Source organism: Neolamprologus multifasciatus, chromosome 14 (genome assembly GCF_963576455.1).
Source record: "Neolamprologus multifasciatus chromosome 14, fNeoMul1.2, whole genome shotgun sequence".
Lineage (NCBI taxonomy): Eukaryota > Metazoa > Chordata > Actinopteri > Cichliformes > Cichlidae > Neolamprologus > Neolamprologus multifasciatus.
The window spans coordinates 676,171-747,366 of NC_140452.1; the positions used below are offsets into that span (position 1 = coordinate 676,171).

The 71,196-nt window shown below is 42.8% G+C and overlaps 3 protein-coding genes, 2 non-coding genes and 7 pseudogenes across 6 annotated transcripts in view; 2 read left to right on the forward strand and 10 right to left on the reverse strand.

Moving 5' to 3' along the window:
- The first annotated feature begins 17,367 nt into the window (after nucleotides 1–17,367).
- Nucleotides 17,368–17,485, forward strand: LOC146502819 (5S ribosomal RNA; annotated as a pseudogene).
- A 390-nt stretch (nucleotides 17,486–17,875) lies between these two features.
- Nucleotides 17,876–17,994, forward strand: LOC146502820 (5S ribosomal RNA; annotated as a pseudogene).
- Nucleotides 17,995–18,032: 38 nt separating this feature from the next.
- LOC146502821 (U2 spliceosomal RNA) lies at nucleotides 18,033–18,197 on the reverse strand (annotated as a pseudogene).
- Nucleotides 18,198–18,391: 194 nt separating this feature from the next.
- LOC146502822 (U5 spliceosomal RNA) lies at nucleotides 18,392–18,499 on the reverse strand (annotated as a pseudogene).
- Nucleotides 18,500–18,753: 254 nt separating this feature from the next.
- LOC146502823 (U2 spliceosomal RNA) lies at nucleotides 18,754–18,946 on the reverse strand. The gene has a single exon (XR_014869116.1). It is a non-coding gene; the product is annotated as a U2 spliceosomal RNA (small nuclear RNA).
- A 4,809-nt stretch (nucleotides 18,947–23,755) lies between these two features.
- Nucleotides 23,756–23,897, reverse strand: LOC146502824 (U2 spliceosomal RNA; annotated as a pseudogene).
- A 194-nt stretch (nucleotides 23,898–24,091) lies between these two features.
- LOC146502825 (U5 spliceosomal RNA) lies at nucleotides 24,092–24,204 on the reverse strand. Its single transcript, XR_014868989.1, has one exon. It is a non-coding gene; the product is annotated as a U5 spliceosomal RNA (small nuclear RNA).
- Nucleotides 24,205–24,936: 732 nt separating this feature from the next.
- LOC146502826 (5S ribosomal RNA) lies at nucleotides 24,937–25,056 on the reverse strand (annotated as a pseudogene).
- Nucleotides 25,057–25,529: 473 nt separating this feature from the next.
- LOC146502827 (5S ribosomal RNA) lies at nucleotides 25,530–25,649 on the reverse strand (annotated as a pseudogene).
- Nucleotides 25,650–48,353: 22,704 nt separating this feature from the next.
- LOC146502828 (uncharacterized) lies at nucleotides 48,354–49,892 on the reverse strand. Its single transcript, XM_085184011.1, has 2 exons — nucleotides 49,691–49,892; nucleotides 48,354–49,390 (listed from the first exon to the last, which is right to left on the reverse strand). Exons 1-2 carry the CDS (start codon nucleotides 49,844–49,846, stop codon nucleotides 48,869–48,871), a joined length of 678 nt encoding a protein of 225 aa, XP_085040137.1. The 5' UTR covers nucleotides 49,847–49,892; the 3' UTR covers nucleotides 48,354–48,868.
- A 4,368-nt stretch (nucleotides 49,893–54,260) lies between these two features.
- Nucleotides 54,261–60,126, reverse strand: LOC146502829 (coagulation factor X). Its single transcript, XM_085131601.1, has 10 exons — nucleotides 59,756–60,126; nucleotides 59,521–59,687; nucleotides 59,153–59,177; nucleotides 58,956–59,069; nucleotides 58,737–58,871; nucleotides 57,762–58,024; nucleotides 57,570–57,684; nucleotides 57,157–57,353; nucleotides 56,954–57,079; nucleotides 54,261–54,741 (listed from the first exon to the last, which is right to left on the reverse strand). Exons 1-10 carry the CDS (start codon nucleotides 59,826–59,828, stop codon nucleotides 54,496–54,498), a joined length of 1,461 nt encoding a protein of 486 aa, XP_084987727.1. The 5' UTR covers nucleotides 59,829–60,126; the 3' UTR covers nucleotides 54,261–54,495.
- A 3,730-nt stretch (nucleotides 60,127–63,856) lies between these two features.
- abcf3 (ATP-binding cassette, sub-family F (GCN20), member 3) overlaps nucleotides 63,857–71,196 on the reverse strand; it is a 21,338-nt gene continuing 13,998 nt past the window's right edge. For both annotated transcript variants that reach the window (XM_085131594.1, XM_085131595.1), the window contains 8 exons: nucleotides 67,094–67,170; nucleotides 66,969–67,013; nucleotides 66,756–66,888; nucleotides 66,205–66,293; nucleotides 65,769–65,860; nucleotides 65,554–65,686; nucleotides 64,849–64,936; nucleotides 63,857–64,349 (listed from right to left, as the gene is read on the reverse strand). In XM_085131594.1, the coding sequence (XP_084987720.1) occupies nucleotides 64,191–64,349; nucleotides 64,849–64,936; nucleotides 65,554–65,686; nucleotides 65,769–65,860; nucleotides 66,205–66,293; nucleotides 66,756–66,888; nucleotides 66,969–67,013; nucleotides 67,094–67,170 (816 nt within the window). In that variant the 3' untranslated portion in view covers nucleotides 63,857–64,190. The remainder of the gene's footprint in view (nucleotides 64,350–64,848; nucleotides 64,937–65,553; nucleotides 65,687–65,768; nucleotides 65,861–66,204; nucleotides 66,294–66,755; nucleotides 66,889–66,968; nucleotides 67,014–67,093; nucleotides 67,171–71,196) is intronic.

Sequence of the window (71,196 nt, forward strand, 5' to 3'; positions counted from 1 at the left end):
ACGCAGCGGTGCACGAGCCACTGCAGTGGAGCTCACGTACAGCTTTGTGCTTCAGACTGTTATCACACACAAACAATCAATGCAGGAGAAATAGCGCGTGCACGTGGTAGATGCCGTCATTTACACAGTGCTTCATGCAGGTGTGATAACGAGACTGTTTGACTGCTGCAGGAGAAGATTGTTGATTTATGTATCTGTGCATTTTCAGATTTTTGTGTTCCAGCTGTTGTATGTTTGTTTTTTCTTACAGGTGCAGCAGTTGGTGATTGTGCATTTCTATTTGGACTCTATTCTTTTATTACATCTTGCACTACGACCCCCATGCACCAATGCCGTGCACCGGGTGTGGTAGGCCTTTGTGTTGCTCAGTGAACGGAGTTGATTCAGCACAGTCCTCCAAGCTATGTGCAGTAAACGTACTATCGTCAAGTACTGATTATTATCCACTTTTTATACGTTTTCTATTTTTTTGCCTTTTTGTGTCATTTCAGATATTGTGTCAGTCACTGTTCCCTCTGAGCACGTGAGCAATCGTGCACTGCTAACACAGTCTCCACTGAAAATCAGCAAAATAAAATAAATACATGTATTTACTTTTATTACAATTCAGGCTTGATTTTTTTTGTGCGCAGTGCAGATTTTCTGTGTGGGGAGATCGTGTCAGCAGTGCGCGACTGTTCACGCGCACAGCTTTATTACTTCCAGGCTGGATTACTGCAATTCATATTATCAGGATGTCCTAAAAACTCGGGTTCATTATGAGATCTATAAAGAGAAACTTCACAATTATAATTTACAACTGAGGAGTGCAAGAAGGTCCTACTTCTCTGACATCATCACCAAAAACAGCCATAATGCTCGGGTCTTATTTTCTACAGTTGACAGGCTAACAAACCCTCCTGTGTCAGTGGCAGCTGAACTTCGACCATGGCCTGCAATGACTTCGCCAAATTCTTCACAGACAAAATCCAAAAGATCAGACAAGCAATCGGTACATCAACAGCAGATTCAGGACATGTACTGTGTCCACCAAAAAACTGTTTAAACACCATCAAACAGTTTCACCCTATTAACAGCAACGACCTGGAGGAAATCTTAGATCAACTGAACTCCTCCTCTTGCTGTTTAGATGTCCTGTTTTTCAAAAAGGTCTCAAAGACTTTGGAGTCAGACCTGTTACAGATCGTCAGCTTTTCTTTAATGTCAGGTGTGTTTCCAGAACCACTAAAAACTGCTGTAATTAAGCCTATACTGAAAAAGGACAATCTTGACAAGATACAAATGAAGAACTACAGGCCGATCTCAAATCTCCCATTTTTAAGTAAGATCATTGAAAAAGCAGTTTCTCAACAGCTCAATTACTTCTTAACACAGAATAACTGCTATGATGCCTTCCAGTCAGGTTTTAGACAGAACCACAGCACTGAAACCGCTCTGACCAAAGTGTTTAATGACATATGTCTGAATACAGACAGTGGAAAAATGTCAGTCTTAGTTTTACTGGATGTCAGTGCAGCATTTGATACAGTTGACCGCAACATATTATTCAAACGGAGAACTGGGCAGGTCTTTCAGGAACTGTACTAAACTGGTTCAAAACATACTTAGAAAACAGGAAATACTTTGTATCAACAGGTAACTTCACATCTGAGCAGACAAGTATCACATGTGGAGTTCCCCAAGGCTCCATCTTGGGACCCCTTCTGTTTAACATTTACATGCTCCCACTGGCACAGATTATAAAGAACAACAAAATAAACTATCACAGCTGTGCAGATGACACACAAGCAGTGTTGGGAAGGTTACTTTTAAAATGTATTCCATTACAGATTACAGATTACATGCCCCAAAATGTATTCTATAACGTATTCCGTTACGTTACTCAATGAGAGTAACGTATTCTGAATACTTTGGATTACTTAATATATTATCATGCTGTTTACAACTACATGAATGTACTATTGCTGTGATTTATTACTGTTACTGAAGGTCCGCGGCTCCGAACCGTAGTAAAGGGACCTCTGGCTAATACGGTGGGTTCTGTGTCGGCTCGTAGCCAAAAACTAGCTTTACTTTGTTGTCTGGGTCAACTTTGCTAGCAGAGACAGAGAGAGGCGTTGAAAGGCTGCTCCAACGGAACTTATTGTTTCAGAGGAAAACACGAACACGGTGTACAGTCGAGTCTTAATAGCTTACTTACAGCTGGGCTCGTCAGGTTCTCTTCTTGGCTGCAGTGGTTATTATTATATTTACATGCTTCCAGCTCCCGTTTCTGCTCGATGACAGCTCGTACTTTTCCTTTTTCTCCCTCCCTCGCTCACAGACACATAACGGGTATGGCAGTCCATTCTCCCTGCAGCACAGACTACACTGCCCATGATGCTACATTCTTTAGAGCTATACCTGTAGCATTCTGCCTGTTAGCTTAGCACAACAACAACAAAAAGGCCTCTCTCACCCAGGAAACACGCAGAGAGAGAGCGTCACCCTGTAACCATGGCAACCGTAACGCTGCCTGGAACAACAGAACGTAGCTGTCAAACAAAACCCAAACAGTCCTGACCCGCCACAATATGAAACAGGGAAGTACCGCCGTGTAATCCATTTATTTCAACAAAGTAACTGTATTCTAAATACCACCTTTTTAAACGGTAACTGTAACGGAATACAGTTACTCATATTTTGTATTTTAAATACGTAACGGCGGTACATGTATTCTGTTACTCCCCAACACTGCACACAAGTATATATCACAATGTCACCAGGAGACCGAGGCCTTGTACAGGCTCTTGGTAAATGCATTGTGGAAATTAATGACTGGTTGTGCCACAATTTTCTCCAGCTAAACAAAAACAAAACGGAGGTAATAGTCTTTGCAGCCAAAGAAAAACGATCACAGGTCGCCACAGAACTTCAATCTATACACCTAAAAACCACAAACCAGGTGAGAAATTTGGGTGTAGTGATGGACATAGACCTAAATTTGTAAAAACACATTAAGGCAATAACAAAGTCAGCTTACTATCACCTCAAGAATATTTCAAGGATAAAAGATCTGCTGTCTCAACAGGACCTGGAAAAACTAGTCCATGCATTCATCTTTAGTAGGCTTGATTACTGTAACAGCATCTTTACAGGTCTACCTAAAAATCAGTCAGACAACTACAGCTCATTCAGAGCTCTGCTGCTCGAGTCCTCACTAAGACCAAACAAGTGGACCACATCAGTCCAGCTCTGAGGTCTTTACACTGGCTGCCTGTCCGTCAGAGGATCGACTTTAAAGTTCTGATGCTGGTCTATGAAGCTCTGAATGGTTTAGGACCAAAATACATCAGTGACCTCCTGACCCAGTATGAACCTTCCAGATCCCTCAGGTCATCTGGATCCGGTCTTTTATCAGTTCCCAGAGTCAGAACCAGACACGGAGAAGCTGCATTCAGCTTTTATGCTCCTTATATCTGGAACAAACTCCCAGAAAGCCTCAGATCGGCTGAAACACTCAGTTTATTTAAATCCAGGTTGAAGACTCACATGTTCTCAGCTGCATTTGAATAAAGCACCAAATCCACACTGTTTTACTTTTAAGCTTAAATTCTAAAACTTACGTTTTATCTACTGTTCCTTTCTTTTCTTTTTTTAATGCTTTTTATTTGTTTTTATTTTTTAATGTCTCTGTAAAGCACTTTGAATCACCATGTTGTTGAATTGTGCTATATAAATAAACTTGCCTTGTCTTACACTATTAGTACATCTCAAAGATACTTTCTTTCTCAGGAAGTCACATGAAGAGTAATAGATTACATCTCTCACAGTATCAGACCAACCAGCTGCTGTGGAAAGTCTTTTTTTAGACACAGAGATAAAAATGTTTGACTGAAAGCTGATAAGTGAAAACTGAGAATTTAGAAGGAAATATTTTCATCTGAGGATCTGATTAAACTGTCACACTAATGTTTATATTTTTTAAACAAACTTATTGATGAAGACACTCTGGTCCTGTGGAACATTTCTCACTTTGGGAAGAGAGTCCCCAAAATACATGAAGATGTGACGGGACGAGTCGTATATTCAGTAATTCATTATTCTCCTTCATTTACTCTCCATGAGCTGACCCACTCAGACTCTGGACTGTACCAAGATGTGTGCTGGACTGAGGGCAACGTGACATATGAGAGAAACATCAGCCTGACTGTGTGAAGGACAGTAAGTAAGGAAACAAGAGAATCTGACGGTCCAGTGGATCAAATATGAACTGACGCTTGATGAAGATTTCAGGACTGAAGGTTCTGGGTATCTTTTGATGAATGACAGTAGAAGGGCACATTTCCTGAAGGAGACAAACATGTCAACACTTCATGTATCGAACATAAAAATGAACACAGTATACATTTGCCTGGTGATGAACCAACAGCAATGTGTGAGCAGTCATTCTGTACATTTGACCAAACAAACAAACGTCATCTATCACTCAGTGGGAGAGACAGCTGTGCTTCAGTGTCCCATCAGTCATGACCAGCCCCCAGTTTGGAAGAAGCGGGACAAACTTTTCCAAGAAGGCAGTCCAAACTACTCGCTGGTGCTCCCATCATTGATGTTAAATGATTCAGGTTTGTACAGCTGTGAAGGTCAAACCATAAAACAATGGTACAAACTTTTTGTGTGCCCCAAATTTGGTCCACCTGCAGTAGAGGTCTTCTCAGAGGGAGATGAAGTCACTGTCAGATGCTCTGATAAGAGAGAAACAACTATGTTGTCCATTTGGTTCATGAAGTCGATCCAAACAGAAGGCAAAATTGTGAACTCTTTTATGTTTCACGATCCACATAGAATCACCGCTGAAGACAGACTGATATTCTCTAATGTCTCACTGAAACATGCAGGAGAGTACTGGTGTACAAAGATGAAATCAGGTGATGAGTGTGTGTCAGCAGAAAAAACAGTTCTGATCTACAGAGAGCCCTTTGGGGTTTACTCGACCTTCTACAGAGTCAGGTGGATACTGCTCAGCAGTCTGCAGGTGATGCTTTGTGTTGTTGTGGTCTGTGTGACACAGAAAACCAGGAGAGGAGAGCAGCTTTCAGCTCAGACACACACTTAATATGCTCATAATAACAATAATAATTATAATTATAATTATAATTATAATTATAATTGTCTTCCATATTTCCAAACATATCCATAATCACATACTGTGTATGCTACCATTGTATATAGTGTATTATCTTACTTTTTTTCATTGATTGTACTTATTGTATTTTTGTATTTCCTTCTGATATCTGTACCTGAGCTGAGGTGACGCAAAAATTTCCCCGTTGAGGGATCAATAAAGTCTTATCTTATCTTATCTATTAATAATATCATCATCATCATAATTATACATAAATGTAACAAGATGAAAATAAACAAAAACAAAAAGTTTATGGATTATGTCTGGGTGGTAGTGGAGCTAGTGGACAGCTGGCAAAGGTGCAGGAGCTCAGCGGCTGTATAGCGGAGCAGACCAGCCATAGGATGGTAGACGAGCGTCAGGAGAATCCATAATAGTGCCGACCAGCTCAGGAACATCTTGGGCCACATCTTCGATTATGTGGAGGAAAAGGAGCCGAGCCAGCCGGAGCGACGAACAGGTAGGCTAAAATAGCTCAAACAGTTAAGCTAGTGCAGCTCACTGAGAAGACGACGTCAGAGCACATTCAGCTGAAATAGCAGATGTTGAGGACAAGCGTTGCAAATCAATCCCTGGCAGAGATCGATCTGGTCCTGAGTGTGAATGTCCCTGTTCATTCAAATCTGAATCCAAATAATCTAAATAATCGAAAATGTACCGGTGAGTAGCGGTAGCCAGGCGAGCGTTCACTCAAGCCGGAACCCGATTGATATTGATATGATAGTGGTTAAAAGATATAGTAAGGCTATTATAAAACCGTTTACGTACATCTGTAATTTATCATTTCAAACTAGTCGATTTCCAGACAGAATGAAAATAGCAAAAGTTATACCTCTATACAAATCTGGCAACAAACACCATTTCATAAACTACAGGCCGGTCTCTTTACTACCTCAATTCTCAGAAATTCTTGAAAAACTGTTTAACAACCAACTGGAAAAATTTATAGATAAACATAAACTACTCACTGAGAGTACGGATCAAGCAGAATTCAATAGAATTCATCACAAATTCCATAGACAAAAAGCAATATGTGGCTGGGTTATTCAAAGACTTGACAAAGGCATTTGACACTATAGATCACAATATATTAATAAGAAAACTGGAACGTTATGCTGTCAAAGGGGTAGTTTTAAATTGGGTCCTGAATTATTTAAGTAAGCAGTTTGTGAAATTAAATGGTGGTTGCTCCTTATGTATGGACATTGCTTGGCTCAGTTCTGGGCCCAAAATTCTTCAACTTAAACATTAACGACATCTGTAAAGTGTCCAAAGTATTAAAAATGGTTTTCTTTGCTGACGATACAAACATCTTCTGCTCTGGTGATGATCTGCAGAATTTATTGGAGGATATGACTAATGAAATAAGTAAAGTGAAGTTCTGGCTTGATAAAAACAAATTATCATTAAATTTGAATCAAACTAAAATTATGTTATTTGGAAATAGTACTTTAAATACAATGCTAAGATTAAACTAAATGGTGTTGATATTGAAAGAGTCAGGGAAAATAAATTTCTGGGGGTAATAATAGATGAAAAACTGGAGTGCTCACGTAAGATATATTCATTCCAAAGTATCACGAAGCATTGCAATACTAAACAAGGCAAAGCAGTTATCACACGGGACATCACTTCATATTCTCTACTGTTCACTGGTTTCACCATACTTAAGCTTTTGTGCAGAGGTCTGGGGCAACAACTATTAAACCACATTACTTTCACTTTTTACTCTTCAACAAAAAAAGCAGTTCGAATCATCCACAATGCAGGTTACAGGGAACATACAAACTCACTATATTTGCAGTCTGAAATATTGAAATTTGCTGATCTAGTGAAATTCCAAACAGCACAAATTATATTCAAAGCAAAAAATAAGGAACTGCCAGATTATATTCAGAGTAAGTTATAATTTAAGAGGTTTTGTAACTCAAAACAGGGAAGGTACGTACAACAGGAAAAAGCTTTTGTGTTTCTGTGCATGGAGTGAAGCTGTGGAACAGTTTGAATATGAAATTGAAGCAATATCCAAACATAAAACAGTTCAAAAAGAGTTATAAAGATATGATCTTCTTGAGCTATAAAGAAAAGGGAAAATGTTGAAATTAAGTGAATGTCGCTATTTAGAAAACTTCATGATGTGATATTATAGTATATATTATATCAGAAATCTGTTCACTATTTTTATTACAGATTATATCAGTAAGTGACTAATTATTGACTGATAACTTATGGCCAAGGGGTGGGATTAAATAAGTGTGTACTTCTTCCCTCTCCCTTTCAACATGTAACTGAATCAGAACAGAAGCAATATTGAAATGTATTAACTTTATTTTGTATAGTATCTTTTTCTCAGATTTTCTTTGCTAAATGTACGTGTATATTGTTTACATGATTGAAATAAATTAACAAACAGGCCCAAATACAGGAGAAGGACAGCTGAGAGTGGAAAAAAAATCACAAAAATAAATACTGCCAGATTTTCAACTTCGGTCTACAAGAAAATAAGAAGATCATGGGATTAGCCTCGATTGCACTTTGGACCTATTGACGGGATGCGCTCCGTCCCTTGATGCATGTACACTTTCAATTTCTGGTTGGGCTGCTTGGGTACAAAGTAAGTTTCATCATCAGATGATGAGCTTCATGTAAACATCTGCATGGAAACTGGATGCCTGGACTTCTCTGCTTACTTAGACCAAACCAAACCCTGAATTATGTTGGAGAATATGTGATGTTTTATGAAGGATCACATAAGAAACAACATTTTTTAGTTGTTTTTGAAACTAAAAAACTATTCAAAAAGTTTTAAATAGTTTAGAAAGGACTTTTACATTTTCATAATATTCATGGCTGTGTGGTAAAGCTGACATTATCTCACTTGTAATGGTTCAGATTGGACACTGTGACTGGCCGGTTCTGTGCTCCAGGCCACATGTTTGATACCCCTGGACCCATGCAACGAAGTATAAAAAACCGTGTCCACACTTTGGCCTGTGAAGAGTGAAAGCAGATATACGGCGTGATATCGAGCCAAATGCTTCAAAGTGTTCCTTGATGATGTGATAAAGAAGTGGCGTTCCTCCTCCTCCAACCACAAACAGGAAGCTCATGAAGCGAGCAGTGTCAGTGCTTGTACGACACTCACCACGAGACCTCTGAGCAGGATGGCTGCAGTCGCACAGCTCTGCTTCTCCCTGCTGTTCACTCTCATCAGCAACATTCATGCAGAAGAATTTATCGCCATAAAAGAAGAAGGAGGCTCTTTACAGTTCAAGCTCCCAGATCAAAACAGCTCCTGCATCACCTCCAGACGTGTTGGTGAAGATACTCTGGTCCTGTGGAACATCTCTGACCCCTGGAACAGAAACTTCACAGTACATGAAGACCTGACAGGACGACTCTCATTTCCTGAGACATTTCATGGTTCTCCTTCATTTACTCTCAACAACCTGACCCACTCAGACTCTGGACTGTACCAAGAAGTGTGCTGGACTCAGGGCAGCGTGACATATGAGAGAAACATCAGCCTGACTGTGTGTAAGACAGTAAGGGGGGAAGAATCTATCAGAAGTCCTGATGCCACTGTAGACGTACAATGTAAAGGAGCAGGTGAGAATCTGACGGTGCGTTGGATCAGACATGACAGAAAGTGGCGACAAGACATGCGGAGTAGTTTTGAAGACGGAACAATTTTGAAGGTGAATAAAGTCCAAGAAAGTTTCCTGGAGGTGACAAACACATCACTTCTTCATGTCTTCGATCAACAACAAACTGTTTACATCTGCCTGGTGATGAACCAACAGCAGTGTGTGAGCACTTACTCTGTACGTTTGACCAAAGAAACACAGCGACGTTATGCTTCAGAGGGAGACACAGCTGTGCTGGAGTGTCCCTTCATGGACCCCATTCATGACCAGCCCCCAGTTTGGATAAGGAATGCAATTTCCTACAATACTGGTCAAGAAATTGGTCGAAACTTCTCGCTGGTACTTCCATCACTAATGTTAAAAGATTCAGGTACCTACGGCTGTGCAGGTGAAAAAGTAAGTCATGTGTACGGGCTTTTCGTGTGCCCTAAATTTGGTCCACCTGCAGTAAAGGTTTTCTCAGAGGGAGATGAAGTCACTATGAGATGCTCTGATGATGTGAAAACTAGTACTTTGGGCTTTTTGTTCATGAAGTCGATTCAAACAGAAGTTAACATTTTGTACGATTTTGAGTTCTGCTGGGACAATAGAATCACTTGTTCCCATGACAGCCTGATAATCTCTAATGTCTCACTGGAAGATGCAGGAGAGTATGTGTGTGCAGGTTTAAAGTCAGATGAGTGTGTGTCAGCAGTAAAAACAGTTCTGATCTACAGAGAGCCCTTTGGGGTTTACTCGACCTTCTACAGAGTCAGGTGGATACTGCTCAGCAGTCTGCAGGTGATGCTTTGTGTTGTTGTGGTCTGTGTGAGACAGAAAACCAGGAGAGGAGAGCAGCTTTCAGCTCAGACACACACTTAATATGCTTATAATAATAATAATAATAATAATAATAATAATAATAATAATAATAATAATAATAATAATAATAATAAATAGAAGTGAAGAAATCAAAACAAAAACAAACAAAAATATTATTGTAGATATGAATCTGTGACCTGACTGGACGGTTCAGTCTCTTATATGATTATATATTTTAAACATTTTGCCTTTTTCTATCTTTCGACTTAATTCTTGTTTATTTCTGCTCATATTTTATTTCAGTTATAATGATTATGTGCTTTTTTGTTTTATGTGATTTGATGTTTATCCATATCTCATTCATGTATCTCTCAGAGTATCATTTTGAATATTCTTCTGTTTCTATCAGTGATCAGTTCGATCTATAATAAATGTTAGAAACCAGTTGTAAATGTATTCGTTCTTCACTCTGATGTGAATCATTATCATCTCTCTTGGAAAATGTATTTTGTTATTGTGTTTAAGAGCAGATTCATTACAGCACCATGTTCATCTGCACTATATTGTTTTCATTGTTGTGAATAAACATGATTGTCTGATACAGCAAACACTTCATAATATGGACGTTACTGCTTTGATTGTGTTTTTATATTCTCCATTTTTGTTAGGAATCATTTCTGAAATAAAAATATCTAAATCTAATTTAACAGGCTGAACGTTGATGCTCTTCTGTCAATGACTCCATGATGATTTTAAATTTTAATAAACACACAATCCTCATATTTCAGTGCAGGATGTAGAGCAGAGTATATCAGTCAACTGGATCAGAGCTCATCAGCATTTTGAACTTAATATGCAGCCAACACACTTTAACACGTGTCTGATGTAGAGTGAAACATATCATGGAAAAATGGAAGACGAGAGAAGCTGCACATGGTTATCATCATTTATTTATTCATTTATTTTTTTGCCTGTCCCATTTGGATCTTTAGCCATCAGAATTGTTGTTTGAAGGCCAAGAAAGATGCCATGTTGGTCCATTTGATTGACCTTTATTATAATTGTGTATTTATTTTATTATCGGTTGTTACAGACGGGACAGACATGACTGGGGGATAGGACAGGGAGAAGGAAAGAAGGAAAGAAAGAGAGGGAGAGAAAGAAAAACAGAGGGCAGAAGAGATGATGAGAAAGGGGGGAAGGAACAAAAAGAAAAACAAACACCTGGATCACCTGTATGGAGAAAAAAAACAGAAGAGAAATCAAACAAACAAAGAGCAACATAATAAATACATGTTATCATCATTTATTATTATTTTTATTTTTAGATTTTTGGTGGTGGTAAAGTTTAAATTTTTAAAAATATTTTATTTTAATTAATTAAAATGTTTTAATTAAAAACTATGAATTTTTTAGCGTTATTTTTTTAAATCTTTTTATCGTTAAATCTGTTTCCCTGGGTCTTTTCCCATGTGTTTTGAATAACTCTTCTTTTTTTGGCAGCGGTACTGGTTTTATTTTGTTGTATTTATCCGCGACACCTTAAAGGCCGGTCCTTGAGAATATTGTCGGTCATAAACCGGTCCGTGGCACAAAAAAGGTTGGGGACGCTGGTTTACAGGACTGACGGGACTCCAGGAAACACAAACAAAGTCAGTGTTTAAGTGGAGACTCATCAACAGACCCGGGCTATCTTTCCATCATCTGGATTCACTTACCCTAACGTTTGTAATCAGGATAAACTGTCACACAGAGTTTGTTATCAGCTCTCTAACCCAGGGTCTTCCCTGCACGCTTACATGAAAGGGGCGGAGTTTGGCAGGATTGAGAAAAAGATGCCTGCCAGCAGATTCGGATGCAACACAACCCACAATGCACTGTTTGCACAAATTTGAGACTACAGCAGCGATAATGTGCAGAGTCTGCAGTGGCGGTACGCTGGACCTGACTTCCCTAAAGGGACCCCACATGACTCCACTCACTCACCTCTGGCAAGCAGAGTGTGTGATTCAGTTGAAACAGCCCTCATGTCAGCTCTGCTGGGCACACTGGGCTGTCAGGTGTCCCTGTCCCTTTTTGCCTGGGCTCCAACAGACTTGAGAATCACCCCTGCAGGTTACATAGGAAATATATAAAACCTTTTCTGCTTCAGCAGAGGATCTTTGTCTCACTGTTTATCACTACTACTGTAACTCGTGTTTTCTGAGAGGTTGCCATCAGTCTGTGAGCTGCACATCTGGACTGCACAGCAGTGGAAAGATCTCGTCCACTGTCACTGAAGTAGTTCTGTGTTATCTTAACTGAAATACCTCTTCTGTTTCAAAATACATTTCTAACAAAATCATTTTTAACTCCATGAATGCAGATTATGACTGTAAAAGGAGAAACAACATTAGTGTTCCCATGTTCTTGTTATGGTGCGACTGGATGGCCTTTGAACCCTGGGGCATATACTACGAAGTGATTTCAGCATGCCCAGGTTTTCTTTCCATCATCTGGATTCACTTACACTAACAATCGTGATCAGGATAACCGCTGGTTAGCAAAGTTAATCCAGGGTTTCTCATGCACCTTCACAAGGAAAGGGAGGTGTTGGCAGCATCTGACCAATCACAAAAAGGGAAATTCACAGATAATATGACTTGTCTTGATGCCTAAAATGTTTTTATGCTTGATTCAATTTAGCTGTTAAGTGTCTTTTACTCTGCTGGTGCCGGTTAGGTTCCAGATTAGAGATCAGCAGGTATGAAATCACGACGTACTGACCAATCACTTCTCCAGAAAATAATGTCACTATTCCTGGAAGATCCCTTTGACTTCTGTTGGGGGGGAAGAGAGGGTCTAAAGTTTCATTTTTGTCTAATGTCTTTGTGTTTCAATAATGAGCATCAGTAAGAACAAAAACGTGTTCTTAGATGCAACTTTTTTCTGTTGTCAGCAAACAACCACACGATCTGCGTTAATTCACTAACGGAGATTTGCCGCGTGGCGTTAACGTCATTTTAACAAGATTAACGCTGATAGCACTAGTTTTAATATTTAATATATTTAAGGATTTAATTTTGAAATCTTTTTTTCATTTATGTATTTATTTTATTGTTATTTCACTTTCTTTGTCTGTTTATGTTGTTTTTTTACGTTTATCTCAGTTTTTGTGATGGAAAGCACTTTGTTCAACCATGTTGGTTTTAATAGTAATATTAGAGGAAGTAATATTATAGAGTAATAACCCGCACTTTAAAAAAGCTCCCCTCCGACAGCCAAACCCATCTGTTCTCTGATTGGATTGTTACATTTGTGATTGACATGACATTGACCAATCAGATGAAAGGAAGAAAAATAGGGTCAAAATTCGTACTTGTAACTTGCAGAGAGTCACACGTTTTTTTTTTGGCTAAGTCCACATACAACTCTTTTTTACACACACACACAAATTCTTTTTACACATACAAAAGTACAAGTACAAAATATTTATAACCACATTTTGAGCCCACAAAGCTGTACGTGAGCTCCACTGCAGTGGCTCGTGCACCGCTGCGTTCACGGCGTTTGCTGTAAATTATACAGCAGTGACATATGTATGTAAAATGTTTACTGAAGTTAGTGAAACAGTGTTTGTAAGGACTATAAGGTCCATAATTACTGAGGCAGTTAGGCTGTTTCGCAATCTTGGCTCGGTACACACACACACACACACACGCACACACACACACACTCCATTTTTATCTGTATCTAGCATTTCCGAGCAGCATGTCTTCATTATCTGTGTGTCTGCAAACACTCTGGTTTCTGTGGTTTCAGATCCATTTCTCTCTCAAGGGAAATAAAGGGATTACACGGCCGTCTTTTCCTGTTTCATATGTCAGGCTATGGCTGTATCCCAATTCAGGGTCTGCAGCCTTAAAGGCCGCATTTTAAGGCCGATTACGTCACAGCGACGCGACGAAGGCTGTCCCACTTCGAAGGCTGCTCGAAATCCGGCCCTCAAATGCGTCCTTCATTTCCCTGAATTTTAAGGATGTGGCGGTGTAGACTTCGTGGCCCAACATATCCCAGAATGCATAGCACGGCGGTGGGTGTGGATAATTTTGGCGGAAAAAAACGGCGGATGAGGAGCGCCCGAAGAGCAAACTTTAAGTAAATACTGAATATCATGTCACTTATTTATGTGCAAATGTTTAATCACGAAGAATATTAAAACATTCATGGTTGCTAGGCAACCTGGGCAGTGCAACGGAGGCTAGACCTTCCCATTTCAGAAGCCTCGCACTTCTGGCCTTAGTGGTCTTTGAGTACGCAGCCCTTGTGGACCGTTAAGGCTGCGTACTTTAAGGCTGCAGACGATCTGAATTGGGATACAGCCTATGTATGGGGCGCCGTTTGTAAACTGAAACATGCTGAAATTAACGGCAACATTTTTTCCCATTTAGCTCTAAATCTTACAAAAACATGTTTTTTCGAGTCATTTTTTACAACATTTAGTAAAATATTTACAACTTTTTATATTTAAATCTAAATGTTAAATGTAAATATTATATTTAAATCTAAATGTTAAATGTAAATATTATATTTAAATGTTAAATGTAAATATTATATTTAAATGTTAAATGTTAAATGTAAATATTATATATAAATCTAAATGTTAAATGTAAATATTATATATAAATCTAAATGTTAAATGTTAAATCTTAATGTTACGGGAAACTAAATATTTAGCTAATATGCAAATTTCTTGTACGGGTCAGAGGGAAATACCAAAATAAAAGCTTCAAGAAAAACTCCCGCGCTAAAGTGTGCCGGTTGAGGTCAGGTTGTGTGTGTGCGCTCCTCTCACGGTCACTTTTGACTGCCATGAGCTGCTTCACCTATTCCCTACCAGCATGTCCAGCTGAAAACATTGGAAGAGCCGTTTTGTCGGCCATCCAATGATTCAGCGGTAGTGCACCCTCAACCTCACAAACGCCGCAGCACTTGGTAAGTTTATTATATAGCATTTTGGACGGGTTGATAGCAGTGTTAGCAAAACTAGCAAAGCTAAATTACTTAGCCAGTCCTCAATTATTTCATTTGGTAGGCAGCAGACAGAGATCGAACATCATACAACTGTATTTATTTATTTGGTAGGTAACAGTCGTTCTTGATGTAAATGTTTCCTTAGGAATCCAGCAATGCACCTGGACCAAGTAGACCTGCCGTCTCCACTGGGATACCATACCGCTCGGTAGGCCTTCTTACACATATCATTTAGCTGACAGGTTTTGATATACAGTCAGGTTCATAAATATTTGGATACAGACACATTGTCTAATGTTGCTTCTGTACATTACCAGAATGAATTAAAAGTGAAACGACTCCAATGCAGTTGAAGTGCAGACTTTAAGTTTTAATTCAATGGGTTGGACGAAATGATTGCATAAAAATGTGAGGGGAAAAAAAGTAATTTGTAAACACAATCCTATCATTTCAGCGGCTCTAAAGTAATTAGACAAATTAAATAACTGAAAATAAAACGATCATTTCTATTTCTATTATTCAAAACCCTTTGTTGGCAATGACAGCCTGAAGTCTTGAAGTCATGGACACCACCAGATGCTGGCATTCCTCCTTACTAAGGCTCTGCCAGGCCTTTACTGCATTGGCTTTCAGTTGCTGTTTGTTTGTGGGCCTTTTTTTCCTAAATTTAGTCTTCAACAAGTGAAATGTATGCTCTATTGTGTTAAAATCCAGTGACTGACTTGGCCATTCAAGAATATTCTATTTCTTTACTTTAATAAAGTCATGGGGTGCTTGGACTGTATGTTTTGGGTCATCGTCCATCTTTATTCTTAAATGCATCTTAAATGCTGCCCAATCAATGTGACTACTTTTAGCTGGACTTAAGCAGACAGACAAGTATGTCTCTGAACGCATTCGGCTGCTTCAGTCCTGTGTCACATATTCAGTAAACACTACCAGTGCCACTGGCAGCCATGCATGCCCAAACCATCACACTGCCTCTGCCATGTTTTACAGATGATGTGGTATGCTTGGGATCATGAGTCGTTCCATACCTTCTCTATACTTTTTTTCTTGCCATCATTCTGGTAGTGGTCGATCTTGGTTTTATCTGTCCAAAGAATGTTTTTCCAAAATTTTGCTGGCTTTTACTAGATGTTTTTTTTGTTTTGTTTTTTTGTTAAGTCCATTCCAGCCTTTCTATTCTTGAGGCTTATGAGTGGCTTGCACCTTGCAGTGAACCCTCTGTATTAGGGCTGTTCGATATGACGATATGAAAACATCTATCATTTCATATTATACGCTATCATTTGTTCTGTGGTGTTGCAAAATAAATTTTATGTCAATATTTTTCATTGTTTTGATGGTAAGTAGTGGCTATATGAATTTCTTAATTTTCTTTCTGTTATGTTCTCTTTGACCGCATGTTGTGTGTTCGCAGTAAAATTTTCAAAATGCAAACACTACGTCTCAAATCAATTCCAGGCCTTTTATCTGCTTAATTGGTAATGACATCATCATTTCAATATGGATACCCTAAATTAAAGCTGAGTCTGCACATCATGTTCATGATATAATTATGATTGGAAAATGTTTCAGTAAACGGGCAACAAAATAAAACATGTTATGGTCCAAATACACACTGACCTAACTGCAGGCCTTTTCTACTCTAATTGAGTGCTCAAAGCACTTTATACAACAGATTTCATTTACCAATTCACAGGCACAGATTAATACAAGCACTTTTTCTGTCCAACATTCACACACAGTCATACTCAGATAAACCCATTGGGAGCTGTAGATTAGAGCACCTGGGGACTGAATCACCAATTTGACCAATAATCACCGAATGCTAATCTACACGATACAAAAGGTTCAGTTTTCTGTGTAATGGGTAGACAATAGAAAGATGGTCTGAGTCTACAGTTTGTTTGTTTTTTGTTGTTGTTTTTGTTTTTTAATGAACAGATAACAGAAACACTACGGATGTATTGTAATGCATAGGTGTCTATCTGTATCTGTGTTTGAATTCATTTCAGGTTCCTCTCCCATCAGTTCCTCAAGCTCATACTATGCGCTCACATTTTGTGAGAAAAAACAAGACCTGCAAACACTATACAAAAGATGTTGTGTGCTTGCCCTTGTCTTCAGCATCAACGTTTCTCATACCGAGAGGAGATTCAAGAGCAAAACTAGCACAAGATGGCCTTATTGGGAAGATCTCCTTTACATCTGACTGGTCTGAAGCACAACTTAGAGAAGAAATAGCAGCAATCTTCAGAAGAACATTTGCACTGTCAACTGGCCAGACATTCCCTTCTGAGTATTTGAGTACAATTAGAGGATGTAAACGACTAATGAAACCAAATGTTTCTAGCAGTTTTCTTTGGGATGGCCAAGAAGTTGGCTCAATTTGTTCCACCACCTGCCTCTATATAATGAAGAAGGGGTGTATTAAAAGACCCAAAGCAGCTGCCCATTAATGAGGGCACATTAACGACATTGCTTTTGGCTGTTTTCACCAATGTCTTGTTCTGCTGGCTGAGGCCACCTACAACACACCAGGGCCAGTGCTGGTTCCTGAGGCCATCTTCAAAAATCCAGGGCCTGTGCTGCTGGATAAATGCTAAACTGAGTCTTTGAGTTAGGGTATTAGGCAAGCATGCAGGTAGGGTTATAGGATTGTGTTCGTGACTTCAGGTACTGGCCACCTCATCACTTGATTCCATAAAGTGACACATTGTGCTGTGGCCAGCAGTTTGCGGCCATACCACCCTGAGCACGCCTGACCTCGTCTGATCTCGGAAGCTAACAGGGCTGCGCTTGGTTAGTACTTGGATGGGAGACTGCCTGGGAATACCTGGTGCTGTAAGCCTTTCATTTTCATGTCATTGAACTGCTTTTGATACAGAGAAGGGGTGTATTAAAAGACCCAAAGCAGCTGCCCATTAATGAGGGCACATTAACGACAATGCTTTTGGCTGTTTTCACCAATGTCTTGTTCTGCTGGCTGAGGCCACCTACAACACACCAGGGCAAGTGCTGCTGGCCGAGGCAAACTACACCACACCAGGCCCTGTGCTGGTTCCTGAGGCCATCTTCAGATATCCAGGGCCTGTGCTGCTGGATAAATGCTAAACTGAGTCTTTGGGTTAGGGTATTAGGCAAGCATGCAGGTAGGATTATAGGACTATGTTCGTGACTTCAGGTACTGGCCACCTCATCACTTGATTCCATAAATTGACACATTGTTCTGTGGGCAGCAGGTTACGGCCATACCACCCTGAGCACGCCTGACGTCGTCTGCTCTCGGAAGCTAAGCAGAGCTTGGCTTGGTTAGTACTTGGATGGGAGACTGCCTGGGAATACCTGGTGTTGTAAGCCTTTCATTTTCATGTCATTGAACTGCTTTAGATCGAGAGAAGGAGTCTATTAAACGACCCAAAGCAGCTGCCCAATAATGAGAGCACATTAACGACATTGCTTTTGGCTGTTTTCACCAATGTCTTGTTCTGCTGGCTGAGGCCCCCTTAAACTGATAGGAACATATACTACACTTGATCTTAGCCAAAAGGCCAAGAAGCGATGGCCTCCTGCAGGTTCCTGGCTGAGCCGCCTTCTCGGGACACTTCTCGCTTGTGACGGTGCGCTCTTTCACTTGGCTCACAGGGAGGGCTCCGCTTCAAATCTCCGCCCACCCACAGTAGCTCAGAGGCCTGCGGAGCTCCCTGGAACTGCGCGCTTTCTTCTGTTTCTTCTTTTGAACAACGAGGAGAGGGCCCAGCCAGACGGCAGACCCTGCCAAAAATAGGTGCAACTCCTTAGCCTCACTCTTCACGGAAGTCTTTAAGGCAAAAGACTTGTACGTTTTGAAAAGAAGCCAGAGTGTGTGTTTCTTTGGCCTCGCAGGAAGCCGCAGTGACTCCCCGTCCCGGCTTCCGGCGTCGCGGTAGGCCCTGTTTGCTTGGCTGAAGGGGCAGATCTCAGGCCCCGCCTGCTCTGCTCCAGAGTTCGACTTTGACAGGAGAGGGGTGACTGGAGAGGAGCACGTTCGCGGCTTCAGGCTGCTTTCTGGCTGCTTTCTGGCTCTTGGCTTGGCAAACCTTACTTTGTTTGGCTTTTTTGCTTTTGCACAAAGTCAGCAAAGGGGGCACCGTTCCCGGAGGCGCTGCAATACCGGGTCGATGCGTGGAGCGAATGGAGCGAGCCCCTTATTCGGCTCTCTGTTCTAAAAATGCGTTTAATACGTTGCCCCCGAATCGGGGGGGGTATCAGATATTAAACTGATAAGAACAGATTTTTTTTTTTCTTTTTTTATTTACTTTCCACAACATTTCCATCCTTTACATTTACATTTCACATTTCTCATACATCTTAACATATTACTTTCCAAATCAATATCATACCTTCATTTCTTTACACCTAAATAAACATCCTACAGAAAGAGAAGAGAAGTTGATCAACAAGAAAATCCCACCAAATGAAAGACCACATACCGAAGAAACAATCGCTTTTCTATTATCTCGCTCCTTATCACTTACCACCTTTTTTTTGGTGGTTTTAAAAAGATGTTTTTCCACCTATCTTTAATTTTATCACTTCCCCACTTTTCTAATTCATGCCAGTATATACTTTCAAATTCTTTCTCTATTGCCTTAACTGTTCCTATCTCTCTCCATTTATACACTCCAGTTATATGTCCCTGCCATGCTTTCCATAATTTAAGTTTTACAATTGATATCAGCTTACAAATTATTTTGTTTTGTTCTTTTCCCACTCCTTTAACCCCAAACGAAGTGATTTCATCATATGTCACATTCTCCACGCACTTATAACTCTCTTTCACCCCATCCCACACCTTTTTTGCATATTCACATCCCCATAATACATGTTCAATTGTTTCATCTTCCATACAGTTTTTCCTTGGACAGACTTTTTTTTTCCCCAAATTGTGGGCATACATTGTGACCCTGACTGGTAGCCTTCTATGCAAGTGCAACCAATTAAAATCATTAAGCCCGTGAGTGAATTGAGTTTCTGTACCAGTTTCCTATATAGTAACTTATGATTTATCACTGTATCCTCATCTTTACATTCCGTATATCTCCTCCCCCACTTTACCATTCGCTGGAAGTACTCCGGCCTAGTCTCAGCTTTAGGGCCTTTATTATCCCACCCTATTAGAAACCGGTATGGTATAGACAGCCAAAACCATATCAGGATTTGGCATTTGTGTATATATGTCTTTTTCAGGAGTATACATACATTGCTATAGAATATTGCATCCAGCTTTAGAGGAACGTTTGGCACATCCCTCCCACCATCTGCTATTTCCTGATGCATTAGCGCCCTTTTCACATATTCATAGCCCCCCCCATATGAAATTAAATATTCCCCTCATTAGTTGAGCTCTATACTTCTGCGGCATCGGAAAGACGTAGGCCAAATGTAGCAGCTTTGGCAATACATCGGCCTTTACAACCAACACTTTCCCTGAAACGGAAAGTTTTCTTGTCTTCCATAATCCCAGGTTTTTTTCGACTGCAGTCATCTTCTTTTTCCAATTACACAATGCATCCCCCTCCCCATTCCCAAAAGAAATTCCTAATACGTCCATAGGGCCTTCGCACAACATATAATCACAGATCTTGTCCTTCCTCCCCTCCCACTTCCCAAGGTATTTGTACCTAGTCTTCTCCTTGTTTATTCTCGATCCAGTTGCTTTTTCATAATCATATAGAATGTCTATCACTCCCCTTAAGCTTTCATCGTCTGCCAAGTATAATATTGTGTCATCCGCGTATTGTGATATTTTTAAGCTCTCGCCCCGGGGCAACGTTATCCCTTTAACAATGTGGCTCACCCTTATTGCACAAGCAAGAGGTTCTGCGTATAAAACAAACAGCACCACAGAGAGCGGGCACCCTTGCCGCAATCCTCTTGTTTGTTGCACTTTATCCGTTAAATGCCCATTAATTTTGATTTTTGAATTTATGCCCTTATATAAAACCTTTACCCATTTTGTAATGACTCCTCCTAGACCCAGCCCCTCCATAACCTTCCACAAAAAGCGTGGTCTACTCTATCGAAAGCTTTCTGCTGATCCAGGCTAACACATATTGCAGCAATGTTTCTCTCCTTTACATATGTGAGTACATCCCTGTGTAGATGTAAGTTCCATGTGATTTGCCTCCCCTGTACCCCACAAGTTTGGTCCATTTCCACTATGTGTGACATGACTCCTGCTAGCCTATTCGCCAGAACCTTACTCAGTATTTTATAGTCCACGCACAGCATAGTTAGTGGCCTGTAATTGTCTAGTTGGTTCGGGTTTCCTTTCTTAAACAGAATAGTCACCACTCCCGTTTTCATGCTTTCCGGCATCTCTCCTCCCTTCATGATTTCCTTAAAAACCTCCAAAAGGTGGATCCCCACCATATCCCAAAACGCCACGTAAAATTCTTTTGTTAGGCCATCTATGCCGGGCACCTTATTGGCCTTCATTGCCGTTACCACATTATACACCTCCCCTACTGTCAATTCCCCCCCCAGCTTTCCATTTTCTTCTTCGGGTAGCCTTCTCCTTAGCGATCTTATAAAAACCTCCCCCTTCCCCTCATCCAAGCTCTCCTTTGTAAACAATTTTCCATAATATTCTTCCGCCGTTCTTAACAAATCATCTTTCCCCCTTATCACCTTTCCATCCCTCTCCAGTTCCGTTATAACCCCCCTCTTATCCCTAGTCTTCATTTGCTAAAAAGTATGAGGAGCACTTCTCGTTCTCCTCATACTCTTCCTGTTTTAATTTATATATTACGGCCCTCGCTTTCCTCTCAAGTAATTCCTCCTGTCTCATTTTTAAATTTTCCAAGTACCCTTCCTTTTTAATTCCCCTTCCCGTATTTTCATAATATAGATTTTTTCTATTTCTTTTTGTATTGTGTCGAACTCTTTCTTTTGGACTTTTGACCTCTCTGTACAATATTTGATTGTAAACTTTTTGATTTTTTTTCTTTATGTCCTCCCACCAAACCACGTTGTTACTGTATAAGCTTTTCATCTCGGCCCATATCGGGAAGATTTCATGAAGCCTTCCCTATAGGCTTTCTCTGCGAGGGACGTCATTGTTAAACTTCCATACCCTTTTCCAAAGTCTGGCCCTACTATCTCGAGCTCCACATCAACTGCTTGATGGTCTGTGAAGAGGGCCGGTATGTTTTTTCCCTCTATTATTTTGCACTTTTTTTTCTACCTAAATGTAATCTAACCTACTCTTCACCCCCCTTGTGTTCTTCCAAGTATACCCCACTTGCTTTCCCAGTAACTTCCCCATTACGTCAATTAATCCATATTTCTTAATGAAGGTCCTAAAGGGGAGGGAAAACTTTTCCCTTTCCAAAGAGCAATTAAAATCCCCTCCCACAATAATATCTTTCCTAGTCAAAAACAAGTATTCATTTTTTGGAAAAGGTCCTTACGTAGCCCGTGCTCCACCTGTGCATATACATTTATTATCCGACATTGAGTCCCATTTTTATCAATATCCACCACCATTACCCTTCCTTGTATTACAGTAAAGCTCTCAATTATCCGAATATCCTTATTCCCACATAACACCCCAACTCCAGTCCCATGTACCCCCCCCCCCCCCCCAATGCTCCAAGTAGCTCCCCCTCCCCTCCATTCCTCAGTAAACAAAGCAACATCCCTCTCATCTCTCAGATGAGCTTCCTGAACCAAACAAACATCGAAATTGTAGCTCAATAAAAATTCATAAACAATTTTTCTCTTACGGGCACTTTTTAGCCCCCTAACATTCCAGGTAATTATCCGTAGTTTTCCCATACCATAAACAAAAAGCAAGTGGAGCACTAAGGGCAAAAAATATAATAATAATACTAAAGAGAAAGAAAAAAAAAACAATGAGTCTCTTGGTATATTTTACCTGCTCTCTTGGATTCTCTAACTATCCATATTGACATGTAACAAAAGGTCTTTTATGAAAGAGTCCTCTGACTTTTCTTCACTCTCGTCTTCCTCTTCCATATCTCCATCGCTTGTCACATCACTTAGGGGGGTATATATGCACTTAGTCTGTGTTCCCCTCAACACATACCCCTCCACATTTCCACCCTCCTCCAAAACCTCCTCCCTAATATCTTGATCTCTTAGCTTACCATCTTCAGAAAAGGCGGCTGGACTCACCTTTCTCCTCCTTTTAGCGGACTTTCTCCGTGGTTTTCCAACCACTTCCCAACCTTTTTAGGGTTCCTCCCCCTGCTGTACTTTCTCACCATCTTGCTCAAGACTTCTCTCTCCCTTCTCCTCACGTCGCTCCGTCCCCTCCTCCACACCTTCCACCTTGTCCTCGTTAGCCTGATTTCCAGCAGCTGGTATCGGCTCCTGGGGCCTTGCTCCTACACCAGAGTCTATTTCCTCTTCGCTACGTTCTTCCCCAATAAGTCCAGTCTTTACCACGGCTGAATAAGGCCGTGGCTTAGTACAATCTCTCGCCATGTGCGCTTCCGAGTCACATAAGTGACATCTTCTGGGCTCCTTGCAGTTCCTCGTAATATGTCCAAGCTCGCCGCAACTCCTACACCTCACCTGGTCGCATTGTTCCGCATTATGTCCAACACTCCCGCATTTCCTGCATGCTTGGGGCTGCCCTGCGTAAACAAGGAAGCCTCTGTCCGCTCCAATAGAAAAGACTGCAGGTAGGTGGCAATATCCATCTTCACTGTTCATATCCGCCCTCAATTTGATGCGAAATTGTCTCTTTCCGATCCATATGCCCAGACCGTCCTTTATCTTTCGTACTCCTGGGAGAACAGTAACGTATCTCCCTAGAAAGTACCTGATAGTCTCTTCCGTGACCCATGGGTTATACATATGTATCGTTAAAATTCTGTAATCATTGCGATACAAAGGGGTCACCATATATCTCCGCAGTTCTTTATCTTCTTCCACAATGCTCTTCCTTCTCACTTCTTCCGCGTATTCTCCTGTAGAGAAAGTCACATCATAGAGCTTACTTGCGGTGCTCTGTTGTAGGCAGAATATTTCCTCCGGCTGTATCTTCAAGGCTTCGAAGAGGATTCTCCGTTCAAAAGTTATTCTGTCATGAATTTGTGTGTCTTTCTCCATGAGTTCAAATCTCAGCGTATTTCTTCTTCCAAAAGTCTGGGAAAAACTGGCCGACGACGTCGCCATCTTTGTTTGCTTCCCACCTCCTCTGATAAGAACAGATACTACACTTGATCTTAGCCAAAAGACCGAGAAGCGATGGCTTCCTGCAGGTTCCTGGCTGAGCCGCCTTCTCGGGACACTTCTCGCTTGTGACGGTGCGCTCTTTCACTTGGCTCACAGGGAGAGCTCCGCTTCAAATCTCCACCCACCCACAGTAGCTCAGTGACATGCGGAGCTCCCTGGAACTGCCCGCTTTCTTCTATTTCTTCTTTTGAACAACGAGGAGAGGGCCCAGCCAGACAGCAGACCCTGCCAAAAATAGGTACAACTCCTTAGCCTCACTCTCCACGGAAATCTTTAGTAAAAGACGAAAGACTTCTATGTTTTGAAGAGAAGCCAGAGTGTGTGTTTCTTTGGCCTCGCAGGAAGCCGCAGTGACTCCTCGTCCCGGCTTCCGGTGTCACGGTAGGCCCTGTTTGCTTGGCTGAAGGGGCAGATCTCAGGCCCCGCCTGCTCTGCTCCAGAGTTCGACTTTGACAGGAGAGGGGTGACTGGAGAGGAGAACGTTCGCGGCTTCAGGCTGCTTTCTGGCTCTTGGCTTGGCAGACCTTACTTTGTTTGGCTTTCTTGCTTTTGCGCAAAGTCAGCAAAGGGGGCACTGTTCTCGGAGGCGCTGCAATACCGGGTCGATGCGTGGAGAGAATAGAGCAAACCCCCAAATTGGCGCTATCAGATATTTCAAATCTCTAAAAAATTGACAAATCTCTGTCAATTAATGGAATCAAGTGATGAGGTGGCCAGTACCTGAAGTTACGAATACAATCCTATGACACTACCTGCATGCTTTCCTAATACCCTAACCCAAAGACTCAGTTTAGCATTTATCCAGCAGCACAGGCCCTAGATATCTGAAGATGGCCTCAGGAACCAGCACAGGGCCTGGTGTGGTGTAGTTTGCCTCGGCCAGCAGCACTGGCCCTGGTGTGTTGTAGGTGGCCTCAGCCAGCAGAACAAGACATTGGAGAAAACAGCCAAAAGCATTGTCGTTAATGTGCCCTCATGAATGGGCAGCTGCTTTGGGTCTTTTAATACACCCCTTGTCTGTATCAAAAGCAGTTCAATGACATGAACATGAAAGGCTTACAGCACCAGGTATTCCCAGGCAGTCTCCCATCCAAGTACTAACCAAGCGCAGCCCTGCTTTGCTTCCAGAGATCAGACGAGGTCAGGCGTGCTCAGGGTGGTATGGCCGTAAGCTGCTGCCGTAAGCTGCTGCCCACAGCACAATGTGTCAATTTATGGAATCAAGTGATGAGGTGGCCAGTACCTGAAGTAACGAACACAATACTACAAGGCTACCTGCATGCTTGCCTAATACCCTAACCCAAAGACTCAGTTTAGCATTTATCCAGCAGCACATGCCCTGGATTTTTGAAGATGGCCTCAGGAACCAGCACAGGCCCTGGTGTGTTGTAGGTGGCCTCAGCCAGCAGCACAGGGCCTGCTTTGGTGAAGATGGCCTCAGCCAGAGCCACAGGCCCTGGTGTGGTGTAGGTGGCCCCAGCCGGCAACTCAGACCCTGGTGTGGTGTAGATTGCCTAAGCCAGCAGAACAAGACATTGGTAAAAAGCCGAAAGCAATGTTGTTAATGTGCCCTCATTAATGGGCAGCTGCTTTGGGTCTTTTAATACACCCCTTGTCTCGATCAAAAGCAGTTCAATGACATGAAAGGCTTACAGCACCAGGTATTCCCAGGCAGTCTCCCATCCAAGTACTAACCAAGCCCAGCCCTGCTTAGCTTCCAGAGATCAGACGAGGTCAGGCGTGCTCAGGGTGGTATGGCCGCAAACTGCTGCCCACAACACAATGTGTCAATTTATGGAATCAAGTGATGAGGTGGCCAGTACCCGAAGTCACGAACACAATCCTATAACCCTACCTGCATGCTTGCCTAATACCCTAACCCAAAGACTCAGTTTAGCATTTATCCAGCAGCACATGCCCTGGATTTTTGAAGATGGCCTCAGGAACCAGCACAGGGCCTGGTGTGGTGTAGTTAGCCTCGGCCAGCAGCACTGGCCCTGGTGTGTTGTAGGTGGCCTCAGCCAGCAGAACAAGACATTGGTGAAAACAGCCAAAAGCAATGTCGTTAATGTGGTCTCATTAATGGGCAGCTGCTTTGGGTCTTTTAATACACCCCTTCTTCATTATATAGAGGCAGGTGGTGGAACAAATCGAGCCAACTTCTTGGCCATCCCAAAGAAAACTGCTAGAAACATTTGGTTTCATTAGTCGTTTACATCCTCTAATTGTACTCAAATACTCAGAAGGGAATGTCTGGCCAGTTGACAGTGCAAATGTTCTTCTGAAGATTGCTGCTATTTCTTCTCTAAGTTGTGCTTCAGGCCAGTCAGATGTAAAGGAGATCTTCCCAATAAGGCCATCTTGTGCTAGTTTTGCTCTTGAATCTCCTCTCGGTATGAGAAACGTTGATGCTGAAGACAAGGGCAAGCACACAACATCTTTTGTATAGTGTTTGCAGGTCTTGTTTTTTCTCACAAAATGTGAGCGCATAGTATGAGCTTGAGGAACTGATGGTAGAGGAACCTGAAATGAATTCAAACACAGATACAGATAGACACCTATGCATTACAATACATCCGTAGTGTTTCTGTTATCTGTTCATTAAAAAACAAAAACAACAACAAAAAACAAACAAACTGTAGACTCAGACCATCTTACTATTGTCTACCCATTACACAGAAAACTGAACCTTTTGTATCTTGTAGATTAGCATTCGGTGATTATTGGTCAAATGGGTGATTCAGTCCCCAGGTGCTCTAATCTACAGCTCCCAATGGGTTTATCTGAGTATGACTGTGTGTGAATGTTGGACAGAAAAAGTGCTTGTATTAATCTGTGCCTGTGAATTGGTAAATGAAATCTGTTGTATAAAGTGCTTTGAGCACTCAATTAGAGTAGAAAAGGCCTGGAGTTAGGTCAGTGTGTATTTGGACCATAACATGTTTTATTTTGTTGCCCGTTTACTGAAACATTTTTCAATCATAATTATATCATGAACATGATGTGCAGACTCAGCTTTAATTTAGGGTATCCATATTGAAATGATGATGTCATTACCAATTAAGCAGATAAAAGGCCTGGAATTGATTTGAGACGTAGTGTTTGCATTTTGAAAATTTTACTGTGAACAGACAACATGCGGTCAAAGAGAACATAACAGAAAGAAAATTAAGAAATTCATATAGCCACTACTTACCATCAAAACAATGAAAAATATTGACATAAAATTTATTTTGCAACACCACAGAACAAATGATAGCGTATAATATGAAATGATAGATGTTTTCATATTGTCATATCGAACAGCCCTGATACAGAGGGTTCACTGCAAGGTGCAAGCCACTCATAAGCCTCAAGAATAGAAAGGCTGGAATGGACTTAACAAAAAAACAAAACAAAAAAAACATCTAGTAAAAGCCAGCAAAATTTTGGAAAAACATTCTTTGGACAGATAAAACCAAGATCGACCACTACCAGAATGATGGCAAGAAAAAAAGTATAGAGAAGGTATGGAACGACTCATGATCCCAAGCATACCACATCATCTGTAAAACATGACAGAGGCAGTGTGATGGTTTGGGCATGCATGGCTGCCAGTGGCACTGGTAGTGTTTACTGAACATGTGACACAGGACTGAAGCAGCCGAATGCGTTCAGAGACATACTTGTCTGTCTGCTTAAGTCCAGCTAAAAGTAGTCACATTGATTGGGCAGCATTTAATAATAAAGATGGACGATGACCCAAAACATACAGTCCAAGCACCCCATGACTTTATTAAAGTAAAGAAATAGAATACTCTTGAATGGCCAAGTCAGTCACTGGATTTTAACACAATAGAGCATACATTTCACTTGTTGAAGACTAAATTTAGGAAAGAAAGACCCACAAACAAACAGCAACTGAAAGCCAATGCAGTAAAGGCCTGGCAGAGCCTTAGTAAGGAGGAATGCCAGCATCTGGTGGTGTCCATGACTTCAAGACTTCAGGCTGTCATTGCCAACAAAGGGTTTTGAATAATAGAAATAGAAATGATCGTTTTATTTTCAGTTATTTAATTTGTCTAATTACTTTAGAGCCGCTGAAATGACATTTTTTTCACATTTTTATGCAATCATTTCGTCCAACCCATTGAATTAAAACTTAAAGTCTGCACTTCAACTGCATTGGAGTCGTTTCACTTTTAATTCATTCTGGTAATGTACAGAAGCAACATTAGACAATGTGTCTGTATCCAAATATTTATGAACCTGACTGTATATCAAAACCAGTCAGCTAAATGATATGTGTAAGAAGGCCTACCGAGCGGTATGGTATCCCAGTGGAGATGGCAGGTCTACTTGGTCCAGGTGCATTGCTGGATTCCTAAGGAAACATTTACATCAAGAACGACTGTTACCTACCAAATAAATAAATACAATTGTATGATGTTCGATCTCTGTCTGCTGCCTACCAAATGAAATAATTGAGGATTGGCTAAGTAATTTAGCTTTGCTAGTTTTGCTAACACTGCTATCAACCCGTCCAAAATGCTATATAATAAACTTACCAAGTGCTGCGGCGTTTGTGAGGTTGAGGGTGCACTACCGCTGAATCATTGGATGGCCGACAAAACGGCTCTTCCAATGTTTTCAGCTGGACATGCTGGTAGGGAATAGGTGAAGCAGCTCATGGCAGTCAAAAGTGACGGTGAGAGGAGCGCACACACACAACCTGACCTCAACCGGCACACTTTAGCGCGGGAGGTTTTCTTGAAGCTTTTATTTTGGTATTTCCCTCTGACCCGTACAAGAAATTTGCATATTAGCTAAATATTTAGTTTCCCGTAACATTTAGATTTAACATTTAACATTTAGATTTATATATAATATTTACATTTAACATTTAACATTAAATATAATATTTACATTTAACATTTAGATTTAAATATAATATTTACATTTAACATTTAAATATAATATTTACATTTAACATTTAGATTTAAATATAATATTTACATTTAACATTTAAATATAATATTTACATTTAACATTTAGATTTAAATATAATATTTACATTTAACATTTAACATTTAAATATAATATTTACATTTAACATTTAACATTTAAATATAATATTTACATTTAACATTTAAATATAATATTTACATTTAACATTTAAATATAATATTTACATTTAACATTTAGATTTAAATATAATATTTACATTTAACATTTAGATTTAAATATAATATTTACATTTAACATTTAACATTTAAATATAATTTTTTTTTTTTTTTTTTTTTTTTTTTTTTTTTTTTTGCCTGTCCCGTTTGGCTCTTTTGCCATCAGAATTATTGTCTAAAGGCGAAGAAAGATGCCCAACGGATTTTCTTTACCAAATTGACCATCCCAGCTTTGCCGTAATGGTCCATTTGATTCACCTTTATTCTTTATTTTTATTTTCACTTGCTGAATACGGGACAGACTTGACTGGGGAAAGAAAAGGGAGAAAGAAAGAGGGAAAGAAAAACAGTTGAGAAGAGGGACGGGGGAGAAGGGCAAAAAACAAAAAGCAGAATAAGCAAAAAAAAAAAAATACATGTATCGATCACCTGGATCACCTGTTGAGAAAGAAAAAAGAAAACAAGCAGAAGAAAACGAGAGTAATACAATAAACAACATCACAATGATATATGGGAATATGACAGTAAATACTAAATATTAAACATTATTGTGCAGCACGTAAGATCGACAGCACAGTGTGCATTGAGGTAGGAGCCAAAAAGGGTGTAGTTTGTGTGTGTGATCACCCGTGTGTACACCTGTGAGCATGGACGCGCTTGTTTTCTTAAAAGGTTCCCTCATGTAATGATCTGCTAGAGGGTGTGGGGGGCCACTGCCCCGTCCTCCAGGGCATGAAGCAGGTATGGAGGAGATCAAAACTCCAGACATCCAGAGGCCCCCAGAACACAAGAGACCAAGGAAAACCAACAGAGGGGCAGCCGTGCCACTGTCCCAGAAAGAGCTGAGGAGAGTCCCAGATGAGGGGTCACCCAGCAGCCACGGAGCAGAAGCCAGGGGGGGTTGCAGCGACGTGCCCGTGAGCTCCGCCGGCAGCCAGCTGTGCCTGAGTGACCGAGCCCCAGGCCGAGAGGCCGGGGGCACCCCACCTCCGAAGTGGCCCAAGCGAGCCCCAGGCTCCAGGCCCCGATAAGCAGCCGCCAATGAGTGAGCCGGTGTGTACCCGGACGCCCACCCCCGGACACAAAGAACCACCAACGCACCGATGTCTGAGGGAGTCCGCCCCTGGCAGGGGAGGTGGTGGGGGGAGATAGGCCTCCAAACCTTGGAGGGCCTGAGCTGTCCTCAGAGAGGTGGCGTCTGATACCCAACCTGACATATGGACACAGACATACAGGCACACACAGATACAAACATCCATTCCCACCCTCATGCTCTCATATGCACTTACTCCACACTTAACCAACGTGGAGAGAGACATAAAGAGACGCTGTACACACAATCACACTCCCCAAGCGTACTCTACAAACCGGGTCTAGGTACCCTTGCCCCTGGAGGGGGGAACTGCACCCAGACCCAGGTTGTGTTACCCTTTTTCCCTGCGGTGGGGAGAAGCAGACTGCCCCGACTCCGCAGCAGCAGGGAGGCCCCACATTCCGGACCCCAGTCGGACGGCCAACTCCTCCTCCTAGCCCCCCTGCTCCAGCAGACCGCAGAGAACGAGGGCGAGAGAAGACTCCTAACCTCCCTCCACCCGCTCATTGTAGTGTTGATGTATGTGTGTTCTAAGGTGCATTTAAAACCCAGGAGGGCATGGAGCTACCTGCCAGAGAGCAGCAGGTAAGCGCATAGTCCCTCCTGCTAGCCCTCAATGTCTACGTGTATTTAAAATTGAGAGGTGGGCAACGACGCCAGGGGTGAGGTGTACACCCTGATGGTAATTGAGATTCCGTGTAGCGTGCCCACCCCCAAGATCCTATATGTATGTGTAATGAGAGTGTGAGTAATGTGAATGTCTAAGTTGCGGGATAAAATTGAGGCAGAGGCAGCCAGAAGGGGACAGAGGGGGGGGTTACCTCCTCTGCACCCTGGTGACACACCCCTACTCCAAGGCCCTGCATGTGTGGGTGGTTGTGGTGGAGCGGGAAGAGGGAGGCAGCTGGAGATGGGGAGGGAAGGAAGGGAGGGGCAAGTGACCCCTCCCTGGGGCCAGCTCCCCCGCTGACCCCAGTAGGCACCCCCATACTCCGCGACCCGCCAGGGAAGGGGGGCCCAGGCCCATCCGAACCGGGGCCCAGTGCAGCGGCGCCGCCCGGCCCCACAGAGCCCGGGGCAGTCCACCCAACCCCACCACAGAGAAAACTGCACCCACCCCATCATCCACTCATCTTCCAGACTACATAAGACAATAGACGCCCAGGCTGAGATCTTCCTCCACCTCTCCTGTATCTCCCCCTCTTGCAGAGAGAGTTCCTGAGAGAGGAAAGCTCCTGCAAGATGTGACAACCCCCCCCCCCCCCCACCAGTTGAAGAGCCCCCCAGGTGGCTCGGCGCACCGGCGGTACCCCGCGCCAGTGGTGGGCCCCCATATACCCACCGGCCCACAACCCCGGCAACACACCAACCAGGACCCAGGCCCCCGAGGCCCGGCCAGGGCCCCAGGCCAGAGCCGGAGCGCCCCCAGAACCTCACGCCCGTCCCGGACCCACCCAGGGGCAGCCAGGCTACCAGGTCAGTAACCCCCGTCCGTCAGCACAGACCCTCCCCTAGCCCCGCTGCACGTAGCCACGAGGAAACCGTCACCTAAGAGCCAACAGAGCCCCTAATTGGCCATGACCGCTACCCCGGGTTGAGCCCCCCAAGGAAGATGCTCCCGGGGAACCCCCCGACGCCCTAAGCCTGACCCTACCCCCACACCAATCACAACAGTGAAGGCGAGACCAAAATATGACCCCCCACCCCCACTAGATGATGGAGCTGATCAGAGGAGCCCAGAGCGATTGATCTGATGTGGTGGCAGAGGCTGTATCAAGACTAATGTAATCTAATAGATAATTTCTATATTGGTTAGAATTAAGATTGTTTTTATTTTTCCAGTTCATGAGGACTGTTTTCTTGGCTATGCATAGGGCAGTGAAAACCATATGGGCTATATTCTTTTCTGAAGTGACATTATCTGAGCTGCCCAACAAACACACTAAGGGGGAAGTTGGAATGTTACATTTCAGACACTTTGATAAGTCTTCACATATCTCGCGCCAAAACTTCTGAACTGGTGGACAGAACCAAAGAGCATGGATATAATTGTCCGGTGAATTGGTTTAGCAGTGTGAGCAGTTGTTGGTAGATGCAAAGCCCATCTTGAACATCCGATGACCTGTATAGTGCACTCTATGTAGTATTTTGTATTGAATTAATTGAAGACTGGGATTTTTGATTAGATGAAAGGTTTTTAAGCAAATCTGAGACCAGAAGTTTTGGTCTAAGTTAACTGATAAATCTGCTTCCCATTTTGCAATAGGAAGTGATATTGATTCATCTATTTTAGAAAGCATTCTGTATATTTTGGATAGTAATTTGGGGGTTTTAAGAGTAAAAAATTGAACCACACTTGGTGGTGTTTGTAGTTCAACTTGACCCGGTTTAAATTTCTTTTTTATTATGGATTTAATTTGTTGATATTCTAAAAATCTTTTCTTGTTGATCCCATATTGTGTAACTAGTCTGTCAAATGAAATAAATTCTGTTCCTTCTAGTATATGTTCTACATATTTGATTCCTTTACCATTCCAATCTGAAAAGTTTATCATATTATTGTTTTGTAATATGTCAGGGTTGTTCCAGATAGGTGTACGTTTGCATGGGATTAATGAAGACTCTGTCAACTTCAGAAACTCCCACCATGCTGTCAGAGAAGAGCTGATGTTGATGCTTTTGAAGCATTCATGTCGTTGGATGTTTGAGCTGATAAATGGTAGATCTGAAATCTCTAGATTATTGCAAAGTGCTTGTTCTACATCTAGCCAAGGTTCATCTAAAAGGGTATGTTTTAGCCATCCTGAGATAAACTGAAGCCTGTTGGCTAAGAAGTAGTGCTGAAAGTTAGGTAGTTCTAATCCTCCTTTATCCTTGGTCTTTTGTAGTGTTTTTAAGCTTATACGTGGGGGCTTATTTTTCCAAAGGAATTTGGACATATATGAATCTAGAGATCTGAACCAATCTTGCGGCGGTTTAGTTGGGATCATTGAGAATAAATAATTTATTTTTGGTAATACCATCATTTTTATAGCAGCAACCCTTCCCATGAGTGATATGGGTAGACATTTCCATCTAGCCAGATCACCTTCTACTTTCTTTAAAAGTGGGGTATGGTTTAATTTAGTTAGATCTGCAAGCTTGGGAGAAAAATTAATACCTAAATATTTTATATTTCCCGATTGCAGTGGAGTAGAAGAGGAATTATGGAAGCAGCAATTAATAGGAAGGACTGTAGATTTTGACCAGTTAATTGAGTAATCTGATATTCTTGCAAAAGAGTTTATCAATTCAATCACCCCAGAGATATTGGTTTGTGAATTTTGGAGAAAGAGTAACACATCATCAGCATAAAGGCTGATTTTATGTTCCACGTTCTTGCATTTTATGCCCTTAATTGCTGAATTCAGTCTAATTGCTGCTGCTAGTGGTTCGATAAAAATTGCAAACAGTGAAGGGGAGAGTGGGCATCCCTGCCTGGTGCCCCTCAGGAGACATAAGCTGGAGGATGTCTGGTCATTTGTTCTGACACAAGCTGTTGGGGAATTATATAATATTTTTAACCAGTTGATGAAAGAAGATCCAAAACCAAATTTGTGTAAAGTTGCAAATAGAAATTTCCAGTTAACTCTGTCAAACGCTTTTTCTGCATCTAAGGAAAATATTGTAGTTTCAAGGTTTTTACTGTATGAGTAGTCTATCAAATTAAGTAATCTACGTGTATTTGTTGATGAGTGCCTACCTTTTATGAAACCAGTTTGGTCAGGATGAATTAAGAGGGGGGTTATTTTCTCTAGTCTCTTCGAGAGAGCTTTGCAGATTATTTTGAGGTCTACATTAATAAGGGATATTGGACGATAGCTTGAGGGATATACAGGGTCTCTATGACATCTCTAATCTGGAACCTAACCGGCACCAGCAGAGTGATTGGCTACCTCCCTGGACTTTTTAAGGGGGGAGGTAACAATGTTTAAAACAACAATAACAATAATAATATTTATATTTATAACAAGGTGCAATAATGATTAATGTGCAATAATAACAGTGTGCAATACAAATACACTTATTCTTCTTTTTTTATTACTAAGTTATTATACTGTGTTGTGTTGTTTGTGTTGCGTTGTGATGTGTCATATCGTGTCGTGTTGTGTTATATGTAGTGCCGACGTAGGACAGTTTTCCAATTTCATTGTACTATTGTACTATGTATGACTGTGCAATGACAATAAAGAGTTATCTCTATCTCTTTCCTTGTGAAGGTGCATGAGAAACCCTGGATTAACTTTGCTAACCAGCGGTTATCCTGATCACGATTGTTAGTGTAAGTGAATCCAGATGATGGAAAGAAAACCTGGGCATGCTGAAATCACTTTGTAGTATATGCCCCAGGGTTCAAAGGCCATCCAGTCGCACCATAACAAGAACATGGGAACACTAATGTTGTTTCTCCTTTTACAGTCATAATCTGCATTCATGGATGTTAAAAATGATTTTATTAGAAATGTATTTTGAAACAGAAGAGGTATTTCAGTTAAGATAACACAGAACTACTTCAGTGACAGTGGACGAGATCTTTCCACTGCTGTGCAGTCCAGATGTACAGCTCACAGACTGATGGCAACCTCTCAGAAAACACGAGTTACAGTAGTAGTGATAAACAGTGAGACAAAGATCCTCTGCTGAAGCAGAAAAGGTTTTATATATTTCCTATGTAACCTGCAGGGGTGATTCTCAAGTCTGTTGGAGCCCAGGCAAAAAGGGACAGGGACACCTGACAGCCCAGTGTGCCCAGCAGAGCTGACATGAGGGCTGTTTCAACTGAATCACACACTCTGCTTGCCAGAGGTGAGTGAGTGGAGTCATGTGGGGTCCCTTTAGGGAAGTCAGGTCCAGCGTACCGCCACTGCAGACTCTGCACATTATCGCTGCTGTAGTCTCAAATTTGTGCAAACAGTGCATTGTGGGTTGTGTTGCATCCGAATCTGCTGGCAGGCATCTTTTTCTCAATCCTGCCAAACTCCGCCCCTTTCATGTAAGCGTGCAGGGAAGACCCTGGGTTAGAGAACTGATAACAAACTCTGTGTGACAGTTTATCCTGATAACAAACGTTAGGGTAAGTGAATCCAGATGATGGAAAGATAGCCCGGGTCTGTTGATGAGTCTCCACTTAAACACTGACTTTGTGTTTCCTGGAGTCCCGTCAGTCCTGTAAACCAGCGTCCCCAACCTTTTTTGTGCCACGGACCGGTTTATGACCGACAATATTCTCAAGGACCGGCCTTTAAGGTGTCGAGGATAAATACAACAAAATAAAACCAGTACCGCTGCCAAAAAAAGAAGAGTTATTCAAAACACATGGGAAAAGACCCAGGGAAACAGAGTTAACGATAAAAAGATTTTAAAAAATAACGCTAAAAAAATTCATAGTTTTTCATTAAAACATTTTAATTAATTAAAATAAAATATTAAAAACAAAAAAAAAATTAAACTCTACCACCACCAAAAATAGAAAAATAAAAATAATAATAAATGATGATAACATGTATTTATTATGTTGCTCTTTGTTTGATTTCTCTTCTGTTTTTTTCTCCATACAGGTGATCCAGGTGTTTGTTTTTCTTTTTGTTCCTTCCCCCCTTTCTCATCATCTCTTCTGCCCTCTGTTTTTCTTTCTCTCCCTCTCTTTCTTTCCTTCTTTCCTTCTCCCTGTCCTATCCCCCAGTCATGTCTGTCCCGTCTGTAACAACCGATAATAAAATAAAATAAATACACAATTATAATAAAGGTCAATCAAATGGACCAACATGGCATCTTTCTTGGCCTTCAAACAACAATTCTGATGGCTAAAGATCCAAATGGGACAGGCAAAAAAATAAATGAATAAATAAATGATGATAACCATGTGCAGCTTCTCTCGTCTTCCATTTTTCCATGATATGTTTCACTCTACATCAGACACGTGTTAAAGTGTGTTGGCTGCATATTAAGTTCAAAATGCTGATGAGCTCTGATCCAGTTGACTGATATACTCTGCTCTACATCCTGCACTGAAATATGAGGATTGTGTGTTTATTAAAATTTAAAATCATCATGGAGTCATTGACAGAAGAGCATCAACGTTCAGCCTGTTAAATTAGATTTAGATATTTTTATTTCAGAAATGATTCCTAACAAAAATGGAGAATATAAAAACACAATCAAAGCAGTAACGTCCATATTATGAAGTGTTTGCTGTATCAGACAATCATGTTTATTCACAACAATGAAAACAATATAGTGCAGATGAACATGGTGCTGTAATGAATCTGCTCTTAAACACAATAACAAAATACATTTTCCAAGAGAGATGATAATGATTCACATCAGAGTGAAGAACGAATACATTTACAACTGGTTTCTAACATTTATTATAGATCGAACTGATCACTGATAGAAACAGAAGAATATTCAAAATGATACTCTGAGAGATACATGAATGAGATATGGATAAACATCAAATCACATAAAACAAAAAAGCACATAATCATTATATAAGTGAAAAGATAAAATCATAATCACATAAGAGACCGAGGCGTCTAATCAGGTACATATTCATATCTACAATAATATTTTTGTTTTTATTTATTTTCATCTTGTTACGTTTATGTATAATAATGATGATGATGATATTATTATTAGATAAGATAAGATAAGATAAGACTTTATTGATCCCTCAACGGGGAAATCTTTGGTACAGGTACAGATATCAGAAGGAAATACAAAAATACAATAAGTACAATCAATGAGAAAAAGTAAGATAATACACTATATACAATGGTAGCATACACAGTATGTGATTATGGATATGGTTGGAAATATGGAAGACAATTATTATTATTATTATTATTATTATTATTATTATTATTATTATTATTATTATTATTATTATTATTATTATTATTATAAGCATATTAAGTGTGTGTCTGAGCTGAAAGCTGCTCTCCTCTCCTGGTTTTCTGTGTCACACAGACCACAACAACACAAAGCATCACCTGCAGACCGCTGAGCAGTATCCACCTGACTCTGTAGAAGGTCGAGTAAACCCCAAAGGGCTCTCTGTAGATCAGAACAAATTTTTCTGCTGACACACACCCTAACTTTAAATTATAACCTGCACACACATACTCTCCTGCATCTTCCAGTGAGACATTAGAGATTATCAGGCTGCCATCGGAACAAGTGATTCTATTGTCACTGCATAACTTATTATTGTACACAATTTTGTCTTCTGTTTGAATCAACTTAATGAACATAAAGCCCAAAGTAATAGTTTTCCAATCATCAGAGCATCTCATAGTGACTTCATCTCCCTCTGAGAAAACCTTTACTGCAGGTGGACCAAGTTTAGGGCACACCAAAAGCCAGTACAAATCTTTTACTGTTTCACCTACACAGCTGTAGAAACCTGAATCATTTAACATTAGTGATGGAAGTACCAGCGAGAAGTTTCGACCAATTTCTTGAGCAGTATTGTAGGAAATACCTGCATTCTTCTTCCAAACTGGGGGCTGGTCATGAATGGGGTCCATGAAGGGACACTCCAGCACAGCTGTGTCTCCCTCTGAAGCATAACGTCGCTTTATTTGTTTGGTCAAACGTACAGAGTAAGTGCTCACACACTGCTGTTGGTTCATCACCAGGCAGATGTAAACAGTTTGTCGTTGATTGAAGACATGAAGAAGTGATGTGTTTGTCACCTCCAGGAAACTTTCTTGGACTTTATTCACCTTCAAAATTCTGTCTTTGAAAATACTCCACATGTCTTGTTTCCACTTCCTGTCATGTCTGATCCAACGCACCGTCAGATTCTCACCTGCTCCTTTACATTGTACGTCTACAGTGTCTTCAAGACTTGTGATATCTTCTTCCCACCAATATTCTTCCCCCCTTACTGTCTTGCACACAGTCAGGCTGATGTTTCTCTCATATGTCACGCTGCCCTGAGTCCAGCACACTTCTTGGTACAGTCCAGAGTCTGAGTGGGTCAGGTTGTTGAGAGTAAATGAAGGAGAACCATGAAATGTCTCAGGAAATGAGAGTCGTCCTGTCAGGTCTTCATGTACTGTGAAGTTTCTGTTCCAGGGGTCAGAGATGTTCCACAGGACCAGAGTATCTTCACCAACACGTCTGGAGGTGATGCAGGAGCTGTTTTGATCTGGGAGCTTGAACTGTAAAGAGTCTCCTTCTTTTCTTATGGCGATAAATTCTTCTGCATGAATGTTGCTGATGAGAGTGAACAGCAGGGAGAAGCAGAGCTGTGCGACTGCAGCCATCCTGCTCAGAGGTCTCGTGGTGAGTGTCGTACAAGCACTGACACTGCTCGCTTCATGAGCTTCCTGTTTGTGGTTGGAGGAGGAACGCCACTTCTTTATCACATCATCAAGGAACACTTTGAAGCATTTGGCTCGATATCACGCCGTATATCTGCTTTCACTCTTCACAGGCCAAAGTGTGGACACGTTTTTTTATACTTCGTTGCATGGGTCCAGGGGTATCAAACATGTGGCCTGGAGCACAGAACCGGCCAGTCACAGTGTCCAATCTGAACCATTACAAGTGAGATAATGTCAGCTTTACCACACAGCCATGAATATTATGAAAATGTAAAAGTCCTTTCTAAACTATTAATAGTTTTTTTCACAAAAAAGACAGAAAGATGGCGGGGCGCTAGGTCGCAGCAGCCACACCGTGTCCTGTCTTGTCTACAATATCCCGACCATAACTTGAACCTGGTATTTAATACCTACTGCACAATCCACTTCGTATTGTCTCTGTCCTGTCTTCGTGTACAGTAGTCCCTCGCTATAATGCGGTTTACCTTTCGCTGATTCTTTTGTGTGCAATTTTGCATGTTTTTTCTTTTGGGGGGGGGGGGGTGTTAACAACGCATTGTGTTCTGTATCCTGATTGGCTGTAGACCATTGTCAAATCAATCTGGTGCCGTGTCTCCTGTACAGTACAAAATGTGTTCAGCTTGTCAATTTTCCATAAATCTTTGATCACTAGCAGTGTGACTCTGAAGTGCTGTACAGTATGTTTGTAAGTCTTCTCCCCAACAAACACAAAAATATCGACGAAACGTTTTGCACCGTCAAAAGGCAGCGGCGGGTGTTTTTGGTTTCATTCTATAATACTGGACTCATTTTTCTATGGAGGACCGCGAGAGCCACGCGCATCGAAATAAAGAATTCTGTGCTTAAATAATGAATTGTAGAATAAATTCTGCATTTGTAAATTTATTTTTGAATTCCAGTTTAATAAACTCATTTCAAAATCCATTTCCCTTTCCTGTTCGCTCTGGGATTAGCTGCTGGATTAGCTCTTCGATTAACAACTTCCTCGCGGCTATTCAAATTAGCCACACTGTGGGATGTAAGGAGCTCTCTGATTGGTTGGACAGACACAGGCTTTCTGCCTGGATATTTCTAGCTCGTAGCTTCGCCCTGCTAAGAAGCGTGTGTGCTTGTACAAAGGCCGTTCAGCCTCGGGATTTACACTCGGCTCGACACGGATATGTGAAGAATGAAGGGACCCTGCAGCGAAACGGAGAGCCCAACCTCTGACTGAGTGCCTGTTTTCACAGTCTGACCACCTGTGAAGGTAACGTGCTAACATGGCTAACGCTAGCATCACCGCACATAGCCCCATTATTTCAAGGTCATCTTAGTTTATGAAGGTTTTACGTCGCAGCTGTACGAGCTAGCTACGTGTTTTGTAAGCTGCTGTGCTCTTCACAAATAAAGCTGGAAGCAGCTCAGACTAGTAGAACCAGCACTGAGGCCTGTTACATTTATACAGTGTTAGAGCAACGGCTGCAGCCTACAGCCTTTAAACTAGCGATTAAAATGCTGACAGTAAACTCGTCAGTCCAGATGTTACCACATTACTTTGTGATACTTAGAGTTAAAACAACTGAGACAGGCTGATTAAAATAACAGCTGTCAGTTCTCTCATTCCTTATATCAAGACTGGAGATCACACTACTGATTTCAGTTCATTTAATATGTGAGTGCACAGATTCATTCTCAGCTGGACATAAATGATGATCAAAGGCTGTATATATGACGAATTCATCAAATCCCAGCCTGTAACACAGTGCGCTGAATCTTAGCTTTGAATGTCCAGTATATTCTAATCAGTGCAATTTAAGCATTCACTGAACCTAAAGTATCTATGTCATAGGTGGATTCACAGGTGGTAAGTTTAACACAGAAGGGAAACCCTTCTGACGGGAAGAGCAGTGGAGCAGCCAAGGGAAGTAGTAAATATAAACACAAGTTGCTAAAACTATAATTTATTTTTAAAGAAAGAGCTAAAATACTCTGGCCAGGCAGGAACATGAAGTTAAAAACATTAAAAGTAATTAAAACTATACAGCCAAAATGCAATGGCCTCAGCCATGAAGGTCAAGTCCCATAAAAGTCCAAACGGTGCAGAAACCAACAGGATCGTCGCCGCCCTGTCTGCCTCTTCATTCTGGTGCCAACTAAGAAAGGAGAGAGAGCCAGCGGCAGTCACCATTCTTAGATTCCACTGGAATGTGTGTGTGTGTGTGTGTGTGTATATATATATATACACACTCACACACACACGAATGAATCATTTAGCTTCAGCAGCATTTCTATCCATCTTATGAATTCCAGTCTAATGTCAATTCACTGTTTGAGTTTGGTCTTAAACTCCAGAGAATACCACCTGGTTCAACAATCTTTTTATCTTATTATTTGCTAAACGGTTTTCTTCTGAGAGATGCTCCTGAGGCTGAAATTGAGCCCAGAGAAACAACAACAAAGTTTGTCTGTGAAGGTTCTCAGTCATCCAGGTCATCATAGTCAAAGGAGCTTGCAAAGAAAAGCGTCTGGACTTCTTTAAGTTGCTTGAAGACGTTTCACCTTCATCCGAGAAGCTTCTTCAGTTCTAAGGTCAAATGGTGGAGAGTCCCAGATTTAAACCTAGTGGGAGTTTCCCCCCACAGAGGGACAAAAGGACCCCCTGATGATCCTCTAACCTGAGCCAAGGTGTGAAACTGGGTGTGGGTCCCAATCAGCCAGGGTTTCGGGTGATCTCGTTGTGAAACCTGGCCCCACCTTATCATGTGATTTCCTGAGGTCAGATGGCCCAGGATGTGAGTGGGCGTTAAGGCGTCTGGGGAGGGAACTCAAAACTGGATTATAGATGGCAGACAGTTGGTGTCGTAAACCACCGCCTCTGTTCAAAGATGGTCGCTCACAGTGGACATAGATGCTTCTTTCACTCCTCTTTCAAACCATCTGTCCTCCAAAATGTGAACATTGGCATCCTCAAAAGAGTGACCTTTGACCTTAAGATGCAGATGGACAGCTGAGTCTTGTCCTGTGGAGGTGGCTCTTCTATGTTGTGCCATGTGCTTGTGAAGTGGCTGTTTGGTCATTGGAGAGACCAAACAGCCACTTCACAAGCACATATATATAAGATATATATATATATATATATATATATATATATGTATGTATGTATGTATAACTGTTTAACTTTCACTGAACCAGAAAATTATGACTCTAGAGATAAAATCTCTTTTGCAAGAGTCTTGACCTCAGCATGCTGCTTACATGCTTTTTACCCTTTCAGGAAAAAGGCTAAAATGTTCAAATGTTTTTTAGTATGTGTAGGAATTTATACCAAATCTACACAAAATTAAGGTCATTTGTTGCAGAGAAACGATTGATGGACAGATGTGGAGGATATGTGGGAGGAAACGGGCATCAAACCACTGAAGTAAACATGTTTTCAGAGATAATAAAGAACTGCGTGTGGGAAAGTGTACAAAACACGCAACAAAACACGCAACATGTGTGTGAGAGAGAGAGTATCAGATTATAAAGTCAAAGAAAAACAACTTTAACATGAAAACAGATTGCGGAGCATCCACACTTCTCAAATCAGTAGTAAATGGCCTGTATTTGTGTAGAGCTTTACACATTCAGTCATCCACCCATTCACACACTGGTGATGGCTGCTGGACACTGGTGTTGGACACCAGTCCAGTTGGCAGTAATAAGGATTATTTTCTGTAAAAGAATATCGACATGTGAATTAGATTAGTTTGATGCTGCCAACACTTTCATGTAACTGCGCTGCTGGTTTAACTCAACTAACGGAAAGATATCCTGGATATGCTGACTTTGCTCCATGGTGTACAGGACTCTGAGACAGCAGCTGGACTGCCTGTTTAGCCTCATGATTAATGTCCACAATGAAAATATTAGTCGAACATCGTGAAGTCTGTATAGGTTTAACAGTGTCGAACAAGCCTGGTACAGTTAAACCTGAGAGTTACTATATGGCGGGAACACCAATATTATCTCTTTTAATGAAGTTTACACGTGTATACACAGGTCACACTGATTATTGAACAGAAAACACAAAGATCAGGTGTTAATCTGATTTATTTAATCTCTCTCCTCCTTTTTAATATTAGCTATAATTCAGAAATGGCGACTGAAACGAGTAGATATAATGAATGAAGCCGGTGTACCGTCAGCTGGGGTTATGACAGTTGTGTACCGGCTCTATCACACGCTTTGCTGTGAAACAGACATCCAGGAAATCCACAAAATCAGCACTTCTGCAAAGAGGCTCTATCTTTAAAAAACGCTACATCCTCGGCTAAAAAAATATTAAAAGTGTATTTGGTGACACACAAACAGAGTACTTCAAAGCACAGTTCAGTTATTTTCTACATGTTCATAGTTGTTGTTGTTGAGAAACGCCCACTGAAGGAATGGCCACCAGCCCAAAGCAATGGTTTTGACTCAAACAGCGTTAACCCCGCCCCCTGAGTTTGATGGGTGATGCTGACAGATAAAAATAAATGAAGAACACAGCTACAGGGTCAGGAGTGGCAAAATGAATTAAATAAATACATCATCAAATAATTAATTAAGTGTTTCAATATAAATAAATAATTTATTAAGTGTTTTAAATGACATGAATGGGCATTTAATTAATTACTGCCACATTTAATTCATTATTAATGTGTATGAATTAATTAATTTTGTCACTCCTGACCCTCCATACTCTTGATCCCTTCATCAGCACTTTGGGGGCATTTAGCCCTAAGAACTAATACTTAGTAAAGCAAAATACACCAAACTTATAATTTAGTAAAGGGGAGGAGCTACGGAGAATGAGCCTTATCAGTGTGGAGTCCATGCAGCTCTGGCTGGGAAACCCCACACATGCGACATGTACTATCGGTGTCCCACTGATGCCCCACTACAACAGTGACATGTGGAACCTTAGTATTACAAAAATTCCATCTAAATAATAAAAAAATTATTTTTTATTATTAAAGAAAGTTCACTATGACTCACTCAGTACATTATAGCTCAGCTACATAAGGAGCTTGGAAAGAAAAACATCTGGCATCAGGACATCCAGACGCTTTTCTTCTCCATAAAGGTGTATTAAAAAAAGAACAGCAAATTATAATATTACAGCGGATGTGTGACCTTAAAGGTTACTGGCTGAAAAAAGGTCACTGATCAAACTGATTCTTGCTCGCTGAGTGCAAAAAACATTTTAATCAGATTCTCTGCAGGAAAATTTGAAAACATTTCCTCCTAAATTCTCAGTATTCACTTATCAGCATTCAGTCAAACGTTCATTTACGGGTGTAGTTAAAAAACTGCTAATAACTGACTTTCCACAGCAGTTGTTTGGTCGGACACAGTAAGAGATGTAATCTGTTACTCTTCATGTGACTTCTTGAGAAAGAAGGTGTCTCTGAGATGTACTAATAGTGTAATACACTCCAGTTTTTCATCTATTATTACCCCCAGAAATTTATTTTCACTGACTCTTTCAATATCAACACCATTTAGTTTAATCTTAGCATTGTATTTAAAGTACTATTTCCAAATAACATCATTTTAGTTTTATTCAAATTTAATGATAATTTGTTTTTATCAAGCCAGAACTTCACTTTACTTATTTCATTAGTCATATCCTCCAATAAATTCTGCAGATCATCACCAGAGCAGAAGATGTTTGTATCGTCAGCAAAGAGAACCATTTTTAATACTTTGGACACTTTACAGATGTTGTTAATGTTTAAGTTGAAGAATTTTGGGCCCAAAACTGAGCCTTGGGGTACACCACAAGCAATGTCCATACATAAGGAGCAACCACCATTTAATTTCACAAGTAGTCATGATTTTGCAAATATTCCACCTTGTAGTGCAGTTTGCACAAATTGTTTTAAAAATGCACTCAGCCTACAAACATTACTGATGAGTCAAGATCTGCACAAACTGACAGAAACACTAAAGCAGCTACACATTTTATTCTTATTGTCATGTATGTCCTATTTATCAGGTGACAGAAGAACCAACACAAAGCTCAGAGAGTAATGGTGATACAAGATCACAGGTGAAATTGGATGATGACTTGGTGGTTCATGTAGGCAAGTATATTTCTCCCTTTTGTTAATCTTTTTTTTTGTCTTTTGTCTGCAAGTAGGGTGACATGGGCCGCGAGATTGAGACACCGCCATTAGAGCCTCTTAATGCGTGTTTTTTTGGGGGTTTCTGTCGGCATGGAATTACCAAAAACAGAGAGGGCATAGCCGAACATATGAAACAGGAAAAGACGGCCGTGTAATCCCTTTATTTCAAAAAAGTAACTGTATTCTGAATACCACCATTTTAAATGGTAACTGTAACGGAATACAGTTACTCATATTTTCTATTTTAATACGTAACTTCGGTACATGTATTCTGTTACTCCCCAACACTGAAAATAAATAAAAGAACATTGAAGTTCTTGAGATGTTCAGTGCAATAACACACAAGCTAATCCAAAAGTTAACAGCTCACATCATGACTTATGACCTCAAAGTCTGCCTGGATCTAAATGAGGGAACCATGCGGACCTCATCAGTACAGGGCCTGCTGCAGCACACAAACTAATTTATATATATATACACACACACATATATATAGATATAAAAATATAAATTTGTTTTATTTTTATTTATATTTTTAATTACCTCTTCATCTGCTTTCAGCTGCACAAACTCAAGTCTCACATATCAGTGACAAACCACAGTTGTGCTGTTGGAGCATCCACAGCCTCTGTGTGAGTGCACTGCAACATCATGACATGAAGAACACTGGACACTTGAACCCGCTTTCAGTCTAACTTTAACTTTTTATCGCCAATAGACAAGTTGGCAAAATGTAACACTCAGAACATGGAGTCAACAAATAATACTAAAATGTTTAATTATTACTACATTACCTTTGACTAAAACTCTTGTTTGCGAGCAGCTTATTGATCTTGATAAAGACGTGCTGCTTACTTGTGTAAAAACAGTGAAATATAAAAGTGTTTACTAATTTGTACCAACGTGAGAGAGAAATGGATCTGAAACCACTGAAACCAGAGTGTTTGCAGACACACAGATAATGAAGACATGCTGCTCGGAAATGCTAGATACAGATAAAAATGGAGTGTGTGTGTGTGTGTGTGTGTGTGTGTGTGTGTGTGTGTGTGTGTGTTTGTGTGTGTGTTTGTGTGTGTGTATATGTGTGTGTCTGTGTGTCTGTGTGTCTGTGTCTGTGTGTGCGCGTGTGTGTTTGTGTGTGTGTATATGTGTGTGTCTGTGTGTCTGTGTGTCTGTGTCTGTGTGTGCGCGTGTGTGTTTGTGTGTGTGTATATGTGTGTGTCTGTGTGTCTGTGTCTGTGTCTGTGTGTGTGTGTGTGTGTGTGTGTGTGTGTGTGTCTGTGTGTCTGTGTCTGTGTGTGCGCGTGTGTGTTTGTGTGTGTGTATATGTGTGTGTCTGTGTGTCTGTGTGTCTGTGTCTGTGTGTGCGCGTGTGTGTTTGTGTGTGTGTATATGTGTGTGTCTGTGTGTCTGTGTCTGTGTCTGTGTGTGTGTGTGTGTGTGTGTGTTTGTGTGTGTGTATATGTGTGTGTCTGTGTGTCTGTGTCTGTGTGTGTGTGTGTGTCTGTGTGTGTGTCTGTGTGTGTGTGTGTGTGTGTGTGTGTGTGTAGGTGTGTGTGTGTGTGTGTGTGTATTGAGCCAAGATTGCAAAACTGCCTAACTGCCTTCGTCTTCCTCCCATTAGGGCCTACATGGATGACATGACCATCATTACAACAACAGAACCATGTACTAGGCCAAGGGCGTAGATTTGGCATGGACAGAGGGGGCATGGCCAAGTTTAGGGCACACCAAAAGCCCGTACACATGTTTTACTGTTTCATCTTCACAGCTGTAGAAACCTGAATCTTTTAACATTAGTGATGGAAGTACCAGCGAGAAGTTTCGACCAATTTCTTGATCAGTTTTGTAGGAAATTACTTCCTTGATCCAAACTGGGGGCTGGTCATGAATGGGGTCCATGAAGGGACACTCCAGCACAGCTGTGTCTCCCTCTGAAGCATAACGTCGCTTTGTTTCTTTGATCAAACTTACAGAGTAAGTGCTCACTCACTGCTGTTGGTTCATCACCAGGCAGATGTAAACAGTTTGTTGTTCATTGAAGACATGAAGAAGTGATGTGTTTGTCACCTCCAGGAAACTTTCTTGGACTTTATTCACCTTCAAAATTGTTCTGTCTTCAAATCTACTCATAAATAATAATGATACAAATCTACTCCGCACGGCTTGTTGCCGCTTACTATCATGTCTGATCCAACGCACCGTCAGATTCTCACCTGCTCCTTTACATTGTACGTCTACAGTGTCTTCAAAACTTGTGATATAATCTTCCCACCTTACTGTCTTACACACAGTCAAAGGTAGTCAAAGGAAGAAAAATAGGGTCAAAATTCGTACTTGTAACTTGCAGAGATTCACACGTTTTGTTTGGCTAAGTCCACATACAAATCTTTTTTACACACACACACAAATTCTTTTTACACATAGAAAAGTAAAGATACAAAATATTTATAACCACATTTTGAGCCCACAAAGCTGTACGTGAGCTCCACTGCAGTGGCTCGTGCACCGCTGCGTTCACGGCGTTTGCTGTAAATTATACAGCAGTGACATATGTATGTAAAATGTTTACTGAAGTTAGTGAAACAGTGTTTGTAAGGACTATAAGGTCCATAATTACTGAGGCAGTTAGACACACACACACACACACACACACACACACTCACTCCATTTTTATCTGTATCTAGCATTTCCGAGCAGCATGTCTTCATTATCTGTGTGTCTGCAAACACTCTGGTTTCAGTGGTTTCAGATCCATTTCTCTCTCAAGGGAAATAAAGGGATTACACGGCCGTCTTTTCCTGTTTCATATGTCATATGTCATGGCTGTATCCCAATTCAGGGTCTGCAGCCTTAAAGGCCGCATTTTAAGGCCGATTACGTCACAGCGACGCGACGAAGGCTGTCCCACTTCGAAGGCTGCTCGAAATCCGGCCCTCAAATGCGTCCTTCATTTCCCTGAATTTTAAGGATGCGTTGGTGTAGACTTCATGGCCCAACTTATCCCAGAATGCATAGCACGGCGGTGGGTGTGGATAATTTTGGCGGAACAAAACAGCGGATGAGGGGCGCCCGAAGAGCAAACTTTAAGTAAGTACTGAATATCATGTCACTTATTTATGTGCAAACGTTTAATAACAAAGAACATTAAAACATTCCTGTTGGCCACATGTCGGAAAGTTATATGACCAGTGTTGGGTAAGTTACTTTAAATTAGTAACTTAGTTACATTACTAGTTACTCCTATCAAAAGTAACTCAGTTACTTCAAGTTACTCGTTACTTTCAAAGTAACTAGTTACTAGGGAAAGTAACTTTGGTCTTACCCAGAATTCTCTTATTAATGTGTTGCTTCCCTAACTGGATACCCAGCAAGGATGCCAGTCTTCTAGCTTGCTTACATGTTAGCACTATCCTGCCACAATTGCACTGTGCCACCTAATGGCCTGAACCTAAAATGGTTAAAATGGCAGTGTAGTAGTGCGAGTGCAAGTTAATGATGAAATGAATGAAACTAAATTAGAAATTAACAAAGTTTGTTTTATGTGTCACTTTTTTATCTGTGTGTTTTAATCTATTTCTATTGTTTCAACCCTCTACAAATGCAAACACATCATTCTGGGGTTGTTACAGCAGTGTTATAAATCTAATCATTGTACATAGTATCACTAGGAAGAAGCAGTGGAACAAAACACAACATACAGTGTGTTGAAACTTTTGAAAGATATTTATTTTTGCCATTTAAATGGACAGAAAGTATGCTTTTAGCAGTGCCAACATTAAACTGTACCTCAGACAATTTAGGACCTGTAGGTATCAAAGTGCAAAAACATGTAGTGCAAAAAATTTAACACAAACACGGTGAGGTTTGTCCATTCTTTGTAAAGTTAACTGAACTGAACTTTGTAAACTTAACTGCTGAATTGCACCAACTGGAGACCTCATGTTCAGTAATAAAAGTATTTTTCAGAGAAAGAGAAGAGAAATAAAATTAATTATAAGTATTTTCATCCCCACAAACAGAAATAAAATAAATAATAAGTATTTTCAGCTTCATAAACAGTCAAACCAAAATAATATTGCCTCCATACAGGCCATGTAGATAAATAAAATATAATGGTATTTTAAGCCCAAGTTTCACTTGGAAATAACCCTACTATACCTTGTAGAGCACTACTGAAGGCAACACATCATCATCATATGAGCACTACTCAACTTTGGTTCCACCAAACCAACAATTGTACCTCAAGAGGAGAAGCTTCTCAAACTTATGATCAGACAACTTGTTCCTCTTTGGAGTGAGAATCAGGTTTCCCATGCTGAAAAGCCTTTCAACTGGGGCGCTTGAAGGAGTAGCTGCATTAAGTTTAAGAGAGAGTTTCTTTATCATCGGGAAATGATTCAGAGAGTCTAACCCTGTTGCTCCTGATTTGAGGTACTCGGCTACCTCACCTTCAGCAGTGGCATATATGTCCTCATTCTCTTCAAAGGAGAAGAACTCATCCTCTTTGCTAGAACCCGGGTGCTGTGTTGTGTTGGTGGCGCTGGTACCTGGTTGTAGCTGATCTTGCTCAGGGAGAGGTTTTCGACACTCTACCAGCAGACGTGCCTTTGCGAGGTCCTTCCGCGACTGGTCATGTAGCCAACGAAGCTTAAATTTTGGTAGTGTCACAGCAGCCAGCAAAGCATCTTCACTTCCAAGGACATGTGCAAACCTTGTTTTGACTGCCTGTAATAACGACACAGTAGAAGTGCAAAAAACATTTTTGCATGAGAAAGTATGTATTGTTTCAACATTAAATTAATTAAACATTAACAGCATGCTGCAGTTTTATATAGAATGTATTTTAATTTGTAAATAGTGTGTATTTTACTACATTGTATTTCTTTTATTTATTTATTGGGGTTAAGTATCTGTAACTGTAACAGTATTCACTTGCATGTGACACAACAGCACAGCACAATATAAAAAGCAATTGAGTAATACATTTCATTAAAGATAAACACAAATAAAAATATCATCTCTTACCTGGAGAACTGTATCTGGTAGCCCAACAAGAATTTGCAGACCATTTTTTATAGCCAGAGTCTTGGTCATCAGCGATTCCAGTGTGGGTAGGAGTGTGCCATAAAAACAATGGTCTTCTCCTTGAAGAATGTCCAGTGCCACAGTAAGTGGTTTCATGACTGCACAGTACTCTCTGATACACTGATTCTCCCTCTCATTGAAACATTTCAACTGTAATGTGGATGAGATTGTGTTCAGCTCCACCAAAGGTATCTTTGATATTCTCTCCAGAGCATAATAGAACGAGTTCCACCTTGTTGTGCAAGGTACTAGTAGTTTCTTTGCAATAATGTCTTCTACAATCTCAGCAGCCACTGTGGAACGACTGGCCTTGTTCCACAGCCCTGCACATTTTGTGGTGGCACTTCTGTAGATGGTTTTTGTTGCAGCTTCAGACAGTAGCCACTTCTCCACATCAGTGCAAGAGATAAGATTCATTGTGTGCGATGCACATCTCTGATGTGGTGGTAAAGAAATTGCATCATCAGCATCATCAGCACCATTCTGCAGCACATCCCCAATCGAAACAAAAGTCACCTCATCCTCCTCATATTCAGAGTCATCTGACTCAGGTGGTGGCTGGTACACTTTAAAAGCCTTGACAAAATTGGAGCCATTATCCGTTACAGTTGATGTGATTTTAAACGATAGGCCATGAGATGAGTTAATGTTGTCCAGCTCAGATGCAATACTGTCATACGTATGTCGACCCATAAATCGCCTGCATGCCAGCGCTGCTTTCTCACGTTTCATGTTTTGTGCATTTATCCAATGCGCGGTCACACCAAGAAAACTTTTATTATGCACAGTCCAAATGTCTGCTGTTGTGGAGATGTATTCTACCATGTCAAGTGTATTTTTGAGCTCTGACTCCATGTTGGCATATTCTTGGTCTAGGAAACTGGAAAATGTCTTTCTGCATGGTGCCTTCCCAGCTCTCCCTCGCACAGGTATATGACTTTTATCAGTTGTCTGAAAGCATGGGACTCAACCGTTGAGATGGGTTTCATGTCTTCCACAACATACCTGGCAATCAGCCTGTGTAGCTGGGGCTGGGTGATGGACTGTGCAGCAGGTTGTCCGAAATCAAGCTTTCGTTGTTTTGCTGGAATAGCGTCAACGGAGCTAGAGTCACCGACGTTGCCTTCGGGTTCTTTTTCAACTAAGTTGGTAGATGCATGCTGTTTCTGAAGATGTTTCATCAGATTAGAATTGCTAGTCTTTGATGTCGAAAGAGTTTTAGAACCTCCACAGAGAGTACAGTTGACGACAATATTCCTGTCTTTTACCATCAGAAAGGAGAAATAATGTGAATATTTCCAGGAGAGAAAACCCATGCCTGGACCATCTTCGACTGCCGCCATGATTGTAGCTTACGTCTCAGTGTCACGTGCGCTTTTTACGTCCAACACGAAAACTGCAGTCGTGGTGCTTTCCTATGTACTCGGTACTCGGGACTCGGAAATACTGCAGATGAGTTGCATATGTGTTTAGTAGTAATTTGTTTTTGTAGAGGGCTAGCAAAACAAGCGTTTTCGAGGGCGTCGCCATTATTGGAATCCAGACTTCTCTGACGAGGCTAACCAGAACGCCGTTTACTCGAGTGTGACATTATTCCCAGGTTCGTGTTCCGATTTCCGAGGTAAGTCAAACGCAACACACGAAGTAACGAATAACGGCCCTATCTAAATCCCAGTAACGAGTAACGCGTTCCTGATTTTGGCATAATAACTAGTTACCGTGCTCGTTACCGCAATAATAACGTAGTTACTGTAACGCGTTACTTAATAACGCGTTAGTCCCAACACTGTATATGACATTAGTGACGTTTGTACTAACTTGGTTTTACAGCCTTTACTTTAAAATATACGCTGTTCAATAGCTGACCTTGATCTTACAGAGAATGATCAAAGCTCATGTAGAAACAAACAAACAAATGAACAAAAGATTTTCTCCTTCATTTCTGTCAATGCTGTACGAAATGTTAGCTGTTAGTATCATGGTTGCTAGGCAACCTGGGCAGCGCAACGGAGGCTAGACCGTCCCATTTCAGAAGCTTCGCACTTCCGGCCTTAGTGGTCTTTGAGTACGCAGCCCTTGTGGACCGTTAAGGCTGCATACTTTAAGGCTGCAGACGATCTGAATTGGGATACAGCCTATGTATGGGGCGCCGTTTGTAAACTGAAACATGCCGAAATTAACGGCAACATTTTTCCACATTTAGCTCTAAATCTTACAAAAACATGTTTTTTCGAGTCATTTTTTACAACATTTAGTAAAATATTTGTAACTTTTTATATTTAAAAAAGAATTTTAAATGTTAAATCTAAATGCTAAATGTTAAATGTAAATATTATATTTAAATGTTAAATGTTAAATGTAAATATTATATTTAAATGTTAAATGTAAATATTATATTTAAATCTAAATGTTAAATGTAAATATTATATTTAAATGTTAAATGTTAAATGTAAATATTATATTTAAATCTAAATGTTAAATGTAAATATTATATTTAAATGTTAAATGTTAAATGTAAATATTATATTTAAATCCAAATGTTAAATGTAAATATTATATTTAAATGTTAAATGTTAAATGTAAATATTATATATAAATCTAAATGTTAAATGTAAATATTATATATAAATCTAAATGTTAAATGTTAAATCTAAATTTTACGGAAAACTAAATATTTAGCTAATATGCAAATTTCTTGTACGGGTCAGAGGGAAATACCAAAATAAAAGCTTCAAGAAAACCTCCCGCGCTAAAGTGTGCCGGTTGAGGTCAGGCTGTGTGTGTGCGTTCCTCTCACGGTCACTTTTGACTGCCATGAGCTGCTTCACCTATTCCCTACCAGCATGTCCAGCTAAAAACATTGGAAGAGACGTTTTGTCGGCCATCCAACGATTCAGCGGTAGTGCACCCTCAACCTCACAAACACCGCAGCACTTGGTAAGTTTATTATATAGCATTTTGAATGGGTTGATAGCAGTGTTAGCAAAACTAGCAAAGCTAAATTACTTAGCCAGTCCTCAATTATTTCATTTGGTAGGCAGCAGACAGAGATCGAACATCATACAACTGTATTTATTTATTTGGTAGGTAACAGTCGTTCTTGATGTAAATGTTTCCTTAGGAATCCAGCAATGCACCTGGACCAAGTAGACCTGCCGTCTCCACTGGGATACCATACCGCTCGGTAGGCCTTCTTACACATATCATTTAGCTGACTGGTTTTGATATACAGTCAGGTTCATAAATATTTGGATACAGACACATTGTCTAATGTTGCTTCTGTACATTACCAGAATGAATTAAAAGTGAAACGACTCCAATGCAGTTGAAGTGCAGACTTTAAGTTTTAATTCAATGGGTTGGACGAAATGATTGCATAAAAATGTGAGGGGAAAAAGTAATTTGTAAACACAATCCTATCATTTCAGCGGCTCTAAAGTAATTAGACAAATTAAATAACTGAAAATAAAACGATCATTTCTATTTCTATTATTCAAAACCCTTTGTTGGCAATGACAGCCTGAAGTCTTGAAGTCATGGACACCACCAGATGCTGGCATTCCTCCTTACTAAGGCTATTTTTCAAGGAGTAACCAGACCGCCCGGGAAGCTGAAAAATGATGCTGCAACCAGTTTCCTCACCCCCCGGTGGTGATGCTGTTCAAGGCTTTTCAAACCACTTGGAGGAGCAAATGTCCCATTTAAAAAAGAAGAGTACCCTTTAACTTTAGTCCCGCCTTCCTCCTGAATCAAATGCCCATTTCAGCTCCCGCACAGGTGCTTCAGCCTGCCTCCACCTCCACCTCCACCCCAAAGTATTTTTTGTCCGAGTGGTTTGAGAACTCTGTAAAGCCCGACAGACAGACTTGTTGGGAACCAGTTGGACTGACTGAGTGAACCAGCAGCTGCTGGATCAGACACCAGTGGAAATATTCACCGTGTGAAACCTTTGTCTGTTGTTCACGTCTGGCCTCAGGTTGAGCATAAACCTGTGAATGACTGGCAGGCGGCTCATGGCACGATGCTTGATGATGCAACATTGATCTGTTTGTTTCACTGCTGTGTTTCAAAAGCTCTTATTAAAGAACCAGAATCAACATGTTTGCACAACAACGACGACACCATCTGTTTACTGTAATAACAACATTCACATATTACTGCTTAGACCTGCATTCATTCTAATGTCCAGCAGGGGGCGACTGCTCCGGTCTGATTGTACAGACGTCTGTAGGAAACGATCTGAAGGGTTTGTGGTCTCAGCTGCTGGGTTCACAGCTGATCAGTGAAAATTATCATCAGGACGATAAAAGCTTATTTGTACCGAGTGTGCAGCGCCGCCTGGTCAGCTCGCCTTCACTCTTCCTGCCAGGTCTCCAAATGTTTGAAACCTGAAAAACAACCTCAAACACCAATATGTGACATCACCGTGACCATCTCATATATACAGTCTGTGCGTGTGTGTACAGGTGTGTGAACCAAACATCATCCAGGAACATGAAGCTCACACACGTTGTTTATTCGCTGAATTTTAACCTTGACATTTATTCACAAACACAGCAACAGATTCACTGCACTGCTTAAACCTCAGGGTTAGGCTTCCTCTGTGGTATTAAAGTACTCACTATGCACACTCGCTGCACTATTACTGCAGCAGGTCCACGTCAGTGTGGCAGCACGGTTTGAAGGTGGTCGCAGCTCACTCGGTATCCCATAATCCCCTCTCGTGCACGCTCGGCTCTCGGGCTTCACGGGCGCCCGGTGCCGTTCAGGTCCCGTCTCTCCATTGTGTCTCGGATCCAGTTGAGGAAGTTGCCCAGTCGGGTGTAGACGCCGTACTTGCCACGGGCGGCACATTGCTCCCCCCAGCTGACGACCCCGGTCAGGAACCAGGTCCCCCTGTAGTTCACCACGAACGGCCCCCCGCTGTCCCCTCTGCAGGCGTCCTTACTGGCCTCCAGGTAACCTGCGCAGTACATGTTGTCTGTGATCACCTGCAGGAAACACAGGAGGGGCATCAGGGCGCCGTGGGAACGGCTGCGTCTATCGCTGACCCTGCTCTGGTTTGATTTGGTCGTAGACGCTCGAGTGAACGGCACACCTGAGACACACCTGTACACAAACGATGCTGACAGCAGAGCTGCTGTGCATCACGTTCAGGTGTCCACAGTCTGCTGAGTGCAGGATTCAGACACCTGTTCATCGAACAGTCCTTCCTGTGAGGACACGTGGACAGGTGTGCTCTTTATCGTACTCTACGACCTGTCGTTCAGCAGTGCTGCTCGCCCTCCTTTCATTCATGACTTCACTACACTCAGTAATCAGATTACAGTTACTTTTAGAAAAGGTCATTACTTGTATTAAGTACAGTGGGGCAAAAAAGTATTTAGTCAGCCACCGATTGTGCAAGTTCCCCCACTTAAAATGATGACAGAGGTCAGTAATTTGCACCAGAGGTACACTTCAACTGTGAGAGACAGAATGTGAAAAAAAAATCCATGAATTCACATGGTAGGATTTGTAAAGAATTTATTCGTAAATCAGGGTGGAAAATAAGTATTTGGTCACCTCAAACAAGGAAAATCCCTGGCTCTCACAGACCTGTAACGTCTTCTGTAAGAAGCTTTTCTGTCCCCCACTCGTTACCTGTATGAATGGCACCTGTTTGACCTCATCATCTGTATAAAAGACACCTGTCCACAGCCTCAACCAGTCAGACTCCAAACTCCGCCATGGCCAAGACCAAAGAGCTTTCGAAGGACACCAGGAAAAGAATTGTAGACCTGCACCAGACTGGGAAGAGTGAATCTACAATAGGCAAGCAGCTTGGTGTGAAAAAATCAACTGTGGGAGCAATCATCAGAAAATGGAAGACATACAAGACCACTGATAATCTCCCTCGATCTGGGGCTCCACGCAAGATCTCATCCCGTGGGGTCAAAATGATCATGAGAACGGTGAGCAAAGATCCCAGAACCACACGGGGGGACCTGGTGAATGACCTGCAGAGAGCTGGGACCAAAGTAACAAAGGTCACCATCAGTAACACACTACAACGGCAGGGAATCAAAGCCCGCAGTGCCAGACGTGTTCCGCTGCTGAAGCCAGTGCATGTCCAGGCCCGTCTGAAGTTTGCCAGAGAGCACATGGATGATACAGCAGAGGATTGGGAGAATGTCATGTGGTCAGATGAAACCAAAGTAGAACTTTTTGGTATAAACTCAACTCGTCGTGTTTGGAGGAAGAAGAATACTGAGTTGCATCCCAAGAACACCATACCTACTGTGAAGCATGGGGGTGGAAACATCATGCTATGGGGCTGTTTTTCTGCCAAGGGGACAGGACGACTGATCCGTGTTAAGGACAGAATGAATGGGGCCAAGTATCGTGAGATTTTGAGCCAAAACCTCCTTCCATCAGTGAGAACTTTGAAGATGAAATGAGGCTGGGTCTTCCAACATGACAATGATCCAAAACACACCGCCCGGGCAACAAAGGAGTGGCTCCGTAAGAAGCATTTGAAAGTCCTGGAGTGGCCTAGCCAGTCTCCAGACCTCAACCCCATAGAAAATCTGTGGCGGGAGTTGAAAGTCTGTGTTGCTCGGCGACAGCCCCAAAACATCACTGCTCTTGAGAAGATCTGCATGGAGGAATGGGCCAAAATACCAGCTACTGTGTGTGCAAACCTGGTAAAGACCTATAGTAAACGTTTGACCTCTGTTATTGCCAACAAAGGTTATGTTACAAAGTATTGAGTTGTATTTTTGTTATTGACCAAATACTTATTTTCCACCCTGATTTACGAATAAATTCTTTACAAATCCTACCATGTGAATTCATGGATTTTTTTTTCACATTCTGTCTCTCACAGTTGAAGTGTACCTCTGGTGCAAATTACTGACCTCTGTCATCATTTTAAGTGGGGGAACTTGCACAATCGGTGGCTGACTAAATACTTTTTTGCCCCACTGTATGTGCAGCAGTCCCCTGCTAACATGCTAACCTGTGGACCTCCATCCAAAAACTGTCCAGCCCGTCGGTGTTCACCACGAACGTGGCGGTCCATCGACAGCGGGCGTACCAGGTAACCCTCTAAGTAGCCCCCCCCCACCCCCCCAGCAGCTCTTCTAACCGTCACCTGTTGCTGCCCTTTCTCAAACACTGAGTATAGATCTGCAGGTCAGGCTCAGGCGCTCAGCTGATCACCTGCTCCGTGGTGCTGATGCAGTCTTTGTAGCCGACCACCGGGAGCGTCACCTTCCTCAGGAACCTCGAGGAGCGGCCCAGGTACTCGGTGGCCCCCCAGCCCGTCACCACGCCGTGGTTGTCCTCCTGGGCACACGGACACAGTCGGCGTCAGACAGACGGGCCGAGTCAGCTGCAGCGCTCATCGTTTCCGATGAAATTACCTTCAGCAGGTGTTTGGAGAGGTGGGTGTCGGGGAGGCAGGCGGGCACCGCGGTGGGGCCCCTCTGAACAGGCCGGGCGAGATAGAGCAGAGCGAGGTCGCTGTCGAAGGTGAAGGCGTGGAAGTGAGGATGAACGATGACCTTCTGGATCTTTATCTGCTGCTCGCCCGGATCGGGGCGCTGCTTGTCGTAGTCGCCTGCAGACAGACACACAAACCCGGCTCACACACCTGCGCTCAGACTGAAGGGACGGCGGCGATGAACCGATGAATCCCTGCTGCAGCCAGCAGAGGGCACACCTGTGTGTGGTTTTACAGATGTGCAGAAGCCCACACAGATGTGTGAACAGTGTCTGATTACAAAGTGACATGCGTGTTTACACGAGCTGCTCCACCGTAAACCGCCGGCCTCACCTATCGTAATGTGGTCCGCAGACTCTTCGAAGCAGTGAGCGGCAGAAACGACCCATCGGTCAGACACCAGAGTCCCTCCGCAGAACCCGAAGCCGTCAGACCTGCGGATCAGAACCTGGACAGAAACGCTCGGCGTCAGCGCGTTCACACAGAACAAGGTTCTGCTTCGTTATCCCACTGATGCCTCCAAACCTGCCAGGGGCTCCCTCCTCGCCTCTCCAGGGATCCGCCCACGACACGAGGCTGCATCTCGCCACCTCCTGCCCCTCCGCCGTCCGTCAGGTTCCCTCCTCTCCCTGTCGCGTTCGCTGTCCACGCCTCTGTTGAATTAAGTTCAGGTAGCCAGCCGTCTGTTGCGTTGTAATCCCACGTGGCATCGTCTGTCTCCAAGGAGCTCAGCAGAGAGCGACCGCGATCCAAAGCCTCCATCTGCTGACGGCCGCAGGGGAACGCCACTGAGCAGGAACGGGAAGAAAGATCAGGAAATCAGCTCAGATTAGCCGTGAGACCGACGAAGACACGATGTGAAGAGGCAGACATGAATATATGAATAATGTTTAACAGCAGTGCATCATGGGAATCCCCCGGCAGCCTATTGCAGCATAACTAAGGGAGGATTCAGGGTCACCTGGTCCAGCCCTAACTATATGCTTTAGCAAAAAGGAAAGTTTTAAGCCTAATCTTGAAAGTAGAGATAGTGTCTGTCTCCTGAATCCAAACTGGAAGCTGGTTCCACAGAAGAGGGGCCTGAAAACTGAAGGCTCTCCCTCCCATTCTACTTTTAAATACTCTAGGAACAACAAGTAGGCCTGCAGAGCGGGAGCGAAGTGCTCTAATAGGGTGATATGGTACTACAAGGTCATTAAGATAAGATGGGGCCTGATTATTTAAGACCTTGTATGTGAGGAGCAGGATTTTGAATTCAATTCTGGATTTAACAGGAAGCCAATGAAGGGAAGCCAAAACAGGAGAAATATGCTCTCTCTTTCTAGTCCCTGTCAGGACTCTTGCTGCAGCATTTTGGATCAGCTGAAGGCTTTTCAGGGAGTTTTTAGGACTTCCTGATAATAATGAATTACAGTCGTCCAGCCTGGAAGTAATAAATCTGCTCTTACTGCTGTCTTATGTGCAGTAATACTAACACAACGTGGGCTCTGGGAGTGTTACCGGTCTTGGAGCAGCTCTGTCCGTCACTCTCCAGGAAGTATCCGTCAGCACAGCCACACTGGACTCCAGCGCCACCTGCCAGGTCTCTGCAGTACTGCATACAGCCACCATTCCTATAGTGGCACTCCAACACCACTGCCCAGGGTGATTTTCATAAATATTTCATTTGTCATTTGCTCGATTTAAAGGTGGTGTAGCTGAGTTTCAGGTGTTTGTTACCTGAGTCGCAGATCTTGCCCTGATACTGGGGAGGACAAAGACACGTGAAGTCTCCTCGGTCCAGCGTGCATTTGCCTCCGTTCAGACAGGGGTTGGTCCGGCAGGGGTTCAGATCTAAGACACGCAGGTGAGGAGGACACCTGATCAGACTAAAGCAGACTAAACACGTCCAGCTGAGTGACGTTGTTCGTACTCACTCGTGTATCTGTACCAAAACTCCATCTGTGGGACAAGAACTCAGAGTTAGTGACGCAGCTGTGGGACGCAGCAACGCTCTGTGTGCAGCTAAACTGATCTGACATCGTCCTGATCCGTGTCAGGATGAACGAGGAGTTTTCTGATGACATCATTTCAGCTGCTACGCACCCTCGACTAGAACTATGTCCAAATCCTTATTTAAGCATTTAGCTCCGCCCACTGAGGGTCATGTTTTGGGCCCAGCATCATCACTCAGGACGAAGCGGTCCTCTCTGGGTTAGCACGGGTCTGAGGTGCTGGCTTTGCTTTAATATCTGTTTAAATAACACGGTGGTCTCCTGCTGCACGGGCGGCGGCGGCTTCGTACCGTCTTCTCCTGGGTCTGGAAGATCTCTGTGGCCTCCTCCAGCGAGCAGCGCTCCTCGTAACACTCCCGCTCCAGGTTCCCGGGCAGCATCTCCTCCAGGAAATGCGAGTTGGCTCGTCGCCTCCTGGAGCGCAGGATCTGTCCGGCCGCCGAGCGATCCAAGAACACTGCGGGGTGGACAGACAAACACTCAGACTGTGGCACAGAGGAAAAAACACGAGCGTGGGTGTCTCACCTGAACACTGGATGAGCGCAGAGCAGACGAGCAGAGCGCCGACACTCAGAGTCACGGCCGTGGACGCCAGCATGTCTGTGCGACGGCTGCGGGCAAAATGGAGGACGGAGGAGCAGCGGACGGATTGATGGTTAACCACAGCTCAAATATTGACACGCAGACGTCACGTCAGCCGCAGAGACGACAACACGTCTGAACTCTGCTCTGCTGCAGGATTTTCATTGCTGACCTGCAAAGGTGAAAAGGTCAAAGGTCACAGCACCTTTTGATGATCCTGTAGGAAGCAGCTGCTCATGAAAATAGTCCAAAGGCTTAAGAGGAACGAGCCAACTCTGGAATAACCTTCAGAGCAGCGACACGTGCAGGACCTGCTGAACAGAGTACACGCAGTACTGCAGTATCTGTACTGATACTGCAGTACTGCAGTATCTGTACTGCAGTCAAAATGAAAACAGACACTCACCGGCAACTTTTACTGAATAGACATTTAATTTCATCGTCCAATTCAGCACACTTCGGATAAAATCAACAGGCCTGTGCCTACCTCTTTTATAAAGGCGCCTGTCCACTCAGTTCGATTGCCGGATAATGTCTGCCCGTCTGACCACCTCGGACCGTCCAAGCCTCCAAAACTTCCATCCCAATACCACAGGACAGTACTGCAGTATCTGCAGTATCTGTACAGCACAGATACTGCAGGGTTGCTGTGATGTAGCCTGGCCTGGCGACTGCTCAGTGTTGAGTCTAATTGTTGAATGTTGTCATTGTGTTTCTTAAATTTGTAAAGTCTGAGTTCAGTCTATATGATCAAGACGTCCTTTGTCTCTGACACTCTGCTGGGAGGTTTTACTGCAGATACATCCTGACAGATCTGATTCTCTGTCAGGATGTATGCTTTTAACTCTAACAGCACGATAATAACACACCTGAGTCATTTGCCAAAAACACATCATTAAAACCTCTTAAAAGGGCAGATTCGGTACTATGTAAAGCTTTAAAACCAGATTGGAAAACTTCTAAAATACCGTGTTCTTCTAGGAAGGACATTAATTGCTTATAAACTACCTTTTCAAGAATCTTTGAGATAAAAGGCAGTTTGGAAATAGGTCTGTAATTCGCAATAATATCAGGATCAAGAGCAGGTTTCTTGAGTAGAGGCTGAATCACTGCATGTTTGAGATTGACGGGTACAATGGATTGTACAGCTGATGCTATAGTGAGAAAAACCTCTTTGAAAAATGGAGGAGGGAGAGCATCATGAGGGGAACCTAAGGGCTTCATGTGAGCAACCAACTCCTGCAGGCAGAATGTGATGTGGAAACACAGACCAACCCTCGGCCTGCACCTCCAGTGAAAGCCTATTGGTCCAGCTGAGGGAAACCAGACCCCTGAGCGACTGATTGGACACACCTGCAGGCAGGCGGAGGGGGCAGCTGTAAGCGGAGGGGACCGTTTGGCCCTCATGGCTTCATTTTCATCCCCAGTGTTAAACCTGAAAGCGTTTGAGGGTGCCTCGCCCCCCTGCTGTGTTTTAGGGTTTAATTTGACTTGTTGGTGGTTTCCTTCAGTAGTTGGTGTCGGCCTGCTTTATGGGAGGAGCTGTTTTGTACTGGTTGGTTGTTTCTGACTGTGATCAGTGTTTCACCTGCTGGAGCTGAAGAGTCATCAGTCTGTAACAGCTTCTTCCAGTCTTCAGTCGTCCATCAGCAGTGGACAGACTGGGTGATGATTTATCTAAATCAATGTGAATTCAATTCATTTTTATTTATTCAGCAACAAATCACAACAACAGACTGAAGGCTCTGCCTCCCATTCTACTTTTAAATACTCTAGGAACAACAAGTAGGCCTGCAGAGCGAGAGCAAAGTGCTCTAATAGGGTGATATGGTACTACAAGGTCATTAAGATAAGATGGGGCCTGATTATTTAAGACCTTGTATGTGAGGAGCAGGATTTTAATTCTGGATTTAACAGGAAGCCAAAACAGGAGAAATCTGCTCTCTCTTTCTAGTCCCTGTCAGGACTCTTGCTGCAGCATTTTGGATTAACTGAAGGCTTTTCAGGGAGTTTTTAGGACATCCTGATAATAATGAATTACAGTCGTCCAGCCTGGAAGTAATAAATGCATGAACTAGTTTTTCAGCGTCACTCTGAGACATGATATTTCTAACTTTAGAGATGTTGCGCAAATGGAAGAACGCAGTCTTACATATTTGTTTAATATGTGCGTTGAAGGACATATCCTGGTCAAAAATGACTCCAAGGTTCCTCACAGTGTTACTGGAGGCCAAGGTAATGCCATCCAGAGTAAGAATCTGGTTAGATACCATATTTCTAAGCTTTTCAGCGCCGAGTACAATGACCTCAGTTTGATCTGAACTAAGAAGCAGAAAGTTAGTGGCCATCCAGGTCTTTATGTCTTTAAGACATTCCTGCAGTTTAACTCAGGTTCGAGTCCGACCCGCGGTCTGCAGGTCTTCCCCTCCCTCTGCTGTCCTGTCCCTCTTCGGCGCTCTGAAGCCGGAGGGCTGAAGTTTGTCTGAGAGACAAAAAGAGAGAAAGCAGCTGAACCCTGGCAGCTCTGCGTCACTCCAAAAACAGGACGCCGCTGAATCGCTCGTACTCGCTGAATCGCTCGTTCCTGTGAGGGTTTCTATGGGCAGAAATCTGTGCCATGTGGCAAGGCGTAGAGATTCAGTATCTTCAGTGGACGCTCCATTTCTGGCACAAAACACCTGTAAGAGATGGTCGATTTAGGAGGTGACCCGACAACTTCAGCCTGTCAAACATATTAATGGAGCAGTATGTTTTAAAAAAAAAAACAACCTAATTAAGCATGCACTCAGTACCCTAGGAATTATTATGGTAGTTAAACACAGTGATAGTTGTATATCATATTATATCACTTCAAACAGATGTGATCCAGTAATGCTGCACTAATGAATTAGACTAACTATTCACTTTAGCTGAAGTTATTAAGTTAGCTAAAGAGTTGGGATGCTGTGTAAGACATAAATAAAGCTAAAACACAAAGGTTTGGACACCGTTTTGCATGTTTCCCTACTGTAGGGTCTCTGCAAGCATACAGAGCTCTGAGAGGGTCCAAGATGACAACTTTGGGATTCTACTAGAAACAGTCGATCATATTTGTCAAAGCTGAATCCAGGACAAACTACGCTAAATTAGCGTTTTTAGCTAACAGCTACAATAAGCATAAAAGTTACTGTACGGCTATCATTTGTTAACATGATTCTTATACATGTAATACATTTATTACCAACCTGAGAGTTTATCCGCTGGTCATTCGACATGACGAATGACTTCTGAAGTCTGAATTCAGCTCAAGATGCTGTAGATTCCCGTCAGTAACACTTTCTGTCCGCTAGTAAAACGTAGTTCTATTAATCTGCGCTTGAACCGGAACCGGATGTAAGTTCCAAAAAACTGAACTGTAGAACTGAAACTGAATGGTGAGAAGTGAATCTGAAATTATTCGAGAGCTAAATTTTTAAAGGATAAAATGCAGTTTCAAAGCAAATCAATTCATTTTCAAACTATAAAATTCAATTTCAATTTAGTGTTGATCATTTTCAAACCAATAAATTGAATTTCAAATTAGACTAATTCAAATTCAGTTTTCAAAAGCATTTATTCAGGTTACAATTCAGATTCAATCTGAGCAATTCAAATTTAACTTATTCAAATTCAGTTTGTGATGGCACAGATTTCTGCCCGTAGTTTCTGGGTGTTGTACCGCTGTGAAGCTCGACACAGCTCATAAAGCTCTGCTATCTGTAACCGCCCAGCACGTTTCCACGGTACCATTTAAAAACAAAAATACCAAATCACATTTTTCACCTCGCTTTAACCTGGTTTAATCAGGCGGACATGTTTTGTTGTCACTGCTTAGCTAGCGTTTCGTTAGCATTGCTCGTTAGCAGTGAGCGCAGCCACATTTGGGATAAACGTGTAAAAACGTCACTCCTGAAAGCAGATCTGCTCCTCCTGAGCGCCCTCCGGTGGCACCTCTGAGTACTGCCTGGCACAGTTAATACCGCCCACGACCCACCCCCACCCCGGAGTGAAGCAGAGAGGCGGAGGCGTGATATGATTCTTTTATTTGTTCGCTGTCTGATGTCACTGTGACATCAGCTCGCAGGAAACCGCTGCCATACAAAACACAATCAGCTGAGACGACAGACAGACGACAGGTTCACTCGTTAAATAAACGCCGAGCCGCTCTGGGTGACCCCTCTCCCCGCAGAGTTCACAGCCAATCAGCTTGCAGCAGATCACCTGAGCAGCAGGTGAGAGTTCAGAGAAGAAAAAGTCCTCCGGTCCGCTCTAGACGCCGATTAGCTGCTGCGACACATCATAATGGAGGGGGCGTGGTTATGTCAGTGGTGGGTACGGTCAGTAAGCAGTGGGTGGAGCGTCACAGGTAACCCTCCTTCTTGAACTGCTCGTGCAGGATGTCCCGGTACTCATCGAAGCCGCCGTCGATGCGCCGCACCTTCCCGCCTTCACACACCCACAGCTCCTTACACACCATCCTGATCAGACGCTCGTCATGTGACACCAGGATGACCCCGCCCTGAAACACGTGACATCACACAGGTGAGAACGCACACACACACACACAGACGCACACGCACGCACACACAGACTCGCACGCACGCACACACAGACTCACACGCACACGCACACACACACGCACGCACACACACAGACTCACACACACAGACACACACACACAGACACACACGCACACACACACACACACAGACTTGCACAGACTCACACACACACACACACACAGACTCACACACACACACAGACTCACACACACACACACACAGACTCACACACAGACTTGCACAGACTCACACACTCACGCACACACACAGACTCACACACAGACACGCACACACACATACACACAGACTTGCACAGACTCACACACACACACACACACACACACAGACTCACACACACACACACACACACACACACACACAGACTTGCACAGACTCACACACACACACACACACACACACACACACAGACTTGCACAGACACACACAGACACACACCTTGAATTTGTTCAGAGCCTTAGCGAGCGCCTCGATGGTCTCCATGTCCAGGTGATTGGTCGGCTCGTCCAGGATGTAGAAGTTTGGGCTGAGGACACAAAGATGACATCATCACCATCAAAACCACAATAACAGGTTTATCAATCTGGCTGGGGGCGTGTTCACAGGAAGAGGCGGAGTCACGTCCAGCCAGGTCAGATTTCAACAGCGAGCGCTTTGAGAAGAGTGCGACTGATCCTCAGCACCGCCTGCTCCGTCCTTCAGCCACAGCGATGATGATGAAGACAGATTTCTTCCAGACACACACACAGACACACACACAGACACACTCTGATCTGTCTTTACCAAGTGGGTTAGGGTTAGTTCACACTCTCTCTCGTTATTAAAGGAAACTGAAGGAACGTGTTTCACTTGCTGTACGTTAAAGACGCTGCACAGAGTCAGCAGATGGAGCAAAAACAAACACACTGATGTCTGCCGTGTGTTTCTGATTAACATCGTATTTAAAGGAAGGTTTGTTGCTCTATGGTTACTTACATCAAACCTGTGGAAACACTATGGCTGCATAATTGTAACATTTTTATTAAAGAGTCCCGCCCACTCTGTGTCAACAGTCTAGCTCCGCCCCTGTGTTGGACCCTCTGAAGAAATGGTAAACGGCCTGTATTTGTATAGCGCTTTACACTGCACTCAGTCATCAGTTACCATGGCATGGTCATCTGAGCGAAGGCCACGCGGCTCTTCTGTCCTCCTGATAGGCTGGCCACCGGCCTCGTGGCCAGCTCTCCCGTGATACCGTAACCTCCCAGCTGGTGGCGGTACTCCTCCTCGGTCCGACCTGCGATGCAAACGCAGCAGCCCATCAGAGCGCGACGTGGAGCTGCCAATGGTATTGTTGATGGCGCTGTTGCTATAGTTACCGGGGAACTTGTTGAGGAGCAGCTCCACAGAGCAGACGTTCAGGTCCAGCTGGTCCACGTGGTGCTGACTGAAGTAACCGATCTTCAGGTTCCTGAGGCGAAAAGATGAGCAGCGGGCATGTTTAGATTAGCGAGCGCGTCGCGATTATCAGCACTCGCTACAATCGCTCCGAGCACGAGCAGATCCCACAAACAGCGCATGAACAATGGCGAGTACTCGGAAACAAAGAATGAAACAGGTGCAAAGGCTGGAACACATCACAGGTAGAAACAGGAAGAGGAGGAGCCAAGAGGGAGAACATGTTAAAGCTTCCTAAAAACAGCGCAGTCCATCCCTTAAAGAGCGAGAGGAGAGGAAGAAAGCTTCCTGGACAGTGCACCAATAAGATGCAACCAACAGACTCCTCTGCTCTGATTGGTCCACTGGTCGTCTTACCTGTGAGCCTGCCTGACTCCGTTGACCGGTGTCAACTCGCCCATCAGCAACTTGAGGACGGTGGTTTTACCAGCACCGTTTTCACCGACCTGCCGAGAAACACAATAGCCCAAACAGCGAGCTGATTAATGACTGCACTTCCTGTTGTACCTCTCACTCTGCAGAGGCGCCCAGTGCTCACTTCCTGTCTGAGTACTGATATCTGTGCATGCCTCTTTGAGAACTCATCTTAGTCAATAATTAGTTTGTAATTGCTGCATCACACCACCAGGTGGAGCCACCTATCGTGTTCAGGAGACGCTCGCCAACGTGTCTGACGGTACAGTGCAGGCCTGACGCTCTGCGGCCTGTCAGTCCATCCCTGAGCTAACAAGCTAACCTGGAGCCATGCCAGCTAAGCCAGCCACACCTGAAGGTCTCTCCACCCGCACAGCGCCCTCTGCTGACTCATTGCCGTCAGCTGTAAAGCACTATACGCTGACCGTGGTGACACCGTGAGGTCACCATGGTGATAAGACCGTGAGGTCACGACACAGTGCTGTCACACATACGATGCAGATCCGAGAGTCGAGGTCAGCTGACAGGTTGAGTCCGGAGAACAGCGGCTGGTCTTTGCTGTAGTAAAACTCGACTTCATCCAGCTGCAGGATGGGCGGAGACAACTTCTCAAAGTTATCTGGAAACCTGAAGCGACACACAGCATGTCAGCCAGTCCAAGCTTCACTGCCACAGTGATCGTCGGGGGTCAGAGGTCATCTTCTTACCTGAGCGTGACCTCAATTTCCTTCTCGATGGGCTTTAGCTCAGGTCTGCGGGAGAAAGCAAGCATTAGCTTACAGACAGGCAGCACAGACACCAGATCAAGGCGAGGAGGGCGAGGAGCACTCACAGCTTCTCCAGGAGTTTGAGTTTACTCTGCACCTGAGCTGCTCGGTTAGCGTTGTACCGAAATCTGTCGATGAAAACCTGAAAGACACACAGCAGCCGTTCACCAAAACTACATCAGCTCTGTGACACAGAATCACCTGACAGACAGTCTGTGATTCAAGCTGTCTGTGAGCAGCACATCCTACAGACGCACCGAGTCACTGACATGAAACAACGAACAGACACCAACAAGGCAGGCATACAGTGGAGCACCCGTTTGTTCCTGTCTGTACTGTCTGTACCCGTGTGTACCTGTGTGTATCTGTCTGTACTGTCTGTACCTGTTTGTAATGTGTGTACCCGTGTGTACCTGTGTGTACTGTCTGTACTGTCTGTACCCGTGTGTACCTGTGTGTACTGTCTGTACCTGTGTGTACTGTCTGTATCTGTCTGTACCTGTGTGTACCTGTGTGTACCTGTGTGTACTGTCTGTACCTGTGTGTACTGTCTGTACCTGTGTGTACCTGTGTGTACTGTCTGTACTGTCTGTACCTGTGTGTACTGTCTGTACCTGTGTGTACCTGTGTGTACCTGTGTGTACTGTCTGTACCTGTGTGTACTGTCTGTACCTGTGTGTACCTGTGTGTACTGTCTGTACCTGTGTGTACTGTCTGTAGTTGTGTGTACCTGTCTGTACTGTCTGTACCTGTGTGTACCTGTGTGTACTGTCTGTAGTTGTGTGTACCTGTCTGTACTGTCTGTACCTGTGTGTACTGTCTGTACCTGTCTGTACATGTGTGTACTGTCTGCACTGTCTGTACCTGTGTGTACTGTCTGTACCTGTGTGTACCTGTCTGTACCTGTGTGTACCTGTCTGTACCTGTGTGTACCTGTCTGTAGTTGTGTGTACTGTCTGTACTGTCTGTAGTTGTGTGTACCTGTCTGTACTGTCTGTAGTTGTGTGTACCTGTCTGTACCTATGTGTACTGTCTGTACCTGTCTGTACCTGTGTGTACTGTCTGTACATGTGTGTACTGTCTGCACTGTCTGTAGTTGTGTGTACCTGTCTGTACTGTGTGTACCTGTGTGTACCTGTCTGTACTGCCTGCACTGTCTGTACCTGTGTGTACCTGTCTGTACTGTCTGTACCTGTGTGTACCTGTCTGCACTGTCTGTACTGTCTGTAGTTGTGTGTACCTGTGTGTACTGTCTGTACCTGTCTGTAGTTGTGTGTACCTGTCTGTAGTTGTGTGTACCTGTCTGTACTGTCTGTACCTGTGTGTACTGTCTGTACCTGTGTGTCATGTCTGTACTGTCTGTAGTTGTGTGTACCTGTCTGTACTGTCTGTAGTTGTGTGTACCTGTCTGTACTGTCTGTACTGTTTGCACTGTCTAGTTGTCTGTACCTGTCTGTACTGTCTGTAGTTGTGTGTACCTGTCTGTACTGTCTGTACTGTCTGCACTGTCTGTAGTTGTGTGTACTGTCTGTAGTTGTCTGTACCTGTGTGTACTGTCTGTACTGTCTGCACTGTCTGCACTGTCTGTAGTTGTGTGTACCTGTCTGTACTGTTTGTACTGTCTGTAGTTGTGTGTACCTGTCTGTACTATCTGTACTGTCTGCACTGTCTGCAGTTGTGTGTACAGTCTGTATGTGTGTAATGTCTGTACCTTTCTGTACTGTCTGTACTGTCTGTACCTGTGTGTACCTGTCTGTACCTGTGTGTACCTGTCTGTACTGTCTGTACCTGTCTGTACTGTCTGTAGTTGTGTGTACCTGTCTGTACTGTCTGTACCTGTGTGTACTGTCTGTACCTGTCTGTACATGTGTGTACTGTCTGCACTGTCTGTACCTGTGTGTACTGTCTGTACCTGTGTGTACCTGTCTGTACCTGTGTGTACCTGTCTGTACTTTCTGTACCTGTCTGTAGTTGTGTGTACTGTCTGTACTGTCTGTAGTTGTGTGTACCTGTCTGTACTGTCTGTAGTTGTGTGTACCTGTCTGTACTGTCTGTAGTTGTGTGTACCTGTCTGTACCTATGTGTACTGTCTGTACCTGTCTGTACCTGTGTGTACTGTCTGTACATGTGTGTACTGTCTGTACATGTGTGTACTGTCTGTACATGTGTGTACTGTCTGCACTGTCTGCACTGTCTGTAGTTGTGTGTACCTGTCTGTACTGTGTGTACCTGTGTGTACCTGTCTGTACTGCCTGCACTGTCTGTACCTGTGTGTACCTGTCTGTACTGTCTGTACCTGTGTGTACCTGTCTGCACTGTCTGTACTGTCTGTAGTTGTGTGTACCTGTGTGTACTGTCTGTACCTGTCTGTAGTTGTGTGTACCTGTCTGTAGTTGTCTGTACCTGTGTGTACTGTCTGTACCTGTGTGTACTGTCTGTACCTGTGTGTACTGTCTGTACCTGTGTGTCATGTCTGCACTGTCTGTAGTTGTGTGTACCTGTCTGTAGTTGTGTGTACCTGTCTGTACTGTCTGTAGTTGTGTGTACCTGTCTGTACTGTCTGTACTGTTTGCACTGTCTAGTTGTCTGTACCTGTCTGTACTGTCTGTAGTTGTGTGTACCTGTCTGTACTGTCTGTACTGTCTGCACTGTCTGTAGTTGTGTGCACTGTCTGTAGTTGTGTGTACTGTCTGTAGTTGTCTGTACCTGTGTGTACTGTCTGTACTGTCTGCACTGTCTGTAGTTGTGTGTACCTGTCTGTACTGTTTGTACTGTCTGTAGTTGTGTGTACCTGTCTGTACTATCTGTACTGTCTGCACTGTCTGCAGTTGTGTGTACAGTCTGTATCTGTGTGTAATGTCTGTACCTTTCTGTACTGTCTGTACTGTCTGTACCTGTGTGTACCTGTCTGTACCTGTGTGTACCTGTGTGTACCTGTGTGTACTGTTTGTACCTGTCTGTACTGGTGTGTACCTGTCTGTAGTTGTGTGTACCTGTCTGTAGTTGTGTGTACTGTCTGTACCTGTCTGTACTGTCTGTACCTGTCTGTACTGTCGGTACCTGTGTGTACCTGTCTGCACTGTCTGTACCTGTGTGTACTGTCTGTAGTTGTGTGTACCTGTGTGTACTGTCTGTACCTGTGTGTACTGTCTGTACCTGTGTGTACTGTCTGTACCTGTGTGAACCTGTGTGTACTGTCTGTACCTGTGTGTACTGTCTGTACCTGTGTGTACTGTCTGTACCTGTGTGTACCTCTGTGTACCTGTCTGTACTGGTGTGTAGCTGTCTGCACCTGTCTGCAGTTGTGTGTACAGTCTGTATCTGTGTGTAATGTCTGTACCTTTCTGTACTGTCTGTACTGTCTGTACCTGTGTGTACCTGTCTGTACCTGTGTGTACCTGTCTGTACTGTCTGTACCTGTCTGTACTGTCTGTAGTTGTGTGTATCTGTCTGTACTGTCTGTACCTGTGTGTACTGTCTGTACCTGTCTGTACATGTGTGTACTGTCTGCACTGTCTGTACCTGTGTGTACTGTCTGTACCTGTGTGTACCTGTCTGTACCTGTGTGTACCTGTCTGTACTTTCTGTACCTGTCTGTAGTTGTGTGTACTGTCTGTACTGTCTGTAGTTGTGTGTACCTGTCTGTACTGTCTGTAGTTGTGTGTACCTGTCTGTACTGTCTGTAGTTGTGTGTACCTGTCTGTACCTATGTGTACTGTCTGTACCTGTCTGTACCTGTGTGTACTGTCTGTACATGTGTGTACTGTCTGTACATGTGTGTACTGTCTGTACATGTGTGTACTGTCTGCACTGTCTGCACTGTCTGTAGTTGTGTGTACCTGTCTGTACTGTGTGTACCTGTGTGTACCTGTCTGTACTGCCTGCACTGTCTGTACCTGTGTGTACCTGTCTGTACTGTCTGTACCTGTGTGTACCTGTCTGCACTGTCTGTACTGTCTGTAGTTGTGTGTACCTGTGTGTACTGTCTGTACCTGTCTGTAGTTGTGTGTACCTGTCTGTAGTTGTGTGTACCTGTCTGTACTGTCTGTACCTGTGTGTACTGTCTGTACCTGTGTGTACTGTCTGTACCTGTGTGTCATGTCTGCACTGTCTGTAGTTGTGTGTACCTGTCTGTAGTTGTGTGTACCTGTCTGTACTGTCTGTAGTT

Coding starts and splice junctions, on each gene's coding strand:
- LOC146502829 (XM_085131601.1), bottom strand. CDS start 59,828: ATGCTGGCGTCCACGGCCGTGACTCTGAGTGTCGGCGCTCTGCTCGTC. Junction 59,178..59,520: donor TCCAGACCCAGGAGAAGACG/GTACGAAGCCGC, acceptor CTTGTCCCACAG/ATGGAGTTTTGGTACAGATA. Junction 57,685..57,761: donor GAGGAGGGAGCCCCTGGCAG/GTTTGGAGGCAT, acceptor GTTTCTGTCCAG/GTTCTGATCCGCAGGTCTGA.
- LOC146502828 (XM_085184011.1), bottom strand. CDS start 49,846: ATGAAACCACTTACTGTGGCACTGGACATTCTTCAAGGAGAAGACCAT. Junction 49,391..49,690: donor TACCAGATACAGTTCTCCAG/GTAAGAGATGAT, acceptor TCGTTATTACAG/GCAGTCAAAACAAGGTTTGC.